Source organism: Triticum urartu, chromosome 1A, assembly GCF_056163025.1.
Source record: "Triticum urartu cultivar PI428250 chromosome 1A, HENAU_Tu73, whole genome shotgun sequence".
Lineage (NCBI taxonomy): Eukaryota > Viridiplantae > Streptophyta > Magnoliopsida > Poales > Poaceae > Triticum > Triticum urartu.
In genome coordinates, this window is record NC_141873.1 from 30,067,614 (window position 1) to 30,139,232 (window position 71,619).

The following is a 71,619-nucleotide window of genomic DNA, read 5'->3' on the forward strand; positions in this document are numbered from 1 at the left end:
TCCACTGCCCGTTTTCCCACGTCGCTGCATGTGGATCTTCCATAGTTCTTTGCCCAAAACGTAGCTCATCCGGCGTACTTTCCATATTGCATTCTCGTCCTCACACCGTTTTAGACAAACACAACCGTGTTGTTATCTTCCCTTAGGACAAGGAATATGCTTCTTTTTTGTCGTCGCATGTGTCATCAACTGCTATTGGCCAGTAATTGTTTCCTTTCTACCTCTTTTTTGCAAACAGGGCTATCCATTTCACCTCGTTGCTATTGCGACCTTTTGGTGAACTGCACAAATCACCTTTTTTCTTAAGAGTGTTTTGTGTTGTACTAAAATGTCACACGGGCAACGTCTCTACATTTCAGTGCGACTGCACAAAGGGAGATTGGTTTTGCTCTATCCTCCTCATCCAACTCCGAGCCTAATCTTCTCCAACTAGTTAGTCTTAAGAGAGACTGCAAAGGTGACCGGCTTCTATTTGTGTGTTTATTGTTTCATCAGCAGTCCTCTATTATCATAATCACACTTGATATCTTTGGAACAGGGACGCTCAGCTCTATTTTAGTGGAACTGCACAAAATGATCGGAATGTTGCATGCTCCAGACAGCTACTTTTTTCCCAACATGCCTTGTTGATTTAGACAGAGCTGGGGGGACGTTGTTGCCAATGAAAGCATGGATCAATTTTAATTTAACACCTTCTCACAACTTTGTCTTCAGTTGTGATGTAATTATTAGCTCTGATCTGCTAATAATTGACATGCATTAACAAGGAAGTTAGTTTTTTATTGTTTCCGAAAGAGCATCGATGGCAAGACACGTGAAACAAAAGCTGAAAGCTCACACCATTGTACAATTTCATGTCGCTAGAAAATTATTTGTATAGTACGTCAATTATGTAAACAAATGATGGAAGCTTGATAGCATTGCCAGAAGCCTCTTCATCATCCGGGTCCATGTGCCATGCACAAAATTATACTCCTTCGTTCCTAAATATTTGTATTTTTACAAATTTCAAACGGGCATATTTTAGAGTGTAGATTCACTCATTTTGCTTCGTATGTGTACTCCCTCCGTTCCTAAATATTCTATTCATCTTAACAGAGATTTCAACAAGTGACTACATACGGAGCAAAATGAGTGAATCTACACTCGTCCATTTGAAATCTCTAAAAAGACAAATATTTGAGTAGTCACTCGTTGAAATCTCTAGAAAGACAAATACTCCAGAGTATATTTAAGAACCGAGGGGGTAGTGCACAACCGCATGGGAGACTCAGCCCGGCTGTTGCGCCGCATTAATAGTGAGTAATGAGCAGTCAAATCATAAGCCCCACCTTTCCCACTGTAAGTTGCTCTGAAGAAGCAACCATCAATACCACCCCCTCCAACACTCTAGCTCTGTCTCTCTCCAAACCTTATTCATCTCCTGCACATATGCATGGATGCCAATCGATCTCCCTTAATACATGAGGCAGATCGATCTCCTTAATACATGAGGTAGGCCTCTCTCCTCCTCCACACATATACCAGCCATTGTACCTCTATAGTTAATTGGGCCTCCCTCTTCCCCCACCACACACCGATAGTTGAGCGCTGCAGGTAGGTATCCATGCCACAGAGACAAACTGCATGTGTCCCATCTCACGTTCAGTAGGCCAGCCACTCTATATCTTTGATGTGGGCACACACAAATTCGATGGCACTCTTTATCGATCGCGCGCACACACACACATCATCCCTCTCTTCGATCTATGGACACCTCAAGCCGATGATACCTCCACTCTCTTCTCGTGGATCGCCCCCTCTATATATATGTTATATCCAGGACTCTATTTCACACACATTGCATATGTTAAATATTTTGATTGACCCCCCCACAAAAAAACTCTCAAGAACCCACACACTATATCTCTCTAGGTTTGTATCTCTCTCACACAACCCCACGTAGGTGGTGTACGTATACAAGAAGAGAATAGGCGCATCGTGCACGTACTCACGCTTCGTGCCCAGCCACACCCGCGCGGGTACATGGTGGAGCTCATTTCTTTATGAAATGGCAGCCCACATGCTAATTTGAACGCCTGTAGCGGTTGTTTACCTAGGGAGGTCGTGTACCACGCGTGCACGAAACAAAGTTTGACTTGACGCGTTGCCGCGTTATTTTTAAATAAAGTTATAGAGCTCAATGGCACGTACACAGAATATAAAACGATTTTTATGGAGGAAAAGGTAGTCCGCTCTTCAGAGTATCTCACACAAGGCTCCGGTGGCCTCTCTCTCTCACCGTTGGTCACTGATCCGGCCGCATCCCGTCCGCCGGGGGAAAGGGAGTGTGGTGGCCTCTCTCTCTCTCTCACCTTTGGTCACTGATCCGGCCGCATCCTGTCCGCCGGGGGAAAGGGAGGAAGTGCATCGTTTCTCCGTTCGACAGCGCCGAGGCAGCACATCCCGCTCTGCGGTACACGCCGTTCTCTCTGACCAAGCTCTGGCGCGGCAGGGCCTACGCCACCTGCTCGCAGATTCCGCCCGCCGCCGCTCACCTAGTTACATCCCGGCGACCTACAGGTATCCCCTCCGGCCTTGCTCCACTGCCCGTTTTCCCACGTCGCTGCATGTGGATCTTCCATAGTTCTTTGCCCAAAACGTAGCTCATCCGGCGTACTTTCCATATTGCATTCTCGTCCTCACACCATTTTAGACAAACACAACCGTGTTGTTATCTTCCCTTAGGACAAGGAATATGCTTCTTTTTTGTCGTCGCATGTGTCATCAACTGCTATTGGCCAGTAACTGTTTCCTTTCTACCTCTTTTTTGCAAACAGGGCTATCCATTTCACCTCGTTGCTATTGCGACCTTTTGGTGAACTGCACAAATCACTTTTTTTCTTAAGAGTGTTTTGTGTTGTACTAAAATGTCACACGGGCAACGTCTCTACATTTCAGTGCGACTGCACAAAGGGAGATTGGTTTTGCTCTATCCCCCTCATCCAACTCCGAGCCTAATCTTCTCCAACTAGTTAGTCTTAAGAGAGACTGCAAAGGTGACCGGCTTCTATTTGTGTGTTTATTGTTTCATCAGCAGTCCTCTATTATCGTAATCACACTTGATATCTTTGGAACAGGGACGCTCAGCTCTATTTTAGTGGAACTGCACAAAATGATCGGAATGTTGCATGCTCCAGACAGCTACTTTTTTCCCAACATGCCTTGTTGATTTAGACAGAGCTGGGGGGACGTTGTTGCCAATGAAAGCATGGATCAATTTTAATTTAACACCTTCTCACAACTTTGTCTTCAGTTGTGATGTAATTATTAGCTCTGATCTGCTAATAATTGACATGCATTAACAAGGAAGTTAGTTTTTTATTGTTTCCGAAAGAGCATCGATGGCAAGACACGTGAAACAAAAGCTGAAAGCTCACACCATTGTACAATTTCATGTCGCTAGAAAATTATTTGTATAGTACGTCAATTATGTAAACAAATGATGGAAGCTTGATAGCATTGCCAGAAGCCTCTTCATCATCTGGGTCCATGTGCCATGCACAAAATTATACTCCTTCGTTCCTAAATATTTGTATTTTTACAAATTTCAAACGGGCATATTTTAGAGTGTAGATTCACTCATTTTGCTTCGTATGTGTACTCCCTCCGTTCCTAAATATTCTATTCATCTTAACAGAGATTTCAACAAGTGACTACATACGGAGCAAAATGAGTGAATCTACACTCGTCCATTTGAAATCTCTAAAAAGACAAATATTTGAGTAGTCACTCGTTGAAATCTCTAGAAAGACAAATACTCCAGAGTATATTTAAGAACCGAGGGGGTAGTGCACAACCGCATGGGAGACTCAGCCCGGTTGTTGCGCCGCATTAATAGTGAGTAATGAGCAGTCAAATCATAAGCCCCACCTTTCCCACTGTAAGTTGCTCTGAAGAAGCAACCATCAATACCACCCCCTCCAACACTCTAGCTCTATCTCTCTCCCAACCTTATTCATTTCCTGCACATATGCATGGATGCCGATCGATCTCCCTTAATACATGAGGCAGATCGATCTCCTTAATACATGAGGTAGGCCTCTCTCCTCCTCCACACATATACCAGCCATTGTACCTCTATAGTTAATTGGGCCTCCCTCTTCCCCCACCACACACCGATAGTTGAGCGCTGCAGGTAGGTATCCATGCCACAGAGACAAACTGCACGTGTCCCATCTCACGTTCAGTAGGCCAGCCACTCTATATCTTTGATGTGGGCACACACAAATTCGATGGCACTCTTTATCGATCGCGCGCACACACACACATCATCCCTCTCTTCGATTCTATGGACACCTCAAGCCGATGATACCTCCACTCTCTTCTCGTGGACCGCCCCCTCTATATATATGTTATATCCAGGACTCTATTTCACACACATTGCATATGTTAAATATTTTGATTGACCCCCCCCCCACAAAAAAAATCTCAAGAACCCACACACTATATCTCTCTAGGTTTGTATCTCTCTCACACAACCCCACGTAGGTGGTGTACGTATACAAGAAGAGAATAGGCGCATCGTGCACGTACTCACGCTTCGTGCCCAGCCACACCCGCGCGGGTACATGGTGGAGCTCATTTCTTTACGAAATGGCAGCCCACATGCTAATTTGAACGCCTGTAGCGGTTGTTTACCTAGGGAGGTCGTGTACCACGCGTGCACGAAACAAAGTTTGACTTGACGCGTTGCCGCGTTATTTTTAAATAAAGTTATAGAGCTCAATGGCACGTACACAGAATATAAAACGATTTTTATGGAGGAAAAGGTAGTCCGCTCTTCAGAGTATCTCACACAAGGCTCCGGTGGCCTCTCTCTCTCACCGTTGGTCACTGATCCGGCCACATCCCGTCCGCCGGGGGAAAGGGAGTGTGGTGGCCTCTCTCTCTCTCACCTTTGGTCACTGATCCGGCCGCATCCTGTCCGCCGGGGGAAAGGGAGGAAGTGCATCGTTTCTCCGTTCGACAGCGCCGAGGCAGCACATCCCGCTCTGCGGTACACGCCGTTCTCTCTGACCAAGCTCTGGCGCGGCAGGGCCTACGCCACCTGCTCGCAGATTCCGCCCGCCGCCGCTCACCTAGTTACATCCCGACGACCTACAGGTATCCCCTCCGGCCTTGCTCCACTGCCCGTTTTCCCACGTCGCTGCATGTGGATCTTCTATAGTTCTTTGCCCAAAACGTAGCTCATCCGGCGTACTTTCCATATTGCATTCTCGTCCTCACACCGTTTTAGACAAACACAACCGTGTTGTTATCTTCCCTTAGGACAAGGAATATGCTTCTTTTTTGTCATCGCATGTGTCATCAACTGCTATTGGCCAGTAATTGTTTCCTTTCTACCTCTTTTTTTGCAAACAGGGCTATCCATTTCACCTTGTTGCTATTGCGACCTTTTGGTGAACTGCACAAATCACTTTTTTTCTTAAGAGTGTTTTGTGTTGTACTAAAATGTCACACGGGCAACGTCTCTACATTTCAGTGCGACTGCACAAAGGGAGATTGGTTTTGCTCTATCCTCCTCATCCAACTCCGAGCCTAATCTTCTCCAACTAGTTAGTCTTAAGAGAGACTGCAAAGGTGACCGGCTTCTATTTGTGTGTTTATTGTTTCATCAGCAGTCCTCTATTATCGTAATCACACTTGATATCTTTGGAACAAGGACGCTCAGCTCTATTTTAGTGGAACTGCACAAAATGATCGGAATGTTGCATGCTCCAGACAGCTACTTTTTTCCCAACATGCCTTGTTGATTTAGACAGAGCTGGGGGGACGTTGTTGCCAATGAAAGCATGGATCAATTTTAATTTAACACCTTCTCACAACTTTGTCTTCAGTTGTGATGTAATTATTAGCTCTGATCTGCTAATAATTGACATGCATTAACAAGGAAGTTAGTTTTTTATTGTTTCCGAAAGTGCATCGATGGCAAGACACGTGAAACAAAAGCTGAAAGCTCACACCATTGTACAATTTCATGTCGCTAGAAAATCATTTGTATAGTACGTCAATTATGTAAACAAATGATGGAATCTTGATAGCATTGCCAGAAGCCTCTTCATCATCCGGGTCCATGTGCCATGCACAAAATTATACTCCTTCGTTCCTAAATATTTGTATTTTTACAAATTTCAAACGGGCATATTTTAGAGTGTAGATTCACTCATTTTGCTTCATATGTGTACTCCCTCTGTTCCTAAATATTCTATTCATCTTAACAGAGATTTGAACAAGTGACTACATACAGAGCAAAATGAGTGAATCTACACTCTAAAATATGTCTATATACATCCGTATGTGCCAGTCCATTTGAAATCTCTAAAAAGACAAATATTTGAGTAGTCACTCGTTGAAATCTCTAGAAAGACAAATACTCCAGAGTATATTTAAGAACCGAGGGGGTAGTGCACAACCACATGGGAGACTCAGCCCGGTTGTTGCGCCGCATTAATAGTGAGTAATGAGCAGTCAAATCATAAGCCCCACCTTTCCCACTGTAAGTTGCTCTGAAGAAGCAACCATCAATACGCTCTTCTTTGAATCCGCTCATACTACTCCATCCGTCACTGTTTATACAGCGCGCTTCAGAAAAAAGAAAAAAATCTGTGGGACCAAGGCGACTAGCAATCGGCCTGAAAAATAGTATTGGTAGTTATAGCACGAAGTCTATTACTAGAGGGAATAATGCGTACACACATGCATGCACTGCTTCCACCCTGGGTACACACATGCATGCACTCCGTAGTAGTACAGTACATGGAGAGAAAATTGTGGACTTGATTGCGGTTACCACGCCCTAATTAATTGAGCATTAAACCAAACGCGTCTAAAGTCTCTCTGGTGGTGGAAATGCATTGAGAGAAATGCATCATAATGAAGCGCGCCATGTAAACTGTGACGGAGGGTGGAGTAGTATGAAGGTGCAAAACCAAGTACGCGTACTACTGCGCTTGGCTCTTCGCCCCTTCATGAAGTCGAACAATGATGGTACTCCGCATGTTGGGTACTACAGTGTATGCCTCTGACAATCTAACACCGAATGGACTGATGCATGTCCACCGAGGGTAGGTTGCATTAGTCAAAAGGCGTAAGCGAGCTTCACCTTGTCCTGCAAGCTTCTCCTCGTTCTGCAAGTTGACGGGACACACCAAAAAGTAGTACTAGTCCATACTCCCTCATTTCCGGTTAATATGGCTTAATCTTTTTGCGGGTAAATGAGAGAGCTTTATTCATATATAAGCATTCTTAGGACGATCATGTTGGGGAACGTAGTAATTTCAAAATTTTCCTATGCACACGCAAGATCATGGTGATGCATAGCAACGAGAGGGGAGAGTGTTGTCCAAGTACCCTCGTAGACCGAAAGCGGAAGCGTTAGCACAACACGGCTGATGTAGTCGTACGTATTCACGATCCGACCGATCCAAGTACTGAACGCACGGCACCTCCGAGTTCAGCACACGTTTAGCTCGATGACGTCCCGCGAACTCCGATCCAGCAGAGCTTCACGGGAGAGTTCCGTCAGCACGACGGCGTGGTGACGGTGATGATGTTGCTACCGACGCAGGGCTTCGCCTAAGAACCGCTACGATATGACCGAGGTGGAATATGGTGGAGGGGGCACCGCACACGGCTGGGAGAGATCAACTGATCAACTTGTGTATCTAGAGGTGCCCCCCTGCCCTATATATAAAGGAGCAAGGGGGGAGGCCGGCCGGCCCTCTATGGGCGCGCCAGGAGGAGTCCTCCTCCTATTAGGAGTAGGACTCCCCTTTCCTACTCCTACTAGGAGGAGGAAAGGAAGGAGGAGAAGGAGAAGGAGGAAAAGGAGGAAAGGGGGGCCGGCCCCTAGTCCAATTCGGTTTCGGCTAGGAGGGCCGTGCGCCCTGCCTCCTCTCTTCCACCACTTGTCCCATGAGGCCCATTACTTCTTCCTCGTATTCCCGTAACTCCCCGGTACCCCCGAAAATACCCGAATAACTCGGAACCTTTCCGATGTCCGAATATAGTCGTCCAATATATCGATCTTTACGTCTCGACCATTTCGAGACTCCTCGTCATGTCCCCGATCTCATCCGGGACTCCGAACTACCTTCGGTACATCAAATCACATAAACTCATAATACAATCATCACCGAAACTTTAAGCATGCGGACCCTACGGGTTCGAGAACTATGTAGACATGACCGAGACATGTCTCCGGTCAATAACCAATAGCGGAACCTGGATGCTCATATTGGCTCCCACATATTCTATGAAGATCTTTATCGGTCAGACCGCATAACAACATACGTTGTTCCCTTTGTCATCGGTATGTTACTTGCCCGAGATCCGATCGTCGGTATCTCAGTACCTAGTTCAATCTCGTTACCGGCAAGTCTCTTTACTCGGTCCGTAATACATCATCCCGCAACTAACTCATTAGTTGCAATGCTTGCAAGGCTTAAGTGATGTGCATTACCGAGAGGGCCCAGAGATACCTCTCCGACAATCGGAGTGAAAAATCCTAATCTCGAAATACGCCAACCCAAAAAGTACCTTCGGAGACACCTGTAGAGCACCTTCATAATCACCCAGTTGCGTTGTGGCGTTTGGTAGCACACAAAGTGTTCCTCTGGTAAATGGGAGTTGCATAATCTCATAGTCATAGGAACATGTATAAGTCATGAAGAAAGCAATAGCAACAAACTAAACGATCAAGTGCTATGCTAATGGAATGGGTCAAGTCAATCACATCATTCTCCTAATGATGTGATCCCGTTAATCAAATGACAACTCATGTCTATGGTTAGGAAACATAACCATATTTGATCAACGAGCTAGTCAAGTAGAGGCATACTAGTGACACTCTGTTTGTCTATGTATTCACACATGTATTATGTTTCCGGTTAATACAATTCTAGCATGAATAATAAACATTTATCATGATATAAGGAAATAAATAATAACTTTATTATTGCCTCTAGGGCATATTTCCTTCAGTCTCCCACTTGCACTAGAGTCAATAATCTAGTTCACATCGCCATGTCATTTAATACCAATAGTTCACATCAACATGTGATTAACACCCATAGTTCACATCGACATGTGACCAACACCCAAAGGGTTTACTAGAGTCAATAATCTAGTTCACATCACTATGTGATTAACACCCAAAGAGTACTGAGGTGTGATCATGTTTTGCTTGTGAGAGAAGTTTAGTCAACGGGTCTGCCACATTCAGATCCGTAAGTATTTTGCAAATTCCTATGTCAACAATGCTCTGCACAGAGCTACTCTAGCTAATTGCTCCCACTTTCAATATGTATCCAGATTGAGATTTAGAGTCATCTGGATCAGTGTCAAAATTTGCATCGACATAACCCTTTACGACGAACCTTTTGTCACTTCCATAATCTAGAAACATATCCTTATTCCACTAAGGATAATTTTGACCAATGTCCAGTGATCTACTCCTTGATCACTATTGTACTCCTTTGCCAAACTCAGGGCAGGGTATACAATAGGTCTGGTACACAGCATGGCATACTTTATAGAACCTATGGCTGAGGCATAGGGAATGACTTTCATTCTCTCTCTATCTTCTGCCGTGGTCGGGTTTTGAGTCTTACTCAACTTCACACCTTGTAACACAGGCAAGAACTCCTTCTTTGACTGTTCCATTTTGAACTACTTCAAAATCTTGTCAAGGTATGTACTCATTGAAAAACTTATCAAGCGTCTTGATCTATCTCTATAGATCTTGATGCTCAATATGTAAGCAACTTCACCGAGGTCTTTCTTTGAAAAAAACTCCTTTCAAACATTCCTTTATGCTTTGCAGAATAATTCTACATCATCTCCGATCAACAATATGTCATACATATACTTATCAGAAATGTTGTAGTGCTCCCACTCACTTTCTTGTAAATACAGGCTTCACCGCAAGTCTGTATAAAACTATCTGCTTTGATCAACTTATCAAAGCGTATATTCCAACTCCGAGATGCTTGCACCAGTCCATAGATGGATCGCTGGAGCTTGCATATTTTGTTAGTACCTTTAGGATCGACAAAACCTTCTGGTTGCATCATATACAACTCTTCTTTAATAAATCCTATTAAGGAATGCAGTTTTGTTTATCCATTTGCCAGATTTCATAAAATGCGGCAATAGCTAACATGATTCGGACAGACATAAGCATAGATACGAGTGAGAAATTCTCATCGTGGTCAACACCTTGAACTTGTCGAAAACCTTTTTGCGACAATTCTAGCTTTGTAGATAGTAACACTACTATCAGCGTCCGTCTTCCTCTTGAAGATCCATTTAATCTCAATGGCTCGCCGATCTTTGGGCAAGTCAATCAAAGTCCATACTTTGTTCTTATACATGGATCTCATCTCAGATTTCATGGCCTCAAGCCATTTCGCAGAATCTGGGCTCATCATCGCTTCCTCATAGTTCGTAGGTTTGTCATGGTCAAGTAACATGACCTCCAGAACAGGATTACCGTACCACTCTGGTGCGGATCTCACTCTGGTTTACCTACGAGGCTCGGTAGTAACTTGATCTGAATTTACATGATCATCATCATTAGCCTCCTCGCTAATTGGTGTAGTAGTCACAGGAACAGATTTTTGTGATGAACTACTTTCCAATAAGGGAGCAGGTACAGTTACCTCATCAAGTTCTACTTTTCTCCCACTCACTTCTTTCGAGAGAAACTCCTTCTCTAGAAAGGATCCATTCTCAGCAATGAATATCTTGCCTTCGGATCTGTGATAGAAGGTGTATCCAACATTTTCTTTTGGGTATCCTATGAAGACGCACTTCTCCAATTTGGGTTTGAGCTTATCAGGTTGAAACTTTTTCACATAAGCATTGCAACCTCAAACTTTAAGAAACGACAGCTTAGGTTTCTTGCCAAACCATAGTTCATACGGTGTCGTCTCAACGGATTTAGATGGTGCCCTATTTAACGTGAATGTAGCTGTCTCTAATGCATAACCTCAAAACTATAGTGGTTAATCGGTAAGAAACATCATAGATTGCACTATATCCAATAATAGTACGGTTATGACGTTCGGACACACCATTATGCTGTGGTGTTCTAGGTGGCACGATTTTGTGAAACTATTCCACATTGTTTTAATTGAAGACCAAACTCGTAACTCAAATATTTGTCTCTGCGATCAGATCGTAGAAACTTTATTTTCTTTTCATGATTATTTTCCACTTCACTCTGAAGTTTTTGAACTTTTCAAATGTTTCAGACTTATGTTTCATCAAGTAGATATACCCATATCCGCTCAAATCATCTATGAAGGTCAGAAAATAATGATACCCGCCGCGAGCCTCAACATTCATCGGACTGCATACATCAGTATGTATTATTTCCAATAAGTCAGTTGCTTGCTCCATTGTTCCGGAGAATGGAGTCTTAGTCATCTTGCCCATGAGGCACGGTTTGCAAGCATCAACTGATTCATAATCAAGTGATTCCAAAAGCCCATCAGCATGGATTTTCTTCATGCGCTTTACACCAATATGACCTAAACGGCAGTGCCACAAATAAGTTGCACTATCATTATTAACTTTGCATCTTTTGGCTTCAATATTATGAGAATGTGTATCACCACAATCGAGATCCAACAAACCATTTTCATTGGGCGTATGACCATAGAAGGTTTTATTCATGTAAACAGAACAACAATTTATTCTCTTACTTAAATGAACAACCGTATTGCAATAAACATGATCAAATCGTATTCATGCTCAACGCAAACACCAAATAACACTTATTTAGGTTCAACACTAATCCTGAAAGTATAGGGAGTGTGCGATGATGATCAAATCAATCTTGGAACCACTTCCAACACACATCGTCAGTTCACCCTTAACTAGTCTCTGTTCATTCTGCAACTCCCGTTTCGAGTTACTACTCTTAGCAACTGAACCAGTATCAAATACCGAGGGGTTGCTACGAACACTAGTAAAATACACATCAATAATCTGTATATCAAATATACCTTTGTTCACTTTGCCATCCTTCTTATCCGCCAAATACTTGGGCCAGTTCCGCTTCCAGTGACCAGTCCCTTTGCAGTAGAAGCACTTAGTCTCAGGCTTAGGACCAGACTTGGGCTTCTTCACTTGAGCAGCAACTTGCTTGCCATTCTTCTTGAAGTTCCCTTTCTTTCCCTTTGCCCTTTTCTTGAAACTAGTGGTCTTGTTAATCATCAACACTTGATGCTCTTTCTTGATTTCTACCTTCATCGATTTCATCATCATGAAAATCTCGGGAATCGTTTTCATCATCCCTTGCATACTATAGTTCATCACGAAGTTCTACTAACTTGGTGATGGTGACTAGAGAATTCTATCAATCACTATTTTATCTGGAAGATTAACTCCCACTTGATTCAAGCGATTGTAGTACCCAGACAATCTGAACACATGCTCACTTCTTGAGCTATTCTCCTCCATCTTTTAGCTATAGAACTTGTTGGAGACTTCATATCTCTCAACTTGGGTATTTGCTTGAAATATTAACTTTAACTCCTGGAACATCCATATGATCCATGATGTTCAAAACATCTTTGAAGTCCCGATTCTAAGCTGTTAAGCATGGTGCACTAAACTATCAAGTAGTCATCATATTGAGCTAGCCAAACGTTCATGACATCTGCATCTGCTCCTGCAATAGGTCTGTCACCTAGCGGTGCATTAAGGACATAATACTTCTGTGCAGCAATGAGGATAAACCTCAGATCACGGATCCAATCCGCATCATTGCTACTAACATCTTTCAACTTAGTTTTCTCTAGGAACATATCAAAAATAAAACAGGGGAGCTAAACGCGAGCTATTGATCTACAACATAGATATGCTAATACTACCAGGACTAAGTTCATGATAAATTTAAGTTCAATTAATCATATTACTTAAGAACTCCCACTTAGAAAGACATCCCTCTAATCTTCTAAGTGATCACGTGATCCAAATCAACTAAACCATAACCGATCATCACGTGAAATGGAGTAGTTTTCAATGGTGAACATCACTATGTTGATCATATCTACTATATGATTCACGCTCGACCTTTCATTCTTAGTGTTCTGAGGCCATATCTGCATATGCTAGGCTCGTCAAGTTTAACCTGAGTATTCTGCGTGTGCAAAACTGGCTTGCACCCGTTGTAGATGGTCGTCTCGCCAACTATTGCTCTTACAACTATTGCTATCGCATAGCGATAATTGTAAAGCAATTATTTGGCGCTTGCATCTTATGCAATAAAGAGACAACCATCAGGCCTCTGCCAGTTGCCGATAACTTCAACAAAACATGATCATCTTATACAACAACTTATATCTCATCATGTCTTGACCATATCACATCACAACATGCCCTACAAAAACAAGTTAGACGTCCTCTACTTTGTTGTTGCAAGTTTTACGTGGCTGCTACGGGCTGAGCAAGAACCGTTCTTACCTACGCATCGAAAACCACAACGATAGTTTGTCAAGTTAGTGTTGTTTTAACCTTCTCAAGGACCGGGCGTAGCCACACTCGGTTCAACTAAAGTTCGAGAAACTGACACCCGCTAGTCACCTGTGTGCATAGCACGGCGGTAAAACCAGTCTTGCGTAAGCGTACGCGTAATGTCGGTCCGGGCCGCTTCATCCAACAATACCGCCGAACCAAAGTGTGACATGCTGGTAAGCAGTATGACTTATATCGCCCACAACTCACTTGTGTTCTACTCGTGCATATGACATCTACGCATAAAACCTGGCTCGGATGCCAATGTTGGGGAACATAGTAATTTTAAAATTTTCCTACGCACATGCAAGATCATGGTGATGCATAGCAACAAGAGGGGAGAGTGTTGTCCACGTACCCTCGTAGACCGAAAGCGGAAGCGTTAGCACAATGCGGTTGATGTAGTCGTACGTCTTCACGATCCGACCGATCCAAGTACCGAACGCACGGCACCTCCGAGTTCAGCACACGTTCAGCTCGATGACGTCCCGCGAACTCCGATCCAGCAGAGCTTCACGGGAGAGTTCCGTCAGCACGACGGCATGGTGACGGTGATGATGTTGCTACCGATGCAGGGCTTCGCCTAAGCACCGCTACGATATGACCGAGGTGGAATATGGTGGAGGGGGCACCGCACACGGCTGGGAGAGATCAACTGATCAACTTGTGTGTCTAGAGGTGCCCCCCTGCCCCTGTATATAAAGGAGCAAGGGGGGAGGCCGGTCGGCCCTCTATGGGCGCGCCAGGAGGAGGAGTCCTCCTCCTAGTAGGAGTAGGACTCCCCTTTCCTACTCCTACTAGGAGGAGGAAAGGAAGGAGGAGAAGGAGAAGGAAGGAAAAGGAGGAAAGAGGGGCCGCTCCCCTAGTCCAATTCGGTTTGGGCTAGGGGGCCGCGTGCCCTGCCTCCTCTCTTCCACCACTTGGCCCATGAGGCCCATTACTTCTTCCTCGTATTCCCGTAACTCCCCAATATCCTCGAAAATACCCGAATCACTCGGAACCTTCCCGATGTCCGAATATAGTCGTCCAATATATCGATCTTTACATCTCGACCATTTCGAGACTCCTCATCATGTCCCCGATCTCATCCGGGACTCCGAACTACCTTCGGTACATCAAATCACATAAACTCATAATACAATCGTCACCGAAACTTTAAGCGTGCGGACCCTACGGGTTCGAGAACTATGTAGACATGACCGAGACATGTCTCCGGTCAATAACCAATAGCGGAACCTGGATGCTCATATTGGCTCCCACATATTCTACAAAGATCTTTATCGGTCAGACCGCATAACAACATACGTTGTTCCCTTTGTCATCGGTATGTTACTTGCCCGAGATTCGATCGTCGGTATCTCAATACCTAGTTCAATCTCGTTACCGGCAAGTCTCTTTACTCGTTCCATAATACATCATCCCGCAACTAACTCATTAGTTGCAATGCTTGCAAGGCTTAAGTGATGTGCATTACCGAGAGGGCCCAGAGATACCTCTCCGACAATCGGAGTGAAAAATCCTAATCTCGAAATACGCCAACCCAACAAGTACCTTCGGAGACACCTGTAGAGCACCTTTATAATCACCCAGTTACATTGTGACATTTGGTAGCACACAAAGTGTTGCTCTGGTAAACGGGAGTTGCATAATCTCATAGTCATAGGAACATGTATAAGTCATGAAGAAAGCAATAGCAACAAACTAAATGATCAAGTGCTATGCTAACGGAATGGGTCAAGTCAATCACATCATTCTCCTAGTGATGTGATCCCGTTAATCAAATGACAACTCATGTCTATGGTTAGGAAACATAACCATCTTTGATCAACGAGCTAGTCAAGTAGAGGCATACTAGTGACACTCTATTTATCTATGTATTCACACATGTATTATGTTCCCGGTTAATACAATTCTAGCATGAATAATAAACATTTATCATGATATAAGGAAATAAATAATAACTTTATTATTGCCTCTAGGGCATATTTCCTTCAGATCAGCCAAGACATTGGTCACTAGGAAGCGAGGTACCCCGCAAAAAAAGTAGGAAGCGAGGTGTTTCATCAAGCCAGCTCTCGGCCACATTCAAAGTGCAGCAAGCACGGTTCGCACGAAGATGCGCAGCAAGGTTTGCTGACCTGTTTACATGCTGAATAACAAAAAAGAGGAAATATTACTGAGTGCTACTATTTGTAACAGGATATGAGCCAGAATTAAGCGAGAATTGTGGCGAGTGTTCCATGCAATCAACTTCCATTATCACATGCGAGAACCCTCGAAGAGAACCAAATGTGTTGAAGATTGCTTTATCACATTTTAAAATTATAATAAGAGTGCAGACGCTCCTCCATCCGGTTCCTAGTACTAGTATAGTACGTACCTTTATGGACTATAGTAGTAGTACTAGTAAACTTTGCGCTTGGTTGTTCGGGAAGTCGAACAATAATAGCACTAGTAGTATAGTGTATGCTTCTGGCAATCTGACACCGAATTAACTGTTGCATGTCCACCGCCTGAGCGAGGGAGAGCTTGCATTAGTCAAAAGTTTCTCCTTGTCCTGCGAGCCACCGCGTGCAAGCTTCTCCCGTCCTGCAACCTTCTCCTCCTTCGGCGAGTTGACGGGACACAGCAAAGTAATGTTAGTCCATGCTGCCTCCTCTCCGGTTAATATGGCTTAATTTCAAACGAGATAAATACATTGTATGTCACTGTATATTTGTAAAAATACGGTCAGTGGACTTCATAATACGCTCATTGCGCTCAATATATATATTTTCCGGTGTTCATACGGTCACTAGCTCACCCTGACTGAGTATGTGTGTGCATGCACGTGTAGGTTGAGCACTTGAGCGTGACCGTGTGTGTTCCGTCGTGTGCTCGGACATGCATGCATTAGGGCGTCGCGCACGTTTTTGCGTCCATGTGTACGTGTGACTGTTGCATACACGTAGGGGGAGTACGTGTAGGGGCCACTAAGGAGCAGTCAAATCACACAGTAAGTTAGTCGGAAGAAGCAACCATCATTTCACTCTTGAATGATACATACGCAATATAAAATGGTTGATATGGAGAGAAAAATAAAACCACTATATATACACTAGCAGGAGCCTAAGCTACAAGCCTGCTTGCTTAGGTTGCTCTCTTACAAGCATAGAACGATGGGCCTGATCCCGCAGCTGGGGGAAGGGAACAATGTTCTGCGTAGACGTGGTCGACATCGGTGAGGGAGAAAACCCAGAGTCGGTGCGTCCCAATCGGGGGTCACCGCGGTATGGGCCGATGCCGCGTCCCAACCGCCCTTCTAGCTACAGCCCGACGTCCCAGGTAGTCCATCTTCCTTTTGGAGCCGGCTTGCTCCACTGTCGTAGCTCCATCTCCATGTCGATCTTTCTCTACTTCTACCGGCTTCAACTTGTGATGAGTTTGTGTCTCATGAACTAGTGCCAGTACTATTATTCTAATCACACTTCTTCAATATCTTTGCCATCAGGGATGCTCAGGTCGATTTTAGTGGAACTGCACAAAAGCATCGTATGATCCGAGGGTGCCAGCCACCTTTCCTTCGACAGGTTCTACCTGGCCAGGAAATTAAATCATGTTTAGGGTTTAGGGTTTAAGTCGTAGTGACCCCATCAGTAGTTTTTCTATTGTACACACTCTCACAACTTTTTTCTTTAGTTGTGAAGTAAATATTGGCTATGATCTGTGAATCATTGAGATGCATCAGCATGCGTGTTAGTTTTCCTTTGTATTTGATGGAATGTTGTAACGGGGCAACCTTGGAATAAGAATGAAAATGGAGTGGAAAAGTTTCCGTTTTTCCGGAGAAAAAATGGAAACGGAGAGAAACCAACGTTTCGTTTCGTTGGATCACGGCATCGAGAAAACCAACGTTTAAATCACGTCCATCGTGTTTGTGTCTCACCCTCCTCCATGGCTCGACCCCACACGGTCGCTCGGCATGCCACTCACCGCAAACCGAGTAGTATACCATAACTTTCCCGCCTGCTTGTTGATGGATCGTGCCATGGAGTACAAGCACTACTGGAAGAGATTGACGAGTTGGGGGAGGACAGCTAGCTGTAGCACGGACTCCCAAGAACTTACTACTGGAAGAGATCACGCATGTTGTAGCCGACTATTACGACCTTTGAACACGGAGCAGCCGCGTGCACCCGGAAGCGGCGCGGGCGACGCTCTCTCGGCCGGCGCGCCGCTTCAATGCCGGCGCCAGTGAGAGGTCGCGTCCGCTCTGGCCGGGCATGAATGCGGCACTGACCGTTTCAGGCGGGAAACATGCGCGGGTGATGAAGAGGGTTCGGGTTGGTCAGGACCGGCCGTGGCAGCGGTCCGGACGTGCGCAAACAAGAGATGTTGTACGTTAATATTGTTGCGTATATAATTAACAACATAAATAATGTGCCAGTTGGACAAATATGATTGGAGATGGAGATGGAAATGGAATTTTACGTAAACACGGATATGCATGTCTATGTCTATGTGTGTGTGCGCGACGACTCTCGCGACCTGGAAGCGGGGGCGTGTTTTTGATCGAGTTTTCTTAAGGGAGGGTAGTGTACCACACGTGAAGGACAGGAAGTGCGACCAGGACGCGTGGGCGTGGATCGTTAGTTCATCAGAAGTAGTACTAGTTTTCTTCACTTTACATTAAATAAAGAGTTTCATTTCGTACTTACACAATTTAAAACGATTGTTATGGAGAGAATAAGAAAACCACTCCACTATATTTTAGTCGTATACACGAGAGTACTATATGGACTCAGCTTCATTGACTTAGTGCACCTGCCTTTGGATTTACGACAGGTGGGCCCAAAATGTGGCTGGCTCACCTGTCATACAGCCAAAAGCAGGTGCAGTGAAGGCACCGGAGCTCAGTCCGTATTACAGTAGTATATATATAAGCGGGAGCCTCAGCGCTTGTTCGCTAGGGTTTGCACTCTCCACACGCTCGCCGCACTACATATATGTTACACGCTGAAGGCTCAGCGTTCATTTGCTAGGGTTTGCTATATTCACAGTCTCTCACCCTCTCTTCACCAGATCTAAACAAGACTGCGTTGGCCTCTTGTCTCTCTCTCCCCCCTCACAACTTGTGAAGGAGGTGTCTGTATCCCGTCGCACCGGGAAGGGGAGGAGGTGCAGCGTTCACTCTATCGCCTTCGGCGAGGGAGGCAATCCACTACCGGCTGCGATGTTCTCTTTCACCCAGCGCCTGTGCGGGAGGGCCATAGACCCCTTCTTCCTCGCGGCCGTACGTAGTGTGGGCAGATCCGGCCTCCCGCCGCACGCCTTGCCACATCCCGACGACCCTAAGGTATAAGTTTCTTTAAAACCGTGGTTGCTCTAGCTGCATGTGGATCTTTTCCGATCTATAGTCGAATCTAGGTCTTGGTTCAAAGAGGAAAGAAGGGTGCGGTGGGCTGGAGCAAGAATCTAGGACGTGGTTCAATGAGGAAAGGAGGGGCGGAAAGTAGTATAGACTGGCTATCCAGCCGCTTTGTAGGTCAAAAAGGAAAAAAGGGGGTAACCCAGTACACACATCTGTAAGGAACCGATCTCTTTGTTGAAAAGGGAAAGAAACTGGGGGGTCGGGTAGTTTGTGCACGACTAGATTTGCTGCCCTCACATAGGAAGAAGGTTCAAAGAGAACAAATATGGGACCAGCGCATATATGCTGCTTGGCTACATACTCTGCATCACCCATTTATACGTGTGGATGCACATGGTGCTGGCATGTCCCATGCAGCTATTTTGATGTTGTTAATCTCAGAATTAACTACTGATCTGTTTTAAAAGAATTTCTCTGTTAATATGAATCAATGCAGCCGTTTTAGAAATGCTACTGTCCTATACTTTGTTTTCCATCAAGATAAGGTAGATGCTTCTTTTTGTGGCCGCATATTTCATCCTCCTTTAGTGGCCAGTAATTGTTTTATTTTTTGCCTCTTAAAACAGGGATATCTATTCAACTTGTTGCTATAGAAAACTTAAATGTCACACCGGCAACTTTGCTTGATTTCAGTGCAACTGCACAAAACTTGATTGGATTTCCTATTCGTGTTGGTAGATTCGTATTTTATGTTGGTCGTCTCATGAAAGGTCAGTACAGGCCTTCATCCACATGATTGTGCAGTGTGCTTTGAGATGCTGTGCTACTTGTATTGGTACTGTTTTAAATAAATGATGAATTGAAGCTATTGTATTGCTGTCTTTTCCCATTAAGTAGTGAACAAAAATGGGACCAACCCAGACATGATGCTTGTTGCTTTGTTACAACAAATTCAGCATCACCCCCTTTATAAGCCAGTAATTGATGCCACTCTCAGAATTAACTACTGAATCTTATTTCAAAACTGCAACACTTGTTAGGGATTGGCGGGATTACCATTTTGTGGCCGCATGTTTCATCCTCCTTTATTAGCCAGTAATTGATTCCTTTTTTGCCTCTGTTTATACAGGGATATCTATTCAACTTGTTGCTATTGTGACATTTTGCTTCACTACGCGAAACACTTTGCTTGATTTCAGTGCAACTGCACAAAACGAGATTGGATTTCCTATTCGTGTTGGCAGATTCGTACGTGATCTTGTGTGCGTCATGACAGGTTGGTACTTGCCTTCATCCACATGATCGTGTAGTGTGTTTTGAGATGATGTGCTACTTGTATTGATACTGTTTTAAATAAATGATGAATTGAAGCTATTGTATTGCTGTCTTTTCCCATTAAGTAGTGAACAAAAATGGGACCAACCCAGACATGATGCTTGTTGCTTTGTTACAACAAATTCAGCATCACCCCCTTTATAAGCCAGTAATTGATGCCACTCTCAGAATTAACTACTGAATCTTATTTCAAAACTGCAACACTTGTTAGGGATTGGCGGGATTACCATTTTTGTGGCCGCATGTATCATCCTCCTTTATTAGCCAGTAATTGATTCCTTTTTTGCCTCTATTTATACAGGGATATCTATTCAACTTGTTGTTATTGCGACATTTTGCTTCGCTACGCGAAACACTTTGCTTGATTTCAGTGCAACTGCACAAAACGAGATTGGATTTCCTATTCGTGTTGGCAGATTCGTATTTTATCGTTGTCGGTCTCATGAAAGGTCAGTACAGACCTTCATCCACATGATTGTGTAGTGTGCTTTGAGATGTTGTGCTACTTGTATTGATATCGTTTTAAATAAATGTTGAATTAAAGCTATTGTATTGCTATCTTTTCCCATTAAGTAGTGAACAAAAATGGAACCAACCCAGACATGATGCTTGTTGCTTTGTTACAACAAACTCTGCATCACCCCCTTTATAAGTAGATGGAAGCACATACTGTTGTTGTGCCCACTCTACCCTGGAACTGAATCTTAGTTCAAAACTGCAAACACTTGTTAGGGATCGGCAGGAGTACCATTTATGTTAGGGATCGACCGGAGTACATGTTTAAGAAATGTATTGTTCAGATAATGTCTCTGTTATTATATATCAGTTACAGACTTACAGTGTTTTACAAATGGTACTATCCTGCTTTGTAGTTCTTTCTAAATGTTTAACCAAGGTATTGTTAAGATAATGTCTCTGTTAAAATGAATCAGTCGCATTGTTTTAGGAATGATACTTTTCTGCTTTTTCGTTCTTTATACATCTTGAAACAAGGCATTGTTAAGATAATGTCTCAGTTAATATGAATGAATCACATTGATTGAGAATTGCTACTCTCCTGCTTTGTTTCCCATTAAGATAAGGTAGATCAGTAGATGTTTTTCTTCTAGGAGTACAAGTCATCAACCGTTATTTCTCAGTAATTGTTTCCCTTATACCTTTTGTTGCTTGCAGGGATATCAAAATTAAAGCTCGGTTTTATTCCGACTTCGATTTTAGTTCAACTGCACAAAGGGAGCCAATGTGTCCAAGGCAAACTGCTTACTGGGTCCAGTGGTCGTTCCACTTTGTAGAAAGAAGTAGTCATTGTTTGCGCTACATTACAGAAGGAATGACCGAGAAGCTTTACAGAGTATTAGGCCTTCCACTATGTAGGCCAAAAGAGGTGCCAATTTCACCTTTTCTTAGTTTGGCACCGAATCCCTCCATTGCTATAGCCAGTGCCATAAATATTAGACACCGGTGACATGACTAATCTGCAGAGATCATTGGCAATTTAACAACACGTGGAGTGCCCTGGGCAAGAAGTGCCCAAACAAGTACAAGAAGCGATAGGACTCCACGATCATAGGCATTACATATTTTGAATGGGAAAAGCTTGTCAAAGTTTAATCATTGATGTTAGCAAGAAGCGACAAGACTCCACGATCATAGGATTACATATTTTGAATGGGAAAAGCTTGTCAAAGTTTAATCATTGATGTTAGCAAGAAGGCATTAGTTTAATATATTGGAATTGGAAAACCTTGTCAAAATTTGCTCATTGATGTTAGCTAGAAGACATGCATTTGATATTTTTGAGTGGGACGCCCTTGATGTGAGCAGCGTCGAGTGTTTTTTCCTATTCCTGTGTTCAGTTTAGAAGTAAATAGTTACTCTGCTGAGATATTCCTGTGTTAAGAGTTTGTTCTGAATATTATCTATGTAATGCCAGGCCTTGTGTTTGATTGCAAAGTTGAGCTTGGAATGTTGTGGCATGCGGCATCACGAGCTGTTCACCGTGCCTCCTGAGAATAATGCTTTGTATTGTTTTGCATGTCGATCTAATGCCAGTGATTTGCTTGTTAAGAAGATCATCCTCTTCTGTTGTTTCCGTGCTTAAGAAGTTTATCGTCTGATGTTTCATTCATAGCCTATACGACAAGTCGGGTAGGTTAGACGTGAAACCATATGATCTTTCGACCAACTCATGATATTAGGCCGTGATTGGATCGTCATTTTCCAACCAAAACCGCTTGTAAAACTGACGCTTGTAAATTAAAGCAGATGGTCTCGGGCGAAGACGCTTGGTTGGTCGATTTCGACTAGTAAAATATCGGAAGTACTTGACACACGATAAAAACGCTGAACGACACTCGGACGATTGCTAATCCAGCCGTTAGCTGATGTTTCAGCCTTGCCCATGGATGGCATGATATGCACGTCATGCATGTATCGTCTGGTAATGTCGTGCATATAGCAGTGCTCGTAAAATATACACTGGTCTCTCAAATTACACGCGTAACCCGCCGGTTTTACTTATAGACCTCGGGCCCTCGGTTTCATTACGCCTTTATTTTACGCGTTGTTTTCGATAACGAGTAAATTACACTTGTATGTTAATACAGGTTTGAAATAAACCAGAGCTCCCAAGCACGGCCTTACCGTTTCATGCCGTCTCAGTTTCTCGAAGGTGCTCATAGGTGTCTGATGATCCAGGCTTCCTGAATGAGTACCGGGCGTTGTATCACACCATCTGTAGGGCCCGCGAGGCCCTCTCCGTTGTCCTTCGAGTTGTTGTGCTCGCCGTGGTGCCGAGCATTGTTAACATCGTCAACGAACATGAGGATTCAGGAGATGACTTTATTTTGACTGGATGACACTAGGGACCCGCTAGGGCCATAGCCGTATCATACGCAAGTGCCTCCTTATTATGTACAACTATATTTTTTTGCTTTCTCCTGGTTTCCTGACATCACGGTCCCACACCATTGTAAACCTATGTAGTCAATATAAACGAGAGAATTGCACAACGTGCGGCCGACAGCTGGGACCAAGCAGCTCGAGTAGTATTTGTGTTTTTGAGGCGTGAGCACTACAGAGTTTTTCTTGATGACGATTTCATTGTTGTTCAAAGGAGAGCAGAGTATTAACTGGGCGGGCTGTGGCCCGTCTAGTCCAGGTCAGATATCCAGCCCAGATACTAATTTTTTTAAGATGAAAATGGCTAGCCCAGCTATACGTCTTTTTAAGGAATACCCAGGCAAGGTCAAATTCTCCGCCCCGCTGGGCTGCAAATCTTTCCTAGGAGGGATGCATTAGGCTTAACATGAAGATGAGCTTTAAAAAATAAGAAATGGGATGTAATTATAAAAACTGGGCAGTAACTATAAAAAAATGCACCAAACACGAAATTAGTTTATAAAATATTATTTATGGATTTTGAATATCTTAAATTTTCATTGTTGCGTGCGTAATGTTTCGTTGGATTTTTACGTAATACAAATTTATATTTAATCTGACTAGAAATTTCGGGATAAAAATATATCGGAGCCCATCAAAATGTGGGAAATTTTATTGAATTCTGTCTTCAACGGTTGGTTGAAATTATTAATCATTGTCCTAGCTAGAAAATGGGCTGTACTTTTAACAAACTGTAAATGGGCTGTTGTAAATTCCATTAGAATTCCAAAATGGACTGTACATTCTTACAAAACGCAAATGGGCTATAAGTTCTCTGCCACACACTTGTGGGCCTACTAAGTGACGCGTCCCCTAAAAAATAAGTTGACGCGTATGCAAGGCTTTGCCAACTTATTAGTCAACACACGGTTCTAGCAGCAGTGGCCGTTGGATGTCTATCCAACAGATGTCGTGCTTCTTCTTCAATCTCGGATATTCTTAGCTTCGGCCGTCCAAAAAATGATTCCTCCCCCTGACATCTGGGGCGCACCATTTCGGAGGCTGACCTGTGGGCCTACTAAGTTGGAGCGTACCAAGGGTTTTGTCAACTTAGTCAATAATAAACGTTTCTAGCTTTAGTGACCGTATGATGTCCATCCAACGGCCGTAGTGCTTCTTCAACCTCTGGTCTTCTTGGTACAGCCGCCCAAAGCAGCGCCGGTCGTGCCGTCTGCTCTGCCTCCCGTGGCCGGCTGTGCTACCGCGGAGGCCTCACCGCCCCCATACTACTCCCACCGCTGGCCAGGCCACCCCTCCACTCACCCACACCCCCTGTTATTCTGCGACGACGGTAGCCTCACACCGCAGCCAAACCAGTGAACCCTCGTACTCCTCTCCGCGCGGGCTTCCACTGCTGCGTCTTCCCCGGCTCCGCGCTGTCCCCTTCCTAGGCCTCGCCGTCGTCCAGACCACCGCCCTGGTGCTCTCGGCGCGGCATGGTCAACGTGGTCAATGACCGACTTCCATCAGAAGAGTACTGTACGTGGAGAGGCTGACAGCTGGGTCCAGGCGGCCGCAAGGAAGTGCCTCCTTATTACGCGCAAAATAATTATTCCTCCACCTTACAGCAGGGACCCACCGGACGGGCCACCTTATTTCGCGAAAAAAACGTTTCCCCCCTGACTGCTCGGACCCACCGGACAGGCCAGCGTATTTCGCGGAAAAAACGTTCCCCCCGCTATCAGCTCGGACCCACCGGAAGTGCCTCCTTATTACACACAAAAAAATGAATACTCCCCCTGCTAGCTGGGACCCACCATGGTGGGAGGCTGACTTGTGGGCCTACTAAGTTGACTGGGACGGGGGCCTTTGTCAACTTTTGTGGGCCTACTAAGTTGACTGGGACGGGGGCCTTTGTCAACTTTAGTCAATATGAACGATTCTAGCTCCAGTGACCATACGATGTCCATCCAACGGCCGTAGTGCTTCTTCAACCTCTGGTCTTCTTGCTCCAGCCGCCCAAAGCAGCGCCGGTCGTGCCGCATGCTCCTGCCTCTCGTGGTCGGCTGTGCTGCCGCGGAGGCCTCACCGCCCCCTACTATTCCCACTGCTGGCCAGGCCCTGCGGCGACGGCAGCCTCACATCGCAGCCGAACCAATGAACCCTCGTACTCCTCTCCGCACGGGCTTCCACTGTCGCGTCTTCCCCGGCTCCCCGTCGTCCCCTTCCTAGGCCCGGCCGTCGTCCACCGCCCTGGTGCTCTCGGCGCGGCGTGGTCAACGTGGTCAAGGAACGACTTCCATCGTACGTGGACTGTACGTGGAGAGGCTGACAGCTGGGTCCACGGCCGCAGCAAGGAAGTGCCTCCTTATTACGTGCAAAATAATTATTCCTCCACCTGATAGCGGGGACCCACCGCACGGGCCACCGTATTTCGTGAAAAAACGTTTCCCCCTGACTGCTGGGACCCACCAGCTACACCTTCGCACGCAAGGAAGTGCGTCCGGGCAAAACAAACAAAACGATTCGCCTCCCTGACTGCTGGGACCCACCAGCTACATCTTTGCACGCAAGGAAGTGCCTGACAGTCGGGACCCACCTGATCGAAGCGTACGTAGCGTTGTCATTCTGGTCGCGAACGTGTACGTACATATATACTGGTCGATGTAGAGGCATGCACGTGTCGTAGTAGAGGCGCGCACGTAGCATGTACACGTACGTACAGCGGTCAGGGTGCAAGAAAGAAAATACGGCCACGTATGTGTACATACGGGCGGGGTCTCGAACGCCTACTCGCGCATACGTACGGCGAGGGCTCGTGTACATGGCTGGGTTGGAACGGAGAAACAGCGTCGTCGTCGTGTTCATGGGGAGGCAACGGAATGCGTCGTGTTCATGGGGAGGCAACGGAATGCGTCGTGTTCATGGGGAGGCAACGGAATGCGTCATGTTCATCGGGAGGGCTTGGACGCAACAGGCGATGGAAACGAGCCCTGGCGTACCGCAGAACGGAGGAAACGGCCTTGTGTTCGATCGGCCACGTTCGAAACGGGATCCTGTTCATCGGGAGGGGTGTGGCGTACCGCAAAACGGAGGAAACGGACCTCCTACGGTCGAAACGGGGGTCCTGTTGATCGGGACGGGTGTGGCATACCGCAAAACGGAGGAAACGGACCTCCTACGGTTGAAACGGGGGTCCTGTTGATCGGGAGGGGTGTGGCGTACCGCAAAACGGAGAAAACGGACTTGTGTTGGAGCGCTACGGTCGAAACGGGGGTTCTGTTCATCGGGAGGGGTGTGGCATACCGCAAAACGGGACTCCACGGGATATTGTTCATCTCCACCGTCGACCTCCTCCAGCCTCCACGAGCTCCTGTTCATCCAGCCTCCACGGGCTCCTGTTCATCCAGTCTCCACCGCGCGCTACTCCACCGGCTACTGTTCAACCACCCCTCCACCGTCTACTGTTCATCCAGCCCTCCACACCATGGGGTCCTGTTCCACGGGCACCCCTCCATCGTCTACTGTTCATCCAGCCCTCCACACTACGGGGGCCTGTTCAACCACCCCTCCACGGGCACCCTTCCACCGTCTACTGTTCATCCAGTCCTCCACCACACCACGGGGTCCTGTTCATCCAGAGGCAACGCCACCGCTCACTGTTCATCCAACCCCCCCCCCCCCCCCGCAACGCTCACTGTTCATCCCAAAGGCAGCATCAATCGGCTTCAGTTAGCAGCAGTAGCGAAGGAATCGCTCGATCGGGTTCAGTTAACATCCATCGATCGATCGCTCGGGTTCAGTTAGAGCCAACGCCTCGCACACATGCGCGTACGTGTACGAGAGAAACGCGCATCGCTCGGCCCCCGACCTCCCACCGTAACAGGGAAATCCCCGAAATTTTCCTCCCCCTCGCTTCTACCACGGTTTTTCCCGTCAGGGACGGCCCAAAGAATGTCATGCAGCTGCGTCTCCGGCCCGCCCAGGACGAAAAGCCCATTTTCTGTCATGATTTTTTGTCATAGAAGTAGGAGCCCACCACATCTATGATGATACCGGGTTTTGTCACAATTATCATCATAGAAGTGTCATATGTATGAGAGAGAAAAAATTGTTCGGCCCAAAATGTCACGGATGTGTCTTTTTTTTGTAGTGATGCCTTAACTCGCGAAGTCTTGCTTCGTCCAATGGCTTCGTGAAAATATCTGCAAGGTTATCATGAGTGTTGACGTAGTTGAGATCGATCTCCCCTCGCCTAATGTGATCCCGGATGAAGTGATACCGAATCTCAATATGCTTCGTCTTGAAGTGTTGCACCGGGTTGAGAGAAATCTTGATGGCACTTTCATTGTCACACCAAAGAGGCACTTTGTCACAAATGACACCGTAATCCTTTAAAGTTTGCCTCATCCATAAGAGTTGTGCACAACAACTACCGGCCGCTACATACTCCGCTTCGGTGGATAAGAGAGACACACAACTTTGCTTTTTGGAAGACCAACTTACCAAAGAGCAACCAAGGAAATGGCACCCTTCGGAAGTGGACTTCGTATCCACTTTGTCTCCCACCCAATCGGAGTCCGAATACCCTACAAGCTTGAAGTTTGCTCCTCTTGGGTACCATAAGCCAAAGTTTGGGGTATGAGCCAAATATCGAAAGATTCGCTTGACCGCCACAAAGTGACTTTCCTTAGGTGGGGCTTGAAACCGTGCACAAATTCTCACACTCAACATGATATTCGGTCTAGATGCACAAAGGTAAAGCAAGGATCCAATCATGGAGCGATATACCTTTTGATCCACCGTTTTATCATTGGGATCGATGTCAAGTTGGCACTTGGTGGGCATTGGAGTGGAAGCCGACTTGACATCACTTAGCCTGCCCAATTGTTTGTTGCAAGCTTCGCCATTGCCAGCGGGGCTGTCGAAACACACCAAAAATTCCTTATACTTAAGATTGTCACATCCATATTAGTCCACAACCCAGCGTGACGATCTAGTCGACCGGCTTAAATAGTCGGGTCATTCAGAAGCGATAAGCTTCTGACATCATTGCATCGTTTGTTAAGGTTTGGTAGATGCTCCAAATGCTCTTAGATTCCACGAGTCCATACTGCGTCACGGGTGGTACAACAGGGCTCGTATAAAGAAAGGTACCCCTACTGATGAATCAGCTACAATAATTTCAAAACGCAAAACCTACAGGAGTATACTACGTATCTCACACTGTAAAACTAGGATCACAACATCAGGTACAATTAATTCATGCCCCCAGCTACTCACAGGAGATGCCAACTTCGAAACAAATTTAGATATCCATCTTGTGCGGGATCGGAGTGCCAACGAGAGCAGCAACAAGGACAAATCACGATCGTGAGGGTAAGTTCGTCAGGGGAAAACAATCTAACGGCCAAGTAATCCAGCGACCCGCGCACGGAGAGTCCGTAGCACGTCGATCCCTCTCTCCCGATCGGTCAGAGGGCGGCGGCGGGGCTTCACGCAGCATGCGCGATGGGGGACGACGCCTAGTGCGGGGCTTCACCTGCGATCGCTTGCGTCGGGGCTGCGGGGGGCACGAGACCTACTTCAGGAGTTTGGAAAAATGTTTGTGAACTCAAAAAATGTTTGCAAATCTGGAAATAAATTCGGAAATAAAAATGTTCACAAATTTGAAAAATCTTCAGGAGTTTGGAAAAATGCTCGCGAACTCAAAAAATGTTCACAAAATTGAAAAGGTTTCTTGCATTTGAAAAATTTCGTGAACTCCAAAAATGTTTTGAATATTACGAAAACATAAAACCAAAAGAGAAAACAAAAGTTACTGAAAACCAGCTTCAAGTTCGCTGTGCAAGTGGGCACGGATAAAAAAAATCAGTTACTGGGGGGCCCACAGAAGACTAGAGATGGAAGATAGATATGACAGGTGGATCAAGTCAGTCAGCGAAAGTAGCAAATTATCTCAGCTCCAGGGCTCGATTTGGACCAGGATTGATAATAAGTTGAAGGTGCCAATGACCAGGATTCAGAGTTGGGGGTTAGATTTAACTAAGCTCTACAAGTTCAAGTTTTAAAATAGACTTTTCCAGAAAGGTACCTCTGATCAAGCAGCTACAATAATTTTAGAACGCAAAACCTACAGGAGTATACCTCATGCTGTTTGCAATAAATCATACACAATGTAAAACTAGGGTCACAACATGTTCAGGAGTATACTATTTCAGTGCTTATTAAATGGTTCCTGTCGGTGTACTAGAGTAGGGGTACCCTAGTATCCCGAACTTGTGCATGGGCAGTTGCAGCATCCCGCGGCAAGGCTTGCCGGGTGACCACCAAGGTCCTCCGTGGTTCCTTTGGAGCCATTCAAGAACAAAGTGTCCAAGCCAAGAAGACAAGACCCCGGCAAGAGGAGCTTGCCGGGAAGGCTAGCAAAAGCATCCAAAGACCCCGGAAAGAGGAGCTTGCCGGGAAGGCCGCCTAAGGCACTGCAAGGAACTTGCCACGGCGCACCACGCGCCCCGGCAAGGCCCGGTGAGCGACAAGCTCCCGGGCGCGACAAGAAAACGGCAGCGGCAAGGCGCTTGCCGCGACAGGCCACCTTCCTGGGCCCGCGCTCCAGTACATCCACCAACGTGTCGCTCTGGGACCCTTCCGGGCTTACGTGGCGGGAGGCTGTGCAGCCAGCGGCGTGCGTTGGCAAGCGGCGCTGACAAGATCGCCATCGTGGCGAACGGTGGCGTCCCTGGCGGTCCCTTTTCGCACTGTTTAGGCGACACAGACGGGCATTTAAGGCCCTTGTCCCCTACCGTCAGGGTTAGGTATGATACACTGTAACAGGTAGCTGTGCCTACCACCGCACCTTTCCATTTTTGCCCTTTACCTCCGTTGCCACCTGTCGGGAACCCCTTGAGCATATAAAAGGAGGCCCGTGTGCAACGTAGAAGGGGGGGAGCGAGTTCGAACTCTCACGCTCGGTCTTGTTAGCTGCGGGTGTGCACTGTAGCACTCGGCGCTCCTGAGGAAGAAATCAATACAAACCAGAAAGCAGGAGTAGGGTTTTACGCATCCGTGCGGCCCGAACCTGGGTAAATCGCTCGCGTGCATCACCTCGATCCGCTCTTTGCACGATCTCCGCCCCCGCCGAACCGAAAGGGACCCGGTCCGCCGGTCCCATAGGTGCTCGTGGATCAGTACCCCGGCATCTTTGGCGCACCAGGTAGGGGGTGTCGAAGTTGTGTGAACCAGATCCGGCATTCTCGCGAGCTAGATCTTCATCATCTTCATCAATATGCCGCCGAAGAAGAAGGTTTCGGAGGCGGCTGCTCTGTCCGCGCCTTACCCACCACCGCCGGGACAAACGGCTGATGGGGCGGGCGCCGGCGGAAGAACGGGCATGGACGAGGGAGCTCACGGTGCTGCCAGGTCCAAGGGCGAGGCTGCGCTGCCCATCGGCGGCGTAGCCGGCTCCCACGACGACCGGGCGCACTCCAAGCCCTCGGCGTCCGTACATGCACCGCGCCTGTCTCAGGAGGCGCGGGACCGGCAGCGTCATGGTACTCATGGTACCATGCGTTTGCTAGACCAAGATCGGGCTGGTGGATCTCGGAGCGCTCAGGACCACCATGCACGCCAACATGCTGGCACGAGCGAGGCACGGTCGCCTGGACAGGATATTGCTTCTTCTAACGTGGTTAGGAGTCCGAGCATATCCCGCTCCTCGCACCGTTCGCCACCACCGCCCGCCACTGCAGCCGAAGCTTTGGCGCGAGCTCAGCTGCTCCTAGACTACCCTCCAACGGCAGACAAGATCGACGATTGGAGGGCAACCATCCAGAGTCTCATCGGCTTCGCCAACGGCGACACTCCGCGGCAACCAAGCACGTCGCAGCCGCGGCAAGCCAGCCAGGCACGAGCCGGAGACGACAAGACTGGTGGGGGTGCAACTACTGTGCACTCTCCGCCCCGAAGGCCGAGATCGCCGACTCGCCGGATCCACCTCGACAGCGACTCCACCGCGTCGTCAGATCCGCGAGCTCATCGCGATCAGCGCCAAGTTCTTCAAGAACGACAGCAAGAGGACGCTCGTACTCGCATCGAGCGGCGAAGAGAAGCGCGGCGTCAATCAGACCAGCGCGCTGGGCCCTCTATCGACATGCATGCGCCATGGGAACCAGGCGACTTGCCGTACGCGGTAGGTTGCCCTGCGTTCACTCGTGAGCTGCGGCAAGTCCAATGGCCCAGCACGAAGAATTTCAAACCAGATGTACCAGAGAAGTACGACAGCAAGACGCATCCGTCGGAGTTCCTCAGCATCTACACCATCGCGGTGCAGGCTGCCGGGGGGCGGGACGATAAGATCCTTGCCAACTACTTCCCGCTGGTGCTCAAGCCCAACGTCAGGTCCTGGCTCATGCACTTGCCGAATAACTCCATATCCTCCTGGGCTGATCTATGCCATCAGTTTGTCGGCGCCTTTACAGGCGGCCACAAACCTCCTGGCCAAGAGAGTGACCTTCATCTGCTCGCCTAGAAGGAAGGAGAACCCCTGCGCAAGTACATTCAGAGGTTCAGCCGTGTACAGTATAACATCCCAGACGTCCACCCCGCCGCGGTCATCAGCGCGTTCCATCAGAACGTGCGTAACCGCAGGATGCGGGAGGAGATGGCGATGCGCAGGATCAGAGACGTCAGTGAGCTGTATGCCCTGGCCAACAAGTGTGCACGTGCTGAGGAAGGGAGCAAACTCCCCGGAGAGAAGACCGGAGCAGAAGGATCGGACAGTGAGGATGCTGCCCCGGCAAAGAAAAACCGGTGGCGGAACAGGAAGAAGAAAGGCAAAGAGGTGCTAGTTGTTGAGCAGTCCGGCAATGAAGGTGGCGCCAAAAAGGCCAAAGTTGGTAGCTTCGGCAAGGACGTTGCCGCGTGCACCAACTGCCAGGCCGTGGCAGTCGCCGACAAGCAGGACGGCTCCGACAAGCAATACTGCAAGATTCACCGCACCAAGGGCCACGACCTCCAGAGCTGCAAGAAGGTCGAGCAGCTTGTCCAGCAGCAAAAGGCTGAGTACGAGCGGCGAGACAAGGAGCGGGCCCAAGGAGGTGCTGGAGAATCCGGCAAGAAACGCGCTGGACGGGGAGGACGCCGCGGCAAGGCCAAGCAGCGACAAGGAGACAGGCCTCCCCGCGGCCGCGACAACGATGAAGACGACGACGACGACGAAGACATGGATGATGTTGAGACCAGTGAACAGGAATTTCAGAAAGCCGCAGAGGTCTTGTGCGTTGACGGCGGTGCTTCTCTGCACACTTCACACCGCCAACTCAAGCAGTGGGTGCGGGAAGTCAATGCAGCGGAACCACCTGTCGGATCGCGCAAGCTTCTGAAATGGTCCAGCACGCCTATCATCTTTGACATTGAGGACCACCCTGATCGCACAACTGCGGTCGGGTGCCTGCCGATGTTGGTTTCACCAACTATCCACAACCTCAAGGTCACTAAGATGTTAGTTGACGGCGGGGCCGGCTTGAACCTGATCTCCTCCACTGTACTCCAGAAACTCCAAATCCCTGACAGCGAGCTCGAAGAGACCGGCACATTCCAAGGAATCAACCCGGGAAGGAGCAAGCCGAAGGGGAAAGTCACGCTGCCCGTAACATTTGGCAGCAAGCTGAACTTCAGGACTGAGAGGGTCACATTTGACGTTGCCGATATACCATTGCCTTACAATGGGATAGTTGGCCGTCCAGCACTTGCCAAATTCATGGCAGCCTCTCACTACGCATATAACATGCTGAAGATGCCAGGGCCAATAAGTGTCATCTCTGTCCCTGGCGACAAGAAAGATGCTCTTATCTGTGCCGACAAGATCTACCGGGAAGCAGCAGCCGCATCAGAGCGCGAGTCACTTGCCGCTGAAGCTCCCGGGGGGAAGAAGACCAAGTCCGGCAAGAGTTCTGGTGCCCACTCCGGCAAGCGCACCTCTTCGGAGTGCTGCGCTACCGTCGAGGACACACCATCGAGCTCCACCGGCAAGTGTAAGAAGACGATGGCAGCTCCGCCAGAGACGAAAAAGGTGTCCGCCAAGGAGGACGGCACTGGTGGTACCTTTGCCATCAGTGCCACTCTCGACCCTAAATAGGAAAGCGTGCTCGTTGCTTTCCTACGGGCGAATGTCGACGTGTTTGCGTGGCAACCGTCTGACATCCCCGGTGTTCCCAGGAAAGTGATTGAGCACCACCTTGCCGTTTGTCCTCATGCGCGGCCCGTCAAGCAGAAGGTCAGGAAACAAGCAGTGGAGCGCCAAGAGTTCATAGCAGAAGAGATCAAGAAATTGGAAGCAGCAGGCCTTGTCAGAGGAGTGCTCCATCCCACGTGGTTGGCCAATCATGTAGTCGTGCGCAAGGCAAATGGGAAATGGAGACTTTGTATCGATTTTACCGATGTTAATAAAGCTTGTCCCAAAGACCCATTTCCTTTGCCGCGCATTGACCAGATTGTTGACTCCACAGCCGGATGTGATTTGCTTTCATTTCTTGACGCATATTCAGGATATCATCAGATATTCATGGCAGAAGAGGATGAGGAGAAGACCGCATTTATTACTCCATGTGGCACGTACAGTTTCGTATGAATGCCTTTCGGATTAAAAAATGCTGGTTCAACATTTGCAAGAGTAGTCCATGTCGCCCTTGAGCCGCAAATACACAGAAATGTGGAAGCCTACATGGATGATATAGTGGTCAAGAGCAGGGGCAGGGCAACTCTGATTCAAGATTTGGACGAAACCTTTGCAAATCTGCGCAAGATCAGCCTCAAGCTCAACCCAGAGAAGTGTGTGTTTGGAGTTCCTTCCGGCAAGCTTCTCGGGTTCTTCGTATCTCAGCGGGGGATTGAAGCCAATCCCGACAAGATCAAGGCCATTGAGCAGATTGAAGCACCCAAGCGTGTCGAGGACGTACAGAGACTTGCCGGTTGTGTGGCTGCTCTCAGCAGGTTTATCTCTCGGTCTGCTGAGCGCGCCCTGCCATTTTTCAAATTATTGAAAAAGGCAGGCCCAATGAGATGGGCTCCGGAAGCGGAGGCTGCGCTGCAAGACCTGAAGAGATACCTGTCCTCCCCTCCAATACTTGTCGCACCTAAGCCACAAGAGAAGTTGCTGTTGTATATAGCGGCAACAAATCAAGTGGTTAGTGCTGCATTAGTAGCAGAGAGGGAGGCAGATGACGAGCCCGCAACCATGGCAAGCACATCCAGCGACAAGCAGGGGGCTTCCCTGGCAAGCTCTGGTCCCGACAAAGATAGATCTACGCAGATGCACGAGGAGACACAGAAGAAAATGGTGCAGCGTCCAGTTTACTTTGTCAGTTCCCTCCTGCAGGGGGCTAGGTCAAGGTATTCTGGTGTGCAGAAATTGCTTTTCGGCCTTCTCATGGCCTCGAGAAAGCTGCGCCATTACTTCCAAGCACATGAGATTACAGTTGTCACTCGCTTTCCGCTGAAGAGGATATTACAGAATCCAGAAGCGACAGGCAGGATTGTTGAGTGGGCACTGGAACTGTCGAGCTTTGGCCTCAAGTTTGAAAGTACTTCAACTATCCAGAGCAGAGCATTGGCAGAATTTATAGCAGAATGGACGCCAACACCAGATGAAGAAATTCCAGAAACAAGCATCCCCGACAAGGAAGTAAGCAAAGAGTGGCTGATGTACTTTGATGGTGCCTTTTCGCTGCAAGGCGCCGGCGCTGGTGTGCTGCTTATCGCACCCACCGGAGAGCACCTCAAGTACGTAGTCCAGATGCACTTTCCCAAGGAGCAAGCAACAAACAATACTGCAGAGTATGAGGGATTGCTTGCCGGTCTCAGGATCGCGGCAGACCTTGGGATCAAGAAGCTCATTGTTAGGGGTGACTCACAGCTTGTCGTCCGCCAAGTAAACAAGAATTATCAGAGTCCGTTGATGGAAGCTTACGTTGACGAAGTGAGAAAGCTAGAAGAGCACTTTGACGGCCTACAAATGGAGCATGTTCCAAGAGCTCACAACGCCATTGCTGATGGCCTGTCAAAATGCGCCGCACTTAAGCTACCTGTGGAACCAGGAATCTTTGTGCTCAAGCTGACTCAACCGTCCGTAACACCATCAACTGGACAGAGCAAGAAAAGGAAGTTGATTTCTGGTGACTATTTGCCGACAGAGCTTCCTGAAGCCGCCGCCAAGAAGGTCCCTAAGATCAACGCCGAAGGCGCTGAGGAGCAGTCTGCTCCGGCAAGCCCTAGGGTTTGTTCCGTCGAAGCAGAAGCTCCCGATAAGTTTTGCTCCGGCAAGCTTGTCGGGGAACGTCAAGCTCCGGCAGAGACGCAACTTCTCGCCGTAGAAGCGGATGTTCCCGCAGCAGCTGGGACCAACACCAAGAGCGCTGAGGAGAAAGATGCTCCGGCAAGCCCTAGGGTTTGTTCCGTTGAAGCAGAAGCTCCCGGCAAGTTTTGCTCCGGCAAGCTTGTCGGGGAACGTCAAGCTCCGGCAGAGCCGCAGGTTCTTGCCATAGAAGCGGATGTTCCCGCAGCAGCAGAGTTGACTTTAGTCCTTGTTGTCGAGCCACAAGCTCCAACATGGGCGCAGCAGATTGTCCGTTTCCTTCAGATAGGAGAACTTCCCGAAGAGCAAGAAGAAGCGGAAAGAGTAGCCCGGCAGTCAAGTATGTACCAGTTTGTCGACAAGACACTGTACAGAAGAAGACTCAACGGTGTGAAATTGAAGTGTATTCACCGGGAAGACGGACAAAAGCTGTTGGCAGAGATACACGGAGGCATATGTGGTCACCACATTGGCGCAAGAGAACTTGTCGGCAAAGCATTCCGGCAAGGTTTCTTCTGGCCAACAGCCCTCCAGGATGCAACTGCACAAGTAACCAAGTGTGAAGCGTGCTAGTTCCATTCCAAGCAGATACACCAGCCAGCTGAAGCTCTCCAGACGATCCCTTTATCCTGGCCATTTTCGGTCTGGGGGCTCGACATCCTCGGCCCCTTTCCCCGAGCTGTCGGGGGCTTTGAGTACTTGTACGTTGCAATAGACAAGTTCACAAAGTGGCCGGAAGTGGAACTAGTGAGGAAGGTGACCGCACAGTCAGTCATCAAGTTCTTCAGGTCGATTGTTTGCCGCTTCGGGATCCCTAACAGGATAATCACCGACAACGGTACACAATTCACGAGCCGCACCTTCATGCAGTACGTCCAAGATCTTGGCGCCAAGGTCTGTTTCGCTTCTGTTGCTCACTCGAGAAGCAACGGTCAAGCGGAGAGGGCAAATGCTGAAGTGCTGCGCGGGCTCAAGACCAGAACTTTCGACAGGCTGCACAAGTGCGGAAGAAACTGGATCGAGGAGCTGCCGGTGGTTCTTTGGTCGATCAGGACGATGCCAAATCGAGCCACTGGCCAGACACCTTTCGCTCTAGTCTATGGAGCAGAGGCAGTTATCCCCACGGAACTCGTATACGGGTCACCTCGAGTGCTCGCTTATGATGAGCTCGAGCAAGAGCAGCTGCGACAAGATGACGCGCTGCTCCTTGAGGAAGACCGTCTTCAGGCTGCTGTGCGAGCTGCTCGCTACCAGCAAGCTTTGCGCCGCTACCATAGCCGCAAAGTTAATGCCAGAAGTCTCGAGGAAGGCGACCTTGTTCTTCGGCGCGTACAGTCCACCAAGAATTCCAACAAGTTGACGCCGAAGCGGGAAGGCCCTTACCAGGTGAAACGAGTCACTAGGCCTGGCGCTGTCCGCCTTGAGACCGAAGATGGGATTCCGGTGAGCAACTCCTGGAACATTGAGCATCTTCGTAAGTTTTACCCGTAAGGCGCGGTTGCCGGAACCCGTTCCGGCAACCATCTTTTGTACAAGTCTTGCCGCTGTTGCATGTAATCCTTTGTACAAAGCCGGGCGCAGACCCCGTGCATAAATAAAGCTCACGTGCTCCGCGCATTTTGTCGGTTTTATGCTTTCTATTTTTTGGCATATATGATCTGACACTTTGTGCAGCACCTACTCCACGGTAAGCACTAACGAGCCGTAAAGCTCCATATCTGTATTGCTTCTCCTTGCTTTTCAAAAGAAGATTCCCCTCGCCCACAAGTTTGCCGGGGGGAGAGGAGAGGAGAAGATGATGGTATGGACCAGGCGTCGTTCAAGAGAGTTTCGCCTTGCCGAGGAGCAAACAACAGAAAAGCTAAGTTGCCAAAGTTTGAGCAATCAAATTTTTTTAATTTTTAAGTTATTTCCCTCGAACGACCGCACTTTGTATGGAAAACCTGTGCGCGGAGGAACCTACTCGTAGCTAGTTGCGTCCTTACTTTGTTTCGAGTCCGCTCAATAAATTAAGTGAGCTGCTAGCGCCCTTACTTTGTTTCGAGTCCGCTCAACAAATTAAGTGAGCTGCTGGCGCCCTTACTTTGTTTCGAGTCCACTCGACAACATTAAGTGAGCTGCAACTAGTCGCGACAAGGTTTCTTGCCGGTAGCGGCACTGCCAGCAGGCTGCTGACGTTCCGCACTCAGCGCTCACGGCTAAAGTGCCTGCACCGGCAAGTTCCCTGAAAGCGTAGGGTAAAAGCATACAAAGCAAAGAGTCAAGTAGAGGGAATGACATTGCAAATAATACCCAGAATAAAGTTATATTACAAAAATAGCTTGTCGCAGCTCTGATAAATTGTTTTCATGACGAGGTAAACAGCGACAAGGGAAGAAGAGATGGGCGGCCTAATCTACGCGGTCACCTTCAACCCTCTTGATCCCGCTCACCTTGTCCACAATGGGTGCGACAAGGGCTTTGAGCTCCTCCAGATCAGCTTCTGGCGGCAAGGTCCTGAGGATGTTGGTGAGGCGGAGGCCAGGATTGCGGAAGGCCACCTTCATCAACACTTTCTCGAGGGCCCCTGCGCAGACCCTGCGCGACTCGTCAGCCAGTTGCTTGGGGATCCTCTCTCGGAGTCGCTGAAGGGCCGTCGCCACGCCCTTGAAGAACAGGACGAGCTTGGCGCTGGGTTGGAGGTTGTCGTCGGTGGAATACCCGAGATCCTCCATCCCCAGTTGCGCCAGCTCCTTGTCGATGTCCGTGGCGGCGTTCACAAGGCTCTCCGTCCAGTGCGTCACGGTCTCCCTGAAGGCGTTCTGGGCGGTGGCAGCGCTCTCCAGCAGCGCCTTGTTGGCCTTGATTTCCTCCTTCAAGGCCGCCTCCCGCTTCTTGGCGCTGTCCAGAGTCTTGGTCAAAGTGGTTAGCTTCAACTCAAGATCCACGTTGGAGACCTTGGCGGCGCTGAGCTCCTTGCCCTTCTCGGAGAGATCGGCCTCCAGCCGCGCCACCTTCGTCTTCAACTCCTCCTTGGCGGCCTCAGCGGCGGCGGCAGCGTCCTCCGCTTGCTTGAGGGCTCCGCCAAGCTTCTCCTCGAGCGAGGCAAGCTCCTCCTCGTGGGCGTCGAGATTGACCTTCCGCTGCGCCAGCTCGCCCTCCTCCGCGGCTAGCTTCACAGCGGCAAGTCGCTGGCGCTCTTCGGCTTCGGCCTTCTCGAGGAGAAAGGCCTTCTGCGCTTCAACGAGCCGCTCACGCTCCTCCGCCAGGGATCGGAGGGTTTCCCGGTGGAAACCCCCGAGCTCTTCCGCGCGCTTTTCAATGTCTGCCCCCGCCTTCACGACAAGTGCCTCGCGGGACTCCAGCTTGGCCTGTCGCGCGCGGTAGAGCGACATCAACCTCCGCAGCAGCCGCTCTTCTTCGGGCTCGTTGCTGCTGCTGCTTGGCGCGTTGACCAGCGTCAACCCCGCGGAGGCAAGCACTTCTCCGTCAAAGATCTCCCCCTCGACCGGCGCTCTGGAGCTTGATGCCCAGGGAAGATTGATGAAGACGTCGTCGCCGGCCTTCAAGTAGACGCCCGGCTGGGGCTCCCCGGAGCTTGGCGCTGCGGTTTTGGCGGACGGATCGGCGGTCGGCGTAGCGCCTGGCGCTCCTGCGGCCTCTGGGCCGTCAGTACGATCGCCAGATCCCCCGCCAGTTGCCGCGTCGGCAGCCTTGCCGGCCCCTGCGCCAGCGGCATCGCCACCACCGGTTGCTTCGTCGGCGGCGACCTCGGTTTCCATCTGCTCCGCAGCGGGTGGATCTGACGACCGGAAAAGGGGGAAGAGTCAAGCAAAATCCAGCAAAAACTCAAGAAGATCAGAAGAAGAAGAACCCAAGGGAAGTTTTGAAGCAAGAGGAGTACCTGCACTAGGTTCTGCAGTCGTGGTCTCCGCCGTCGGGGGGCCACTGGCGTTGTCCCTCGCCGGAGAACCCTCCCTTGCCGGAGACTTCTCCCTTGCCGGAGATCCCTCCCTTGCCGGAGACTTCTCCCTTACCGGGAAGCCCTCCCTTGCCGGAGAATTCTCCCTTGTCGGGGAATTCTCCCTTGGCTCCTGGTGAGGCTGCTCGGCTCCTACACAAGTCAACAAGCAGATATCAGCAAAGACAAGTACCCAAACGCGCCTCGCAGCAGAAAGTAAATCGTACACTTACGCTGGGGGCTGCCCTGGAGGAAAGTCGCCGGGTCTGGCAAGCTTGTCTCGGGCGCACTACCTGCTGTCGCAGTGGGCTCGTCCTCGACAACAATCACCGGGGCCTTGGCTCTCTTTGCTGCTCTCTGAGCCAGAGTCCTGAGAAGGAACAAATTCAAAGCAAAGCAAAATGAGATACAAGACAAACAGCAAGATTTGAAGAATTATAAGTACGACAAGAGAAGCTTACTCTTCTTCTTCGTCGTCGTCAGAGCTGAACGCGGAGAAGTCGAAGTCCGGCGCGCGCCCGGCGTGAGGAGGTGGAGGGGTAACTGGTGGTACCTTTGCCATCAGTGCCACTCTCGACCCTAAATAGGAAAGCGTGCTCGTTGCTTTCCTACGGGCGAATGTCGACGTGTTTGCGTGGCAACCGTCTGACATCCCCGGTGTTCCCAGGAAAGTGATTGAGCACCACCTTGCCGTTTGTCCTCATGCGCGGCCCGTCAAGCAGAAGGTCAGGAAACAAGCAGTGGAGCGCCAAGAGTTCATAGCAGAAGAGATCAAGAAATTGGAAGCAGCAGGCCTTGTCAGAGGAGTGCTCCATCCCACGTGGTTGGCCAATCATGTAGTCGTGCGCAAGGCAAATGGGAAATGGAGACTTTGTATCGATTTTACCGATGTTAACAAAGCTTGTCCCAAAGACCCATTTCCTTTGCCGCGCATTGACCAGATTGTTGACTCCACAGCCGGATGTGATTTGCTTTCATTTCTTGACGCATATTCAGGATATCATCAGATATTCATGGCAGAAGAGGATGAGGAGAAGACCGCATTTATTACTCCATGTGGCACGTACAGTTTCGTATGAATGCCTTTCGGATTAAAAAATGCTGGTTCAACATTTGCAAGAGTAGTCCATGTCGCCCTTGAGCCGCAAATACACAGAAATGTGGAAGCCTACATGGATGATATAGTGGTCAAGAGCAGGGGCAGGGCAACTCTGATTCAAGATTTGGACGAAACCTTTGCAAATCTGCGCAAGATCAGCCTCAAGCTCAACCCAGAGAAGTGTGTGTTTGGAGTTCCTTCCGGCAAGCTTCTCGGGTTCTTCGTATCTCAGCGGGGGATTGAAGCCAATCCCGACAAGATCAAGGCCATTGAGCAGATTGAAGCACCCAAGCGTGTCGAGGACGTACAGAGACTTGCCGGTTGTGTGGCTGCTCTCAGCAGGTTTATCTCTCGGTCTGCTGAGCGCGCCCTGCCATTTTTCAAATTATTGAAAAAGGCAGGCCCAATGAGATGGGCTCCGGAAGCGGAGGCTGCGCTGCAAGACCTGAAGAGATACCTGTCCTCCCCTCCAATACTTGTCGCACCTAAGCCACAAGAGAAGTTGCTGCTGTATATAGCGGCAACAAATCAAGTGGTTAGTGCTGCATTAGTAGCAGAGAGGGAGGCAGATGACGAGCCCGCAACCATGGCAAGCACATCCAGCGACAAGCAGGGGGCTTCCCTGGCAAGCTCTGGTCCCGACAAAGATAGATCTGCGCAGATGCACGAGGAGACACAGAAGAAAATGGTGCAGCGTCCAGTTTACTTTGTCAGTTCCCTCCTGCAGGGGGCTAGGTCAAGGTATTCTGGTGTGCAGAAATTGCTTTTCGGCCTTCTCATGGCCTCGAGAAAGCTGCGCCATTACTTCCAAGCACATGAGATTACAGTTGTCACTCGCTTTCCGCTGAAGAGGATATTACAGAATCCAGAAGCGACAGGCAGGATTGTTGAGTGGGCACTGGAACTGTCGAGCTTTGGCCTCAAGTTTGAAAGTACTTCAACTATCCAGAGCAGAGCATTGGCAGAATTTATAGCAGAATGGATGCCAACACCAGATGAAGAAATTCCAGAAACAAGCATCCCCGACAAGGAAGTAAGCAAAGAGTGGCTGATGTACTTTGATGGTGCCTTTTCGCTGCAAGGCGCCGGCGCTGGTGTGCTGCTTATCGCACCCACCGGAGAGCACCTCAAGTACGTAGTCCAGATGCACTTTCCCAAGGAGCAAGCAACAAACAATACTGCAGAGTATGAGGGATTGCTTGCTGGTCTCAGGATCGCGGCAGACCTTGGGATCAAGAAGCTCATTGTTAGGGGTGACTCACAGCTTGTCGTCCGCCAAGTAAACAAGAATTATCAGAGTCCGTTGATGGAAGCTTACGTTGACGAAGTGAGAAAGCTAGAAGAGCACTTTGACGGCCTACAAATGGAGCATGTTCCAAGAGCTCACAACGCCATTGCTGATGGCCTGTCAAAATGCGCCGCACTTAAGCTACCTGTGGAACCAGGAATCTTTGTGCTCAAGCTGACTCAACCGTCCGTAACACCATCAACTGGACAGAGCAAGAAAAGGAAGTTGATTTCTGGTGACTATTTGCCGACAGAGCTTCCTGAAGCCGCCGCCAAGAAGGTCCCTAAGATCAACGCCGAAGGCGCTGAGGAGCAGTCTGCTCCGGCAAGCCCTAGGGTTTGTTCCGTCGAAGCAGAAGCTCCCGATAAGTTTTGCTCCGGCAAGCTTGTCGGGGAACGTCAAGCTCCGGCAGAGACGCAACTTCTCGCCGTAGAAGCGGATGTTCCCGCAGCAGCTGGGACCAACACCAAGAGCGCTGAGGAGCAAGATGCTCCGGCAAGCCCTAGGGTTTGTTCCGTTGAAGCAGAAGCTCCCGGCAAGTTTTGCTCCGGCAAGCTTGTCGGGGAACGTCAAGCTCCGGCAGAGCCGCAGGTTCTTGCCATAGAAGCGGATGTTCCCGCAGCAGCAGAGTTGCCTTTAGTCCTTGTTGTCGAGCCACAAGCTCCAACATGGGCGCAGCAGATTGTCCGTTTCCTTCAGATAGGAGAACTTCCCGAAGAGCAAGAAGAAGCGGAAAGAGTAGCCCGGCAGTCAAGTATGTACCAGTTTGTCGACAAGACACTGTACAGAAGAAGACTCAACGGTGTGAAATTGAAGTGTATTCACCGGGAAGACGGACAAAAGCTGTTGGCAGAGATACACGGAGGCATATGTGGTCACCACATTGGCGCAAGAGAACTTGTCGGCAAAGCATTCCGGCAAGGTTTCTTCTGGCCAACAGCCCTCCAGGATGCAACTGCACAAGTAACCAAGTGTGAAGCGTGCCAGTTCCATTCCAAGCAGATACACCAGCCAGCTGAAGCTCTCCAGACGATCCCTTTATCCTGGCCATTTTCGGTCTGGGGGCTCGACATCCTCGGCCCCTTTCCCCGAGCTGTCGGGGGCTTTGAGTACTTGTACGTTGCAATAGACAAGTTCACAAAGTGGCCGGAAGTGGAACTAGTGAGGAAGGTGACCGCACAGTCAGTCATCAAGTTCTTCAGGTCGATTGTTTGCCGCTTCGGGATCCCTAACAGGATAATCACCGACAACGGTACACAATTCACGAGCCGCACCTTCATGCAGTACGTCCAAGATCTTGGCGCCAAGGTCTGTTTCGCTTCTGTTGCTCACTCGAGAAGCAACGGTCAAGCGGAGAGGGCAAATGCTGAAGTGCTGCGCGGGCTCAAGACCAGAACTTTCGACAGGCTGCACAAGTGCGGAAGAAACTGGATCGAGGAGCTGCCGGTGGTTCTTTGGTCGATCAGGACGACGCCAAATCGAGCCACTGGCCAGACACCTTTCGCTCTAGTCTATGGAGCAGAGGCAGTTATCCCCACGGAACTCGTATACGGGTCACCTCGAGTGCTCGCTTATGATGAGCTCGAGCAAGAGCAGCTGCGACAAGATGACGCGCTGCTCCTTGAGGAAGACCGTCTTCAGGCTGCTGTGCGAGCTGCTCGCTACCAGCAAGCTTTGCGCCGCTACCATAGCCGCAAAGTTAATGCCAGAAGTCTCGAGGAAGGCGACCTTGTTCTTCGGCGCGTACAGTCCACCAAGAATTCCAACAAGTTGACGCCGAAGTGGGAAGGCCCTTACCGGGTGAAACGAGTCACTAGGCCTGGCGCTGTCCGCCTTGAGACCGAAGATGGGATTCCGGTGAGCAACTCCTGGAACATTGAGCATCTTCGTAAGTTTTACCCGTAAGGCGCGGTTGCCGGAACCCGTTCCGGCAACCACCTTTTGTACAAGTCTTGCCGCTGTTGCATGTAATCCTTTGTACAAAGCCGGGCGCAGACCCCGTGCATAAATAAAGCTCACGTGCTCCGCGCATTTTGTCGGTTTTATGCTTTCTATTTTTTGGCATATATGATCTGACACTTTGTGCAGCACCTACTCCACGGTAAGCACTAACGAGCCGTAAAGCTCCATATCTGTATTGCTTCTCCTTGCTTTTCAAAAGAAGATTCCCCTCGCCCACAAGTTTGCCGGGGGGAGAGGAGAGGAGAAGATGATGGTATGGACCAGGCGTCGTTCAAGAGAGTTTCGCCTTGCCGAGGAGCAAACAACAGAAAAGCTAAGTTGCCAAAGTTTGAGCAATCAAATTTTTTTAATTTTTAAGTTATTTCCCTCGAACGACCGCACTTTGTATGGAAAACCTGTGCGCGGAGGAACCTACTCGTAGCTAGTTGCGTCCTTACTTTGTTTCGAGTCCGCTCAATAAATTAAGTGAGCTGCTAGCGCCCTTACTTTGTTTCGAGTCCGCTCAACAAATTAAGTGAGCTGCTGGCGCCCTTACTTTGTTTCGAGTCCACTCGACAACATTAAGTGAGCTGCAACTAGTCGCGACAAGGTTTCTTGCCGGTAGCGGCACTGCCAGCAGGCTGCTGACGTTCCGCACTCAGCGCTCACGGCTAAAGTGCCTGCACCGGCAAGTTCCCTGAAAGCGTAGGGTAAAAGCATACAAAGCAAAGAGTCAAGTAGAGGGAATGACATTGCAAATAATACCCAGAATAAAGTTATATTACAAAAATAGCTTGTCGCAGCTCTGATAAATTGTTTTCATGACGAGGTAAACAGCGACAAGGGAAGAAGAGATGGGCGGCCTAATCTACGCGGTCACCTTCAACCCTCTTGATCCCGCTCACCTTGTCCACAATGGGTGCGACAAGGGCTTTGAGCTCCTCCAGATCAGCTTCTGGCGGCAAGGTCCTGAGGATGTTGGTGAGGCGGAGGCCAGGATTGCGGAAGGCCACCTTCATCAACACTTTCTCGAGGGCCCCTGCGCAGACCCTGCGCGACTCGTCAGCCAGTTGCTTGGGGATCCTCTCTCGGAGTCGCTGAAGGGCCGTCGCCACGCCCTTGAAGAACAGGACGAGCTTGGCGCTGGGTTGGAGGTTGTCGTCGGTGGAATACCCGAGATCCTCCATCCCTAGTTGCGCCAGCTCCTTGTCGATGTCCGTGGCGGCGTTCACAAGGCTCTCCGTCCAGTGCGTCACGGTCTCCCTGAAGGCGTTCTGGGCGGTGGCAGCGCTCTCCAGCAGCGCCTTGTTGGCCTTGATTTCCTCCTTCAAGGCCGCCTCCCGCTTCTTGGCGCTGTCCAGAGTCTTGGTCAAAGTGGTTAGCTTCAACTCAAGATCCACGTTGGAGACCTTGGCGGCGCTGAGCTCCTTGCCCTTCTCGGAGAGATCGGCCTCCAGCCGCGCCACCTTCGTCTTCAACTCCTCCTTGGCGGCCTCAGCGGCGGTGGCAGCGTCCTCCGCTTGCTTGAGGGCTCCGCCAAGCTTCTCCTCGAGCGAGGCAAGCTCCTCCTCGTGGGCGTCGAGATTGACCTTCCGCTGCGCCAGCTCGCCCTCCTCCGCGGCTAGCTTCACAGCGGCAAGTCGCTGGCGCTCTTCGGCTTCGGCCTTCTCGAGGAGAAAGGCCTTCTGCGCTTCAACGAGCCGCTCACGCTCCTCCGCCAGGGATCGGAGGGCTTCCCGGTGGAAACCCCCGAGCTCTTCCGCGCGCTTTTCAATGTCTGCCCCCGCCTTCACGACAAGTGCCTCGCGGGACTCCAGCTTGGCCTGTCGCGCGCGGTAGAGCGACATCAACCTCCGCAGCAGCCGCTCTTCTTCGGGCTCGTTGCTGCTGCTGCTTGGCGCGTCGACCAGCGTCAACCCCGCGGAGGCAAGCACTTCTCCGTCAAAGATCTCCCCCTCGACCGGCGCTCTGGAGCTTGATGCCCAGGGAAGATTGATGAAGACGTCGTCGCCGGCCTTCAAGTAGACGCCCGGCTGGGGCTCCCCGGAGCTTGGCGCTGCGGTTTTGGCGGACGGATCGGCGGTCGGCGTAGCGCCTGGCGCTCCTGCGGCCTCTGGGCCGTCAGTACGATCGCCAGATCCCCCGCCAGTTGCCGCGTCGGCAGCCTTGCCGGCCCCTGCGCCAGCGGCATCGCCACCACCGGTTGCTTCGTCGGCGGCGACCTCGGTTTCCATCTGCTCCGCAGCGGGTGGATCTGACGACCGGAAAAGGGGGAAGAGTCAAGCAAAATCCAGCAAAAACTCAAGAAGATCAGAAGAAGAAGAACCCAAGGGAAGTTTTGAAGCAAGAGGAGTACCTGCACTAGGTTCTGCAGTCGTGGTCTCCGCCGTCGGGGGGCCACTGGCGTTGTCCCTCGCCGGAGAACCCTCCCTTGCCGGAGACTTCTCCCTTGCCGGAGATCCCTCCCTTGCCGGAGACTTCTCCCTTACCGGGAAGCCCTCCCTTGCCGGAGAATTCTCCCTTGTCGGGGAATTCTCCCTTGGCTCCTGGTGAGGCTGCTCGGCTCCTACACAAGTCAACAAGCAGATATCAGCAAAGACAAGTACCCAAACGCGCCTCGCAGCAGAAAGTAAATCGTACACTTACGCTGGGGGCTGCCCTGGAGGAAAGTCGCCGGGTCCGGCAAGCTTGTCTCGGGCGCACTACCTGCTGTCGCAGTGGGCTCGTCCTCGACGACAATCACCGGGGCCTTGGCTCTCTTTGCTGCTCTCTGAGCCAGAGTCCTGAGAAGGAACAAATTCAAAGCAAAGCAAAATGAGATACAAGACAAACAGCAAGATTTGAAGAATTATAAGTACGACAAGAGAAGCTTACTCTTCTTCTTCGTCGTCGTCAGAGCTGAACGCGGAGAAGTCGAAGTCCGGCGCGCGCCCGGCGTGAGGAGGTGGAGGGGTAACTTCCCTTGGCCGCTTGGCGGGAGCGGTGGTGGTAGGCTGAGACGACCCCGCTCCGTCTATCGGCGCGGCGTGAGTGGCGGCAGGGACTGAAGCGGTGGTCCGGTTAGACTCCGCTCTAGTTGCCGTTGCAGCGTGAGGCGCTCCCGCGGCAACGGTGCTTGCCGCGGTAGAGCGTGTCACGCGGCGCGGCGACTGTTGACCCGCTTGCCGCTCCGCCACGTCACAGGCCTTGCGGAGACGCCTTCTTGGCGGGGATGGAGGCCCTGCTTGCGGCGAGCTGCCTGAAGACGAGGAGGAAGAAGAGTTGATTTCTAACGAGCCGCTCGTGTCCCTGGCAGGCTCGCTCGGCTCGGCGTCACGCCCGACAAGCTCCTTCTTGCCGGCGGCTTCCCCTCGCTCGGCACGGCTTGCCGCTTCCGCTGCATCAGCCTCCTCCACAGTAAAACCGAACTCGCCCGCGGCTGCGGCTGCCGCTGCCTCCTCCATCCTGGTGGCAATGAGCGCCAACTCTGCATACGTGGTGTCGCGGGTGAGGCCGTCCTTCTCGTCGGGACGGACTGGCACTTCCACCAAGTCGTCGAAGAACTGCTGCACGACCTCGTCGGCAGGTTCCTGCCAAGTTGGCACGATTCCATGCGAGTCACACTCCGGCATCATCGCACGGATGCGATCGAGCGAGGAATTGTTGCACAACGGCACGACGCCCCCCGGCAACCTGAACACCTCGGGATGTTGGGGGTCATATTTGAACAACTCCTGCAGCATTGCGTTGAGCTCCAGGACTGTGAAGTTATAGTTGAGGCCCGGCCGCAGCCTCATAATGTATGCCGCGTTCTTGAACTCCCAAGTGGGCCTCCCCCGTTCCTGCAGGGGGGCGATGCGGCGGCGAAGGAAGTCTGCGCCAACAGCGCCAACAGTAAGCCCGGCAAGCCTGAGGCGCAGGATCCTGGTGACAGCAATTCTCAGCCTGTCGTCTTCCGGGGCCATGTCGCTCCAATCGCTGCCGCGTGCTACTGGGGTTTTGCGCCGGGTGGTGAATGGCTGCGGATCCTCTTCGTCAATCCAGCACCAATCCGCTCTCCACTCCTCCCACTTGCCGCGGAACTCTCCCTCCAGATAGGTCTCCTTCTTGCCGGCCCTTGAGATCCAGGCAATCCCGCCGGATAGAGGCTCTCCTCTCTCTACTCGGGGTATGAAGAAGTGGCGGAAGAGGGCTACGTTGGGAAGGACTCCGACAAAGTTTTCGCAGAGGTGTGCAAAAACTGCCATGGTCAGGACGGCATTGGGGGTGAAGTCAAGGAGATGGAATCCGTACGTATTCATGATGTCGCAGAAGAAATCAGAGAAGGGCGGACAGAGCCCGCAATAGAAGAACAGAGCAAAAAAGGGGTATCCGTTCGGAGCCTTCTTCCAAGCAATGGCGGGGAGTACCTTTGTGCACGGATACGCGCGCGTCTCCGCCGACCAGAAGAGGTAGTACTTCTCCCTCAGCTCCTTCGCGGCAAGCTTGGGGGGGGGGGGGACTGCCCGCTCCTTCCGCAGCGCCGCGAGCCGCTGCGCCTCGGTCGACTTCACGGCCTTCCCCTTGTCGGCTTTCGGAGCCATGGCGGAAGCAGTGGAGGAGGCCGACGGCGTTGGTGATGCTGGCGGCAATGGGGGGCGGGGCGCTGCTCTCTCTCTCTCTCTCTGCTCTGGGAAGGCGAGGGAGCGACGGAGGTTTCTGAGATTGGAAACAGCAATGGGCGAATGTGCGAACTGCCACCATTTCCTCTGCTTATAAAGGGGGAGGGGGCGGACATTCCGCATTTCCGAATAAAATAACCACCCACGATCTCGCCCACGACGCCGCATTCAACGCGTGCCGTTCGGGGAGGGCGCGGTGGATACAGAGTAAGATACGGCGTAACCTAGGCCGCGTGTGCCCGTGCCCTGTTTTGGGCCTGGCCCAACAGCGCTCGGCACCGTGTATGGCCCAGGCCCGGGGGCTCCTGTCGGTGTACTAGAGTAGGGGTACCCTAGTATCCCGAACTTGTGCACGGGCAGTTGCAGCATCCCGCGGCAAGGCTTGCCGGGTGACCGCCAAGGTCCTCCGTGGTTCCTTTGGAGCCATTCAAGAACAAAGTGTCCAAGCCAAGAAGACAAGACCCCGGCAAGAGGAGCTTGCCGGGAAGGCTAGCAAAAGCATCCAAAGACCCCGGCAAGAGGAGCTTGCCGGGAAGGCCGCCTAAGGCACTGCAAGGAACTTGCCGCGGCGCACCACGCGCCCCGGCAAGGCCCGGTGAGCGACAAGCTCCCGGGCGCGACAAGACAACGGCAGCGGCAAGGCGCTTGCCGCGACAGGCCACCTTCCTGGGCCCGCGCTCCAGTACATCCACCAACGTGTCGCTCTGGGACCCTTCCGGGCGTACGTGGCGGGAGGCTGTGCAGCCAGCGGCGTGCGTTGGCAAGCGGCGCTGACAAGATCGCCATCGTGGCGAACAGTGGCGTCCCTGGCGGTCCCTTTTCGCACTATTTAGGCGACACAGACGGGCATTTAAGGCCCTTGTCCCCTGCCGTCAGGGTTAGGTATGATACACTGTAACAGGTAGCTGTGCCTACCACCGCACCTTTCCATTTTTGCCCTTTACCTCCGTTGCCACCTGTCGGGAACCCCTTGAGCATATAAAAGGAGGCCCGTGTGCAACGTAGAAGGGGGGGAGCGAGTTCGAACTCTCACGCTCGGTCTTGTTAGCTGCGGGTGTGCACTGTAGCACTCGGCACTCCTGAGCAAGAAATCAATACAAACCACAAAGCAGGAGTAGGGTTTTACGCATCCGTGCGGCCCGAACCTGGGTAAATCGCTCGCGTGCATCACCTCGATCCGCTCTTTGCACGATCTCCGCCCCCGCCGAACCGAAAGGGACCCGGTCCGCCGGTCCCATAGGTGCTCGTGGATCAGTACCCCGGCAGTTCCCCAACTATTTCATCCAGCAAACAGATTTTCTAAGGGTCTCTGCAATTAATAAACCCTACAATGAAGAAGAGTGATTCCAGATAGTAGCAACTATTGAGCATTTAAGTACAGATATAGTAGTTCCAGACAAACACTTAAGTACAGATATAGTGGTTCCAGACAGGCATAGTATAGATATAAAACCTAGTTCCAAGAGAGCAAAGTAAAGATAGCAGTAACTCTGTTCTTACTACCCATCCATTTAGATTTAGACTAGTGAAGATAGCAGCTATGTCATCAAGTAATTCTCTGTTCTCGCTACCCATTCAGACTTTACTGAAGATAGCATCTGCTGGCGTTCCTACTGCCTGTTCCAATCTCTTGGCTCATTGAGGGGCCTTCCCAGCTCAACCTTCATGATGTACTCCCTTATTTTGAAACCGATCAGCCTCAGACGGTTCATGATCTTGTTGAGTTTACAAAGCTCTCGCTCCAGCTTCAAGCGCTCCGCCCCATATGATGCAACCAGGTCTTCTCCGTAGTTCTGCTGCTTCACGTTCATTAGCTCCGCAACTGAATTGTAGACCACCAGAGACTGTAGCCGAAGACCCTCAACGATTGGATTGGGGTCAGCAAGACCATGCGGCATAGCGAACAGACCATTGCGACAGGCCTAATAAGGAAACAAAGGGAGATAAGCAGATTGAACCAACACATATTTTGAAAGGAGAACCGATATTAGAAAGCACAGACGTAAATAAAAAAAACCAAAAATGGGCAATTCAGTAACATTTGCATATCCACAAAACTATGGGGAATATAAACATTGAGCATATCATTACTGTTCCTACACTTGCTGTTGTGGTCATCTAAGTTCAGAAGCATTGAAAGATAAAAGCAAGTAATTAACAATCTATTAAAGGATCTGGAACAATAAGATAGTATTTAAGAGATTGTGTACGCACACAAATACTCGGTAATACAATAGGATTTCCATCAGACACGGATGGGACAGCTAGAACAGATACCATCATTAGCGCTAGTTTGTCAGGGAAAAACAATCAAGCGGCCAAGTACAAAACCCGTGTTCTAGACAAGCTAAACTTTCATTATATGGTAGCGACATTTCCATTATAATTTACGCAAGTGACAGAAAGGAGACACAAATGATGTTCTAACTTGATTATATTTCGAAATGAATAATGAGCCTATATAGATTACAAAACTGAAATATATCAGTACAAAGCTGAAATTGTTTTTTGATCGTTAGACATGGATAGTGCAGTGAACCATTAATCGGTGTTACGATAAAGCTTCAAGCAATCCCATGTCATTGCAGGTAAGTTTATAGGCACAACAACCAGGTAATAAATCGTATAATTGCTACACACCCAATGTATTTCACCAAAGTCTTAGAATAATGAAAACAGGAACGATCCACAGGCTAAGTAAAACATGTAGAGTACACAGCAGGTAAAATCAATGTCTGCCCCCAATCTACTCTACAGGAGATGCAAATTCATGGGCTAAATATATAGCAGGGTAAGATTAAATACGAACCAAATAGGGCCATTGGTAAGGGGAACATCACATTGGACTAAATAACAAGTACAGCATGCAGCAGGGGAACAATCGCCTCCTCCGGTCATGGCTGCGCCTGGGGCGGGGCTTCACCTGCGCTCGCGTGCGCCTCGGCTGCGGGGGAACGAGACGTAGTGGCGTCGATCTCACCTGCGGACAGACAAGGCAACGCGTTCGACCCGGCGGTTAGAGGAAGACGATGAGGGAGGAGGAAGAGGAGAAGGAATGGGGAATCACCTTGAGACTGCGAGGATGGAATTTTCGGTCCCGTTCCCAAGAACACGCACGCCCCCCGCCTGGCATTTTATAGCCGGGGCGGCGAGAAGCGAGCGTCCGGACGGTTCGGGTCCGGGCGGGGGCGGCAGCCGGATGGCTCGCCTTGAGCCATGGATCCGGACGGCCGCACCGCCCTCGGATGGCCCATGGCGCGGCGCCGGTCGGGCTCGCGCTCGAGACCGGCCAGTAGACCCGAGGAAGCGCGAGCGCGGCCTCCGTTTGTTCTTCTACATCGAAGGAGCGCGGCGAGTTTCTGGTTCTATCGGGGGAGCTTTGTTCGTGTGTGTGTGGAGGGAGAAAAAAGCTGGAGGCTTTGCTGCGAGGAAGAAGGGAGAGGTGGGCGAGAAGATGCGCGTAGTGGGCGAGACGCGAGGGCGCGATGCCCGTACAAATAGGACGGAGCGGGTGGCCGCGTGCGTGGGTTGCTGCCGTTCCGTCCAATATTAGCAACTTGCCCGCCGATCGCGCCGTCGATTTTACTATCTACTACTCCTAATTCGGACCACGCGAGATCCGATAGAAACGGTCGTAACCGCCAATTATTCATGCAAAAACGAAAAACAGGCAAGTAATGTTTTTTTGCGGGTAAAACAGGCAAGTAATTACTCCTATATAGTATGATATAGCACTAGGAAAATAGGCAACTATTAGTAAATGGTAACACGCATTAAAAGGGTTTCTTTACTATTTAAAAAAGGAAAAACAAACAAAATGGAAAATGTTAAAATTACCGACAAGGTAAACGGAAGCGTTTCATTCAAAAGTATGCACTACAGTGCTTGCCGCACTGGTTCAAGTCGCCCTACAGCGCGTGTCGCGCTGGCTGGATTTAAATGGGGCTCCAGCCCTTTACACGCTGAAAAATGGTCAAGTTTTTTGCCCTGTCTATCACTATCCTTGACGCTAAGACTCAGAGCATGCTCAGGCTCAGCGCCTCCATGTGCAATCAGCGTCTCCTCTGGTACGTTTGGCGGTAGCACCGCTGCCTCTTCCTGGCTCCACCCCAAGTCTCCAACCATGCTGCTGTGTTGGCTACGCGGCTACTCTGCACAACCCTGCATCTTTCAGTAATCTAGGAGGTAACAAATTTACAGTTCAACTATCTTCGGAATGGGACTGGAACCATGTGATGAACTAATTTACACTGTTGAAGGGGGAGTGACACTGCAAACTTAACATGAGGAGCAGGCCCGCCGGGCACGATGAGGATCTTGGTTTGGAACTGTCGGGTTTGGGGTCGACCCCGACAGTGGGAGAACTCAGGGACCTAGTTCGGTCCTTCGACACCAGGCCGGTGTCTCTATGCGAAAACAAGAGCGCACCAGCGATGGAGAGACTAACGTGGAGCGCAGCAGAAGGTTTAAATCCCCTTCAATCCACTCGGATTCGCACGTAACCGAACAAGGCCTTAAGGGATTCAGGAACAGGAAATGTTATGTATGCTCTTGCTTACCTTCTACTGACTTGGCTTGCATACCATCTGCTGATGGCGATCCGGAGCACCTCTTTGCTAAGTCTACAGAAACCTTCTGTTGAGAATGCCTGCAGATGATTTATCTCAGGATAATTAGCAAACAAGAAGCTTCTGATATAAGTTCGAGCTAGCAGGCAAAGAAAATATACCAAATGGGCATAAACAAGAACAGGTAGAAAAGTGATTCTGTTATAGTACTATTTTGAAAAATTAGACATAATTGCTTCCTCGGCTCCATCCTCCAGCGCACCAAGGGCAGTTCAACACCTCCAGCCACTCTGTCGTGGCGACCACCATCAGCTGATCCGTGGACCGGTGTCGTGCAGGCATACTGGAGCACCTGGTCTTCTGGGTCCATAACCGCCACCACAGGCATACACCACGTCCGCGCCCCTGGCACCAGCCTTCCACCAACTGACTTTGCAGTGTTTTACCAGCCTGCACCGCCACCAGCTGCACCAACTCCACCGTCTGTTCCGACATGTACGACTGCACCAAGCTGGAACCAGGTGGCTTTTCTTGCTGCCATGAACTACACCAGACAGGGCATTGGAGCTGGCTGATCTCCAACTCACGTGCTTCGGCACATATGTCTGGCAGCCCTGATATGTTGTCATATGCCTTCTCATCTTCCATGTATCACCATTGCCAGTGGTTCCTCTGTTCCAGTTTCTTGCATTGGCAACTCCTTTATTCATACTTCTACTAATCTGTTCATTCTACGAAATGTTCTTGTCCCACCATCACTAGTTAAAAATCCCATCTCTGTTCAGCAATTTACCATGATAACCATGTCTGTATAAACTAGTTGCTACCATAAACATGATCCTACTAAAGCACAATAGAAACGGTGCAGTAGATAACGTTCATCCTAAGTACTCACCTCTCACTGTCTTCCTTGATCTTTGGAGACATTACATCAAGTACCAGAAGCGCAACCCGCCAGTTCCAATTCCAATCATAAAGACAAGCACGTCATATTTAAGTAATAGACCAGGAGCCTAAATTGATTCTGACTTCCAAAGTTTCTGACCTTAAAGCAGCTCCAGATCAGTGCCCACCTTACTGATCTCCTACTGGAGATGCGAGATCGTCGCCTAAACGCAGCACAAAAATATGTCAAGGTTGAACCAAATCAGGCGAACTGGCACTAAATGGAGATATGAATATGATTCACCAATTCGGGGCCAGAAAGATGAGGAGAGACCTCGAGTGCCTGTATTGACGCAGCTGGGATGGAGGCCTGCACCTAGCCCCCATGCAGCTCCGTCTCCACTACCTCCCGCACGTGCTTTGTGGCCTCGAGCTCCGCCATAGCCACGTCGGCCACTGCGATCATGTCACCAAGGCAGCGCTTCGGACCCGACACTGTGGAGTATAGTTTAGCTCAAGATAGTTGTCAAACAAGAAAGTTCTGATGTAAGTTTCAGCTGGCAGGCAAAGAAAGTATACCAAATGGGCATAAACAAGAAAAGGTAGAAAAGTGGCTCTGTTAGACTATTTTTCAGAATTAAACATAACTTCCTCGACACCAGTTGTTCGCCATCTTTATATGGTTGTCGAAAGGCATCTTAATAATACTGTCAAAGATTAAAACATGACAAACATCACATGATTGCCCTTACTGCAGGTTTATGTGTTAAAGAATATTTTAGAGTTCCTCACTTCATGTATCACTGTAATTTTAAGATCCACATATATTCCTATTCGAGCCATCACGGTAGTTTGAAGACATAGACCCAGCAACAGCAATGGTCTTTTATACTGTACAAAAGTACACAAAAGATGCATCCCAGCCACAGCTGATTGCATATACAGGGAATAACATGTAATCATCGCAGGGAAACAATAAAAGAACACATACTTGTCCTTGCATTCATTTCAAGCATCTGTCTCAAGAACTCGTCTCTGAAACAACCAACGCAGGCACACGTATAAATTAGTTTCTACCATAAATATAATCCTACTAGAGGCAACATAAACAGTGCAATAGACAAAGTGCATCCTACTCACCTCTCACTGTCTTCCTTGCTCTTTGGGTACACATATAAGAGCTACAAGATGGCATAACCCAGCAGTCACTGATGACAGGAAGCATCAGGAAGATCAAGTTCCTTCAAAGCAGGAAAGCATGTAGATCCTTATGTATTATCTCACTCGTAACAGTAACTGACGAGATGTAAATATCACCAGCAAACTTGCCAACATTCTGGAATATAAGGGAAAGTGACATGGGCAAAGAGTTATCATTGGAACTTTGAAAGCAAGCAGGATTTGCAGGAGAATATGTAGCAGAACCTAATGCCTTGAGCAAAGCCTTAATCGGCAGCTTCTGTGAGTAGAAATGGTCATCTTCCAATTTCAATGTATCACTAGCAATCACTGAAGTAAGACTGTCAGCAACACCAACAACACGCTGCACCTCCACGTGTAACCTCTGAGACAAAAGCTCTACACCACCCAAATCTTTAAACAGGGAAACAGCAGGTCTGCTGTAGTCCATCAGCTTCTGAAGGGTCTTTACTGCCAAACTGACAAGATGCATGTGAGAAGGATCCTTATCTTGCAGGAGAGAGGGACATTCCTGAACCCCTGACGGTGGTCCCAGAACTCGAAGATGACAGCGCATGAAGCAAAAAGAACTGCAAAAAGGCATCAACAACTGACGGAGATGAAGTATCACTAGGGCTACTGAGGGAAGATGCTGCTTTCTGCACAACACTGAGCAAGACCATGCGGTTTCCACCAGCAGAGATGATACTTAATTCACTCAAGTATCCCAGCTCACTCATGAGATGTTACATATGCTGCTAACTGTGCTCCCAGTACAAGCTTAGCCAATGCACGGATGGACCAAGGAACATTATCTTCTGACCGAACAAGCCGGATTAACTCATTTGTGTACTCTGGCTCATTTGTCAAGAACGAGTTAGTTCGTCACGGGCATCACTGGATTGCACAAGAACAATGGAAGAAAGAAGACTTATACGTCCATATAGCCTGCATGTCCTCGAGGAATTAAAAGCATGTGCATATCTTATCCTTGTATACAAAGCAAACCAGTGCTCTAGAGGCACATTAACTTGTCAATACATTGCTTCAATATGCCCAAGTCATCCTCCTTCTGAAGGTGCAGGTCTGGGATATATATCACACAAAGATTAGATGACTTGTTCTTCTCATTGGTCTGGTCAGAATCTTGGACGGGTGCCAAATTATACTCAAAATGAAGAGTGGACTCAAGACGATTTTGTGTGCCATCATATTTGTTCTCCATGGCTGCTGGGAATAAACACAAACCCTCCAGCTGATTTCGGTCATTTCCCACAACACGCGAATACAAGCCTAGACCTTCCTCCTTGCTACCCCATCCTTGGGACAATGATTGAAGAGCTGCTTATAGCTCCACTGTTGATAGTTTTCCATTGATATGTAATTTTGAAGGATTTATTTTCACCACTGAAGCAGGAGTTTCCAAAGCCGCAACAAGTACTTCAGGATCTGATGATGCATGCAGATTCTTAAAATGCTGATAAAAGGAGTAGAGGACAATGATCAGTTTAAGTGGAATAAAACCAAGGGTCTGAAATTCCCATCTTTGGGACATTAGTAAAGAGTTCAAAAGCACATAAAAAGAACACCAGCTTACCTCAAGGCCAGCGAAAGATGTTTTGTTCTGGCAATCTTCCAACACAATTTGCGTAACTCTCAAAATTTGCATCAACGGTTCACACTCAGTCATATCATCAGACAAGAGAAGATCCTTACTAGAAGAGATGCATGTCTTAAAATATGTATCAAAATGCATAAACAGAGGCTTCCAATGGTGAAAAATTCCCTGCAACCAATTGTTAACAGTAAGCGGGTAATGAAAATAAGTGTAAACATAATGGAAATCAAATTCAGAAGAAGTAAAACTGTCCCCTTATTGAACTCCCAACAGAAGCCTGATACTGGTATGGCAATGTCATGTAGTGGAGTATTGTTTACAAGATCAATAAATGCTTTAAATTTTGCTGGCTGCAAAAAATAGAATGTGATTTATAACCAATTTATAACAGGTGTTCCCATGATATAAGATGAATTACGTATATAGGCACAGAGGTGCACATATCCCAAAAAATCGCACCTCAGTCAAAAAAAACATTCAAGAAGCAAACATGCTACCTTCCTATCATATCTAACCACTTGATCCTGAAAATGTGGGGGAACTATTGCACCTTTCCAAGAGTATGATATCCACAATCCACTTACTAAGCATTTGTGTTCTATTCTAATAGTATAAGAGCATAGTTGAGCATTGCTAGCTACAAGCTGAATAGGCCATTGAAGTCAGTTGAAATAGCTCATAACAAGTGGCCCTCAGATATTAAAGCATACAATTTAACCTCAGACTTTAAAGCGCAAGTTTACCTCATAATCTAATTTGAGCAAGGTCCCTAGTACTTAGACCATCTGAAATTCTGGCTACACCCCAAACTATATAAACATTTAGATTTGAAATGCAGTACTGACGAACTCAACTTTACCGGGCACTGATGACTCTGCAAAATCAAAATATGTCTTCTAATCAACTGCTCAGTCGGGAAACAAAAGAAATACTAACAAACAGATTATCTTTTCAAGCAATTATTATTAGAACCTATACTACCTCTGACACATGTGTAACATCACTACATCAGTGAGTTAGAAGTCACTAAATTATTTGAACCAAATGCGTGACCCCAACTGAAATGCTGATAACATGTACACGAAACCAAATATAATAACCCCCAGCTATAAAAGCAACTGGACTAGTAGTATTAATTCATCACTATAGAAGCTTCTAGCAATACCATTAACACATGTTAGGTGTACAAATCACAAGCAGAAATAGCCGTGTTACACAATAGTGCTATAGCACTCCAGTCAGCAAAAACAGGATGAGAAACCCCATCATATCAAGCAATGTAATGTTGCATTCAGCATAACAGGTCCCCTTTTCGTAGATATTATCATTTGCATCACTGCACTTCATAGCACCATAATAACATGACAGCAATTGAACAGTATAGGACAGCAATCTCATGGCCTGATCAGATGAGTGAACAGCAAAAAAAAATACCGACGAGGCTACCGAAAACTGGCCACCGACCTCGCCGAGGCGGTCGTCACCAACTCCTTCCAGGAGTTCGAATAGGGAGCCACCGCGGGGAGGCGGGGGTCGCGTCGGCGAGCGCGGTTGAGTTCGCGGCTTGTCGTGGCGGTGGCGCGCGTTCGCCCCCATGCTCCGGTCCGCGCGGTGGTGCCGCGCGGCCACCCCCGTGCTCCGGTCGCGTGCGCAGGCTGCAGAGAGCACGAGCACGAGCCAGGCCTGCGGGAGGATGCGGCACCAGGTGCGCGGGGGAGGTTGAAGGCGGCGGCGCACGCGGGGGGGGAGGGAGGTGGATGCGGCGCTCGCGCGAGGTGGGAGGCGGCGCAGAAGGTGATTGGCGGCGGGGGGGCACGCCGGCGTGAGCCTGCGAGGTGGCCGGGGTGCGGCCGACTACTGGGGGAGAGACAAGTGGGTGGGGAAGAATTCGGTCTTCTCGGTTCTTTTGTTCGGTCTTTTTGGTCAATCAGTTCTCCACCATTCCGGTCTTTACAGGATAGTGTTCGGTTCCGAAGAAACAGACCAAATTTCGTACTACTAACTCAAATTCAATTCATAGTTGAAACAGCATGTGTGTATTCAACCAAAATTGTGCGATAAAATTATGCTGATTCGATCTATCTGGGTTTTTCGGTCATCCAAATAAGAAGAGCGATTCGGCCAGATTTAATTTGGTTTTTTAGTTTTGACGACTGGTTTTAGTTCAGTCTTGGCGGGTTTGGTCTCGGTCTTTTTGGGTTTGGTCTTAGGGCGTCGGTTTTTATGTCCGGGCTTACACGGGGATAGGTTAGCGAGGGAGAGAATGTCAGCCACCCTCACATGATGGGCCCTCTTGCCGCATTTTATGAAATCTGGCAAATGGATGTCAAAACTGCATTTCTTAATGGATTTCTTAAAGAAGAGTTGTATATGATGCAACCAGAAGGTTTTGTCGATCCGAAAGGTACTAACAAAGGGAGCAAGCTCCAGCGATCCATCTATGGACTGGTGCAGTCATTTCAGAGTTGGAAGATATGCTTTGTTAGAGTGATCAAAGCATATGGTTTTATACAGACTTGCGGTGAAGTCTGTATTTACAAGAAAGTGAGTGGGAGCACTACAACATTTCTGAGAAGTATATGTGAATGACATATTGTTAATCGAAAATAATGTAAAATTTTCTGGAAAGTGTAAAGGAGTGTTTGAAATGAGTTTTTCAAAAAAAGATCTCGGTGAAGCTACTTACATATTGAGCATCAAGATCTATAAAGATAGATCAAGACGCTTGATATATTTTCAATAAGTACATACCTTGACAAGATTTTGAAATAGTTCAAAATGGAACAGTCAAAGAAGAAGTTCTTGCCTGTGTTGCAAGGTGTGAAGTTGACTAAAGACTCAAAACCCGACTACGGCAGAAAATAGAAAAAGAATGAAAAGTCATTCCCCATGCCTCAGTCATAGGTTTTATAAAGTATGTTATGCTGTGTACCAGACTTATTGTGTACCTCATCATAAGTTTGGCAATAGGGTACAATAGTGATCCAGGAGTGGATCACTGGACAGTGGTCAAAAATATCCTTAGTGGAATAAGGAAATGTTTCTTGGTTATGGAGGTGACAAAGAGTTCGTCGTAGAGTTACGTCAATGCAAGCTTTGACACCGATCTGGATGACTCTAAGTCTCATCTAAATACATATTGAAAGTGGGAGCAATTAGCTAGAGTAGCTCCATGCAAAGCATTGTAGACATAGAAAATTTACAAAATACATACGACTCTGAATGTGGCAGACCCGTTGACTAAATTTCTCTCACAAGCAAAACATGATCACTCTTTGGGTGTTAATCACATAGCGATGTGAACTAGACTATTGACTCTAGTAAACCCTTTGAGTGTTAGTCACATGAAGATGTGAACTAATCACATGAAGATGTGAACTATTAGTGTTAAATCACATGACGATGTGAACTAAATTATTGACTCTAGTGCAAGTGGGAGACTGAAGGAAATATGCCCTAGAGGCAATAATAAAGTTGTTATTTATATTTTCTTATACCATGAAAAATGTTTATTATTCATGCTAGAATTGTATTAACCGGAAACTTAGTACATGTGTGAATACATAGACAAACAGAGTGTTCCTAGTATACCTCTACTTGACTAGCTCGTTAATCAAAGATGGTTAAGTGTCCTAGCCATAGACATGTGTTGTCATTTGATGAACGGGATCACATCATTAGAGAATGATGTGATGGACAATACCCATCCATTAGCTTAGCATAATGATCGTTCAGTTTTATTGCCACTGCTTTCTTCATAACTTATACATGTTCCTCTGACTATGAAATTATGCAACTCTCGAATACAGGAGGAACACGCTATCAAACGTCACAACGTAAGTGGGTGATTATAAAGATGCTCTACAGGTGTCTCCGATGGTGTTTGTTGAGTTGGCATAGATCGAGATTAGGATTTGTCACTCCATGTGAGTCAGAGAGGTATCTCTGGGCCCTCTCGGTAATGCACATCACTATAAGCCTTGCAAGCAATGTGACTAATGAGTTAGTTACGGGATGTTGCATTACGGAACGAGTAAAGAGACTTGCCGGTAATGAGATTGAACTAGGTATTGAGATACCGACGATCGAATTTCGGGCAAGTAACATACCGGTGACAAAGAGAACAACGTATGTTGTTATGCGGTTTAATCGATAAAGATATTCGTAGAAAATGTAGGAGCCAATATGAGCATCCAGGTTCTGCTATTGGTTATTGACCGGAGATGTGTCTCGGTCATGTCTACATAGTTCTCGAACCCGTAGGATCCGCACGCTTAACGTTCTGTGACGATTTGTATTATGAGTTATGTGATTTGTTGACCGAAGTTTGTTCGGAGTCCCGCATGAGATCGAGGACATGACTAGGAGTCTCGAAATGGTTGAGATGTAAAAATTGATATATTGAAAGGCTATATTCGGATATCAAAAAGGTTCCGAGTGATTTGGTTATTTTTCAAAATACTAGAGAGTTACGGGAATTCGTATTGGGTCTTCATGGGCCATATGAGAAAGGAGAGAAAGGCCTCAAGGATGACTGCACCCCTTCCTCATGGAATGGTTCGAATTGGACTAGGGAAAAGGGGCGCCTCCTTACTTCCTTCTCCTTCTCCCTTTCCTTTTTCCTATTCCATGTAGGAGGTGGAATCCTACTAGGACTAGGGCACTTTGGGCGCGCCCTATGAAGGCCGGCCTCCTCCTCCCTCCATCCTGTATATACGTGGCCAGGGGGCATCTCATATACACACAAGTTGATCATTGATCTCTTAGCCGTGTGCGGTGTCCCCCTTCACCATAGTCCACCTCGATCATATCGTAGCGGTGCTTAGGCGAAGCCCTGTTCCGGTAGCATCATCATCATCGTCATCACGCCGTCGTGCTGACGAAGCTCTTCCTCGATACTCTGCTGGATTGTGAGTTCGTGGGACGTCACCGAGCCGAACGTGTGCAGATCGCGAAAGTGTTGTACTTTTGGTACTAGAATCGGTCGATCATGAAGACGTACGACTACATCAACCGCGTTGTTATAACACTTCCGCTTACAGTCTACGAGGGTATGTAGACAATACTCTCCCATCTCGTTACTATGCATCACCATGATCTTGCGTGTGCGTAGAATTTTTTTTGAAATTACTGTGTTCCCCAACACGCTGGTCGGTGGCACATTGGATTGGCCTATCCACATCGAACAACATATCCTCGCCCGTCTGCTTCGTCGCCGCCGCCGCCGCCATTTTTTCCGATAAAAAAAATAGTTCTAGCATACACAGATAAAAGAAAAGACCAACTACTCATCGCTTTCCGACTCCGACTATGTCCTCCTCCGACGTCTGAATGTAGGCGTCAGCATACTGCTCGTCTTCGAAGTCCCAACCCGACGTTTCTCGTAGCTTCAGTTTCAATTAAGCGGCCTGCTTTCGCGAATGCTTGTCCTCCCGGTAGGCGGCTCGCTCCGTCCTCCTCGCGTCCCTCTCCAACCTCTTTTTCTTGTAGAACCGGCCCTCATCGATGATGTACTGTGGGAAGTGTTCGCGCCACACCACCATTGCTTCCACGTCCATCTCGGCGATGGTAAGGCGACGCTGCCGCTTATGGTGGACACGACGATCCTCGTCGGTGAAAAGCCGCGGGAGATGCGCGAGATCTTGCGCCCGCTGGCTCGACACGTCGGGAAAATTCATATCCCGACGAGGCCTCAGGAGGCGTCACGCCGCTGCGTCGTGCGCGCGGGCCGCATCCTCTGCGGTGTCGAAGGTGCCGAGGATGAGGCGTTTCTCGCGAAACCAGATTTTGGAGGAGAAAGCGCCGGAGCGGCGCTCGCGGACTCCGTGAAAATCCGAAGCGCTCAGGCGGCGCATCAACATGGTCGCACAGAGGCGGCGAGGCTAGTGAGAGGGGGCGAGACGAGTGGGCGACAGACAGAGTGTGGAGGGAGCACCTTCTTATAACGAGCGTTGTCCGCGACGCGCGCGAACCTTTTCCGCGCGCTAGGCCGCTTTTCCCCGCGCAAGCGAACCTTTTTCGCGCGTTAGAACGCCAAAACCAGGACGACGGCATGGCCGCCGGTATGATCTAAAGCATGCACGATCATGAAATGGATCGGCCCGTTGGGCGCACTACCAACACAAAATTAAAAAAGGGCGAATGGCGGACGGGCGGCTGACCCAAACGAACAAAAATACCGTCTGTTTTAATCGGCCCGTTGAAATTGCTCTAAATGGTGAAACTGCGATGCCCGGAGGTTTAGCTGCGTTTCGATGCAAATTGCTCTTGGTCCTTGAAACGCTAATGGGACGGGCAGGCCCTGCTGAAGCCCCACCGAGCGCACGGGTGGCCACGGCGGGCGGTGCACGAGGACCAAGCGCAGCAGCGGCGACCGAAGGGAATATCTATCTCTGGCGCGCGGGGCCCCGCCCGAGCGGTCGGTGCCCGCCACCGGAAAAGGGAGAGAAAATGGCGCGAGGAGGAAAAGAAAAGAAAATATGCCGCGAACCGCGCGTCCATCCCACGCGACTCCCTCACACAAATACCACCACCACACCGCCCCCCTCCTCCCACCACCCAACCCCCCTCCCCCAGCAGCCGCCGCAGCCGAAAAAGAGAGAGCAGGGAGCGAGTAGGGCGAGGAAGAAGCCACCGAATCCGTCTCCTCCTCCCTCGCGGGGTCGTCGCTAACCTCTCCGAGGCCTCCGACATGGTAACATAAGCCCATCCGTTCCTCCGTTCTTGGTTAATCTTGCTTCTGCCGTCGCGCACAGTGCCCATCCGCCTGCTCTCCGCACGCCGTAGATCGATTTGGCGTCCTGGAACGAGCATGCGGGGTAGCGGTTAACTGAACTGAAAAAGTTTGGCCTCGGATTCGTCTGGTGCAGCAAGAGCTTTCTTTAAGGTCTTTTTTGTTTTCTGTAGATTGAGTTTCCAGATTGAGCTTTTAAGCTTTAGATGGACGGAGACACATGCCCTCATTAGTTATTTCGGTCCCTGAATTGTTAATGGTGGCGCTTTAGTTTCTAGAGATGCTGTTCGGTTGTCGGTGACACCGACACGTGACGTCGTCAGGATTAGGAAATTAGATGGCCAACCTGTAGATTTTATTATTGGTGGAGTCATGTAGTTTAATGGTTCCATCTGTAGTTTGTCAATGTTCAGTGATGAGATATGGAAAGCTTGCAACTGGGATCTCTTATGGATCTTTCGATCTGCGAATAGCCTGTCAACAACTCCATGATGCACATTAGTGCTCGTTGTTGCTTCCCTAAAAGGAATGGCGACCTTCCTTTTTGAAAAGGAAAAAAAAACATTGAAACGAGATTATTTTGTCGAAGATGCAAGAGGAGAAATCTCATTGCATTGAGCATCAACATGATTTATGGTCCTTGGTCATGACTGTTGTACACTCGTTATCTTTAATCATATCATTGTTGGATGTGGACCTGCAAATCGCTTTATTACCTTGTGACATGCTGATGTTCCACCAGCTGAGGTTCAGACGCACTGAACAGTCCCATTTAGTGGAATTCCGTTTGTTTGAAAGCCACTATCCTGACAGGCGTTTGCGACGAATTGGCTCGGTCCTGACAGGCGTTTGCAATGAATCGGTTTGGTTCAGACGATTGCTACTGGCAACCAACTACACCTAATCTCACTCTTTAGAAAGGTGCAGGTAATTTGTACTCCCTCCGTTCTAAATTACTTGTCTTAGATTTGTCTAGATACGGATGTATCTAGACTTATTTTAGTGCTAGATACCTCCGTATCTAGACAAATCTAAGACAAGTAATTCGGAACGGAGGGAGTAGTTGCCATGTTGCAGCAGCACCACCTGTTAATCAGCTGTCCTCGTAACATTTATTCCAGATGTACTCTGTTACAAGTGCACAAAGAGTGATTACTTAGTATCATGGCTAACTGTCCTGCGCTTTTACTGTAGGCGAACGCTGCGTCAGGCATGGCTGTGGACGACGAATGCAAGCTCAAGTTCCTGGAGCTGAAGGCGAAGCGAACCCACCGCTTCATCATCTACAAGATAGACGATAAGAAGAAGATGGTTGTTGTGGAGAAAGTCGGCGAGCCTGCCCTGAACTATGAGGACTTCGCCGCCAGCCTCCCCACCAATGAATGCAGATACGCGATATTCGACTACGACTTTGTCACCGAGGAGAACTGCCAGAAGAGCAAGATATTCTTCGTCGCATGGTCAGTGATGCCTCCCATCTGTTCTTCGATTCACCGCTCACTCTTCACAACGTGCAACTGTGTAGTAACAACCGATTCATTCTGAATGTCTATGCAGGTCTCCTGACACGGCACGCGTGAGGAGCAAGATGATCTACGCGAGCTCCAAGGAGAGGTTCAAGAGGGAGCTCGACGGCATCCAGGTGGAGCTGCAGGCGACAGACCCGACCGAGGTCGGCTTTGATGTGATCCAAGGCCGTGCCAACTGAGCACCATGGCCGTGCTGCTGCTTACCTTAAGTATGAGCCTCTGATGAGGATTTAGCGCGCTCGCCGAGGCTGGTCATGAGCTGTTTACCATGAGGCAATTGTGATTGAGTTGCCAGTATGTACCACCTAAGGAAGATGTAAGCTGTGACTGGTGCGACGACAAATGTATCCTTTCTGGTTGTTGATTCGTGGGTCCTGATATCCCCCCTTCTTACCTGCTAAGATCAGTTGCATCTTCATGGTAAAATTTTGGTAGATTCTTGTTGTGAGCTTTCATACTAGGATCACTGGTTCTTGAAACTAATGATGCCCACTGAGGCTTATTATGCAACACATTTTGATGATAAATCCAATTCAGAAGTTCCTATTAGCATGCCTCATCCTCTGCTTCAAGTATCTAACTGATTTTGCAAAAGAAGCATCTCACTGACAGGAGTGAATTTCAAACTGGCAAATGACGGTAACCTAGGTTAAACATCAAATGCCAAGTTTCATGGGGATGATTTGCAACATTTGTATGTAGACATGCATCAGGATGCAATGATTTCAAATGTTTTTACTTGAACATTCATCTAAAGATGGATTGGGCAGGGGGGATAATGGTGTTCTGATAAATACTGATTTTGAACACTGCCTCCAGCAGATCAGTTTTAAACATAACTACTATGGAGAACTGGCCACGACCAGCGAATCTTTAGATAAGGCAGCAACTGTTGTGTAGTAATAGATTGATGGTAGTTTTGTCCAGCAGAACATACATAGTTACATACACAAACTAGTCCAAAATTCAAGCGATTGCTACGAAATAACGCTAGGGCAGAAGTTCTCTAGCACATCACGTGCAATGGGAGGTACATGGTGATAACAACACACATGATTTATTTATGTACAGCCATCCTATTTACATAACAGAGATCCCGCGGGCGTTTCAGGAGGCCTCGGCGGTGGAGAAATGCATTTTAGCAGCCGACTCGAGCAGGAAGCTGGTTCCGCATTTCACCTCTTGGCTGCTGATGCCATAGTCCAACATCTCGGTCTCAACTTTGCCAGGATCGGCTTGGGCCTCGCTACCAATGGAGGTGCCAAGGTCTTCCAGTCTGGAAAACACAAGGTCCACAGATCAACAAACTTCGTCTACAGGTTGGTGTGGGAAGTTAACAGCAGGAGAAGTTCTAGCGATCTTACCCAGGAGTCTGGAGCACAGCTGGATTCTGGGCAGCGTTGTTGGTTTTTTTCTTGTTCCTGGCCTTCCGCTTCTCTTTCTGTTTGGTCTTGTCCTTCTTACGAGGCTTTGGCCGCCGCTGGTAACTGTTGTTCACAGAATGAGAAACGGATGAAACAGGGGGGTCATACACGTCGGCCGCCCATTTGATGTGGCGATCCTCTGCTGGTAAAGGAATCCCATTCTTTTGGCGGCTTCCTTTGATAGCAGGGATGAGCTTCACAGTTGGCTGCGGAGACAAGAAAAGGAAGAGGTTGGTTAGTTTCCTCATTACGCAATATTAATAGCAACAAAACTATTTCTGGCTTGCCGACAAATGATGTTCCATGGAGCACATGTAACTTATCAACATGGGGTTGATAATTAGTGAGTTGGTTCACGTGAACGAAAAGCGATTCTGGTTGTATATACACTTCCAAATCAATGACTATAACCGACAATTGTAAAGCATACCCCAGTTGTTTAGCAATACCACAACTGCAGAAACGAACACAACGATTTATGCAGGTCAACATTGTATTATTGTCTTGCGGTGTCATACTTGCTGTTACTTCCTTGTAACGGAAAGAACAGACCGACCTATTGCATTACATGCAGTTTGTGAAATTATACACAGTAAGCAACATGCTATCTATACCTTTCCACACTAAAATATCAACACATGGTTTATAATGCTCAAACAAATACAACAAAGAAGCCATAAATTAATCAACACTCTTATAAATCCCTAAGCATTAAGCCTTGAGCCTCCAAAGAATGTGATGACAGGTCAGAAACCTGGATAGTTGTTTCAGTAGTTCAGCATATCATTACCTAGCTTAAAACCTGGATAGCTGCTAGATTTTAAAATCATGATCACAATGACTGACACAACAGACTAGATGTTCATGTCTACTAGTAGTATAGTAGGAAATGGATCAAAAGCATGATACTACTTGTGGATCTTTTGGCAAATGATAACACACAGCACAAGTTACTCACAGGCAAGGACACAGAGCGCTGGTAAGTGTGCGCGTCCTTCGGCGCGTCATCATCGGCATCACAGCATGAGTCCTCCGGTTCGGCCTCAGCGGCAGATGACGATGAAGGAAACGTTGCGCACTTCTGGAGGTCCTTCTTCAACCCCAAGCCAACCGGCTTGGAGAAACCTGCACACATTCCAGCCTCCACTGAACAATCTGCATTCTCCCCCTGCCCCGAAGCTCTATCCAGGGCAGACTGCTTCCCTGGAGAAATGTCGGTGCCACCGGCGACAGCAGAAGAGGCACCCGCACCATCAGATGCCACTGCTGGCACACTCCCAAGATCACAGGATTGACCATCCATCAAGAAACCGGCGTCCTAGAACAGCAACCACAAGGCACACACCTGCGTCCATCAAACAACCACAAGGCCATCGTGAGCTGACTGATTAAGGATCCACTAAACTAGCAGCTAGCTCTGTTTTTCGTCCCTGCTCAGATTAAGAGCCCTAGCAGTAGATCCTAAACGAACGTTAAACAGCAGTGCTAATTAAAAAGATCGACAGTGCTATCACTGGATGCAGGTCTGCGCCAGATTCGGCGAGGTTAAAAGAGAGGGGGTCGGTCGGTCGGCGGCGTACCCCGGTCCCGGCGCCGGCGATCCAATCCCACGAGCAGAGGCAGGGCAGTCGACAGTGACGAGAAGGAGAGAAGTCCAGCGATGAGAGGAGCAAGGAAGGGGAGGGGGAAGGGGAGGGGACGGCGCGCTAGGAGGAGTGGATGTTGGGGTGCCAAGACCAGGGCTTGAGGCGGTGGGAGCAGCAGAGCGCGGAGGGGACGGGGAGGGCGGCGTCGTCGCGGAGCAGGGGCGAGGCCCCCCGCGCCGTCCGAGGCATCGCGGACCCAACGCCGCCGGCGAGGGCCGTGCCCGGCAGATCTGGGAGGGGAGGGCGAGGAGCAGTGGTGAGTGGGTGGGCGGAGGGATTGGGGATTTTTTTTTCTCTCTTCTTGCTTGTGCCGTCGCGAATGGAAGTCAAGTCTTCTCGGGGGAGCTTATAAATAGTGGCGGAGGGGGAGTGAGGGAGAGCGGTGTGGATAAGGGGGGGACACGTGTGGTGGCCGGCTTGTCGGCTTCCGCGTGCGCCCCGGGGAATGGATCTGCGGGGGATCGGGCCTCCTTGTTTGTATCGGATTCGGCCCTGTTTTGGAAGCGAGTTGGGCTCTGTTTATATCCCTCCAAGAGCCCGCGGCCCGCCAGGACCCGGTGACCGGCCCTGGGCTCATTATAAGATGTTCTACACCCGGCCAATATGCGACCAATAGTAAGCAGGGTGCCCAACCCGCCAGAGCACGTCGGGGAGTTGATCTTGCCGGGGGCAGAGCGGGATCGGGACACTAGTGAGGAAGTGTTTCTTCCTACTGATGCTCAAACCATTCTGTCAATTCCTCTATGCACAAGACAAAATAGAGGACTTTCTGGTCGTGGGTGCATGAAAAGAACGGAACCTTCTCAATTCGATCGGCCTACCGAATGCTCGTTGACACAAAGTTGAGACGTGAGGCTTGGCTCGAGGGAAGGTCTGGGTCGTCGGACACAGCAGGCGAACACAAGGCATGGACGAGACTATGGAATATAGATATACCCTCGAAGGTCAAAATCTTTCTATGAAGGCTTGCCTAGCAATCCATCCCGACTGCGGACCTTCTTCGTGAGAGAAACATGTCCACAACTACGTGCTGCGGACTCTGCGATGCTGAAGATTCTTGGCAACACTCTCTACTTCATTGCAGTGTCGCGAGATGTGTCTGGGCTCTCCAAGATCATGATCTGGTCGAAGCACTCAACAGTACTGTTGAACCCGGCGCAAAAAGGTGGGCGTTTGCACTGCATGACATGCTATCAAGTGAAGAGTTCACCCAGACAGTTGTCACCCTCTGGTCGATCTGGTTTGCAAAGAGACAGGCATTGCATGAGCACATATTCCAGAGTCCCCAAGTGACACATAATTTCATCATGAAATATCTAAGAGAGTTGAAGGATTGCAAACCCAAGAATCTCCTTCACGGACAGGGCCTATGCAGCAGCAGCATCAACATGAGGCATGGAGCCCACCGCCACCTGGGTGTGTGAAGATAAAAGTGGATGGGGCTGTGGCACGTCAGGTAAACGGAGGTGCTTTCAGTGCAGTTTGCAGGGACTCAACTGGTATGTTTCTGGACGCTTCAGCTATACGGTGCAGGGGCATATCTGACCCAGCAATTCTTGAGGCTCTGGCATGTCGTGAAGGTCTGGCACTGGCCAATGATCTCGGTGCTACGCACGTGTTAATAGTATCCGACTGCAAGGGGGTTATCCAGGACATCGCGAACAACACTGGAGGAGAGTACGGTTCGGTCGTTAGGGAAATATTAGAGAATCCACAACGTTCCAGCTTTGTACCTTCACTTTTGAAAGAAGAGAGACTAATATAGAGGCACATAGCCTCGCTAGACATGCTTTGGGTCTGGGTCATGGACGCCATTTGTAGCTCATAGATCCACCAGACCTCAATTGTATACCTATGAACTTGTTGGCTGAATAAAGTAAAGCATGTTTAGACTCAAAAAAAATTATAAGATGTTCTACAGCAACTTTTCCTGATTCGAATGTATACAGGCGTATTTCGTTATGTTTATGTGTATTCGCTCATTTTAGTCTGCACGTAGTTGGAATATCTTGTGTTTGTAAACAGAGGGAGCACGGGTTTGAGACGATGTGTGGTTTGGGCATTGTTGTTTGCCCACGCACCCACGCAGGTTCTAGAATTTGTGCATCATAGCGGGAGAAGGGAACCTAACTAGTGTCACGCATTTGGGATGCCCCATCATGGGTAGATGCCTGGGTGGTTTAATTTAGTGGAGAGCGTCAAGAGTGTTACTACTCACAGTTTGTAACCCGATGCTCCTGGCTAAGGGCATGAATGTGGATGATCTTTTCATGTCTTTGTTGCCGCGCTCCAACTGAACCTACTCGCCGTCTGTCTTTTGGTTGTGGTGGTGTAGCACAACAACTTTGGAGTCTTGTCTCTGATGCTTTCAATTTAGACTGGTTGTGACTTTGAATCGATTGGTCTGTGGTGAACTGGCTCACATGAACATTCTATGCATAATATGGGTACGAGTATAGTGCAATGACCTGGTCTTTATGGACTTTTCAAATTGGTATCTGCTTTTAGGGCATAAAGTGGCGAAGCTCTCAGAAAATCTAGGAGGAGGTGATTGCATGGTTCGTCGCCGGAATTGCATGATTGCACTACATCGGTGTGGTTCAATGCATTTTTATAGGAGGACTTAACACATATGGGTACCCTCCGCGTGTGGGGAGAGGGGGGCATGCAAGCGGCATCATAGGTGCACTAGACGTGGGTGAGTACAAATGCACTACCAAGAGGAGTACTAGTACACTACGTGGGAAGTATAAGTACATTATCATGGGAAGTAGAAGCTGCATCGAAAAAAGTTCATCGAAATCTATCAACTTGGATCTAGTTTCTATGATACTGATGTGGTGGATGCAACAATGAAAAAAAATCATAAATTTTGGATGCTTGGATCGAAAGATATTTCAGATTGAAATTTGAATATAAAAAATATGTATTATATAAAACACCCACACATCCTAGATTTGTCCACCAAAACTCTTTGGTGACGACAAGTGGAGTGGTGCACATGTGTTGCCTCATACGTGTCGTCACGGAGGCATTTGAACGTAATCTTTGCAAAAGGTACCCATAGCTAATAATCAAAAAGCTTAATCAATTTAGCAGATTGTCTCTAGAGGGGAATCAAGGGGAGAGGAGCCCCGGGGTATTTTAATTAAGGAAAAAGATGTGGGACCCTAAATTTAGATCAATCTTTGATACTCCCTCCATTCCCTTATACAAGGCCACAAACTCATATTACAGGTACCAAGATAAAATTTAATGACTCCTTTGCAAGTCAAATTTTCTTTCCATTAACCGGGTTCATTAATACACCACAAGCATGCAACGAATGAATGGGAAGGAAGTGGTTGAGTGTCATTATGACTATATGCATGTAAGTATTAAAAAGTTACTAGTACAAGAAAACATCATTAATTTTTACCTCGATTACTGTTAATGACCTTGTATTGATGTAAAATATTTTTTTGATAATAGCCTTATATAAAGGAATGGAGGGAGTAATCAAAATGATTAATACCGCCCACAAGATTCAAATTCGGATTTGCCAAGAAATGCCACGACGCTCACGCCACAGGGTCAAAAGCGCATCCACAAAGACTGTCTCCAGCCAGTAGACCAAAGCCAAAAAGTTAGAATAAACAACAATAGCAGT

General features: G+C 48.9%; 2 protein-coding genes and 1 long non-coding RNA gene across 4 annotated transcripts; 1 reads left to right on the forward strand and 2 right to left on the reverse strand.

The window, feature by feature from the left end:
* Positions 1–50,266: 50,266 nt before the first annotated feature.
* On the reverse strand, positions 50,267–58,539 carry LOC125544070 (uncharacterized). Its single transcript, XR_007299287.2, has 10 exons — positions 58,103–58,539; positions 57,382–57,512; positions 56,618–56,806; positions 54,982–56,497; positions 54,833–54,876; positions 54,176–54,336; positions 54,002–54,065; positions 53,852–53,871; positions 52,948–53,036; positions 50,267–50,310 (listed from the first exon to the last, which is right to left on the reverse strand). It is a non-coding gene; the product is annotated as an uncharacterized LOC125544070 (long non-coding RNA).
* A 4,606-nt stretch (positions 58,540–63,145) lies between these two features.
* LOC125544061 (actin-depolymerizing factor 7) lies at positions 63,146–65,264 on the forward strand. Of its 2 annotated transcripts, XM_048707611.2 has the most exons (4): positions 63,184–63,332; positions 64,185–64,298; positions 64,566–64,831; positions 64,929–65,264. In XM_048707611.2, exons 3-4 carry the CDS (start codon positions 64,584–64,586, stop codon positions 65,077–65,079), a joined length of 399 nt encoding a protein of 132 aa, XP_048563568.1. In that variant the 5' UTR covers positions 63,184–63,332; positions 64,185–64,298; positions 64,566–64,583; the 3' UTR covers positions 65,080–65,264. The 2 variants fall into 2 exon arrangements, with proteins under 2 accessions (XP_048563558.1, XP_048563568.1); XM_048707601.2 differs by lacking the exon at positions 64,185–64,298 and having other exon boundaries at positions 63,146–63,332.
* A 514-nt stretch (positions 65,265–65,778) lies between these two features.
* LOC125544051 (uncharacterized) lies at positions 65,779–68,305 on the reverse strand. The gene is made up of 4 exons (XM_048707592.2): positions 67,905–68,305; positions 67,283–67,669; positions 66,265–66,530; positions 65,779–66,176 (listed from the first exon to the last, which is right to left on the reverse strand). Exons 2-4 carry the CDS (start codon positions 67,625–67,627, stop codon positions 66,008–66,010), a joined length of 780 nt encoding a protein of 259 aa, XP_048563549.1. The 5' UTR covers positions 67,628–67,669; positions 67,905–68,305; the 3' UTR covers positions 65,779–66,007.
* Positions 68,306–71,619: the final 3,314 nt, after the last annotated feature.

Excerpts from the sequence above, each read along its gene's own strand:
- LOC125544051 (XM_048707592.2), bottom strand. The coding sequence starts at position 67,627 with ATGGATGGTCAATCCTGTGATCTTGGGAGTGTGCCAGCAGTGGCATCT. Across the intron at positions 66,531-67,282 it reads AGCGCTCTGTGTCCTTGCCT|CCAACTGTGAAGCTCATCCC; the intron begins GTGAGTAACTTG and ends TTGTCTCCGCAG. Across the intron at positions 66,177-66,264 it reads GCTGTGCTCCAGACTCCTGG|ACTGGAAGACCTTGGCACCT; the intron begins GTAAGATCGCTA and ends TGTGTTTTCCAG.
- LOC125544061 (XM_048707601.2), top strand. Across the intron at positions 64,832-64,928 it reads AAGATATTCTTCGTCGCATG|GTCTCCTGACACGGCACGCG; the intron begins GTCAGTGATGCC and ends ATGTCTATGCAG.